Below are 72,089 nucleotides of genomic sequence, written 5' to 3'. Positions count from 1 at the left end.
AGAGATATAGAAAAGGATTTTCATGATTTTAAATATCCGCGAGTTTTATTTGCTCGAGTGCACGGACATCTAGGCCTTAGTTTTAAATACGTGTTATACAGGCTGTATTTGAAACTAAGGCCTAGAGGTCCGTGCACTGGGCTAAAAAACTCGCGGATATTTCAAATCCTGAAGATCCTGAAGTTTTTGGTCTCTTGACAGCACGTACAAAGCTAGGTTGCATAGACATCTAGGTTTGCGCGTGCTGACAACCGATGTTGTAACAGAGTATATACAGAATAAGCTGTCGTTCGAGATAGGGAGTTGCCTATCCTATAGCGTGAAAACAGATTTCCTCACGCGCATTCTTTATCCTTGCTTAAAGTGTTAGTGCCATGTTTTTTGAAAAGTGGCTAATTTTCGTTTTAAAACATAAATTGGGTTATAATAACAGTAAAAAGTCTTATAGAAATTTATTCATTTTGTAATACGAAAAAGAATATTGATATTACACATACTTCATTAAGCCGGAATAAATTATAAATATACCCCTGGTGACGTCATAAGAGGTTGACCAGCGCGAGACAGATTTCATTACGAGAGCTAAGCCTAATTTTTAAACATCGCGCGCGCGTCAAATTCTGGATATAACCCCGCCTCGCGGAGTCGTGGTTCACGCGCGCTTGAATCGTGACGTCACCAGGGGTATATGGAGTACCGCGAAATTTAACTGTCAAAATAGTTTGAAAAAATTCTGCGAATAGGTTCCGAAAGCCGGGGTTTTAATAATATTTGAAAAATTATAATGCATTATATAAATAGATATTCTGAATCAGAAAGATTTGATCTTTCAGATGGGAATAAAACCTTTTAGTTTTAAAAATAGCGATTTTTGGTGACTCTAACACTTTAAACCAATAAAAATAGCAATTGTAATTGTAGGGAAAGACGCGAAATAGTAAAAGATAAGTTCAGTGCCTAGAAACGCAAGGAAATAATACACCAAAATGTCGAAAAATAGTAAAATACATTCAGGCAGTTTGAATTTGAAAATTTATGGCAACGTTTTCTATAAATAGTTTTAAATTATAACTTATAAGGATGTTTTTGTTCATTAAAAGACCCAGGTAAAGTTATAAAATTATTCTCTTGTCCTACATTCCTTATTTCGGCAATTTTTGGCAATATGCCCCGGTTTTCTGCAGATATAGTATGTTCTTTTTCCGTTTTTTCCACCAGTACTTCCGCCTCTACGCCCACCTCCTCCCCTTCCTCCACGTCCTCCTCCACCACCCCGTTCTCCTCCACGTCCCCCTCTTCCTCCACGTCCTCCACCATAAAAACTAACAAGGCATCCCTTGTTAAAATGGTTAACAACGTTTTCCATTTTTCTAAGCCTAAATCAATAAACGATAAATTATTTTTTTTAAACAACTTAAAAATATCATTATTTTCCATATATTTTTAAACTTGGCAACAAAATTAAGTGTTGCAAATTCCAATTTTACGCCAAAGCTTAAAAAAAATAGCAAATTATGACATATTTAATTATTATATTTAAGAACTTACTTTCAGTTGAACAGTTGAAGAGACTTCAAGTTTGAAAATTAGGCTTAAAATGACCTTTAGCTATTGGCTATCGCCAATGAGATCCTATTGGCTATCGCGAAAAAGTGACGCGCCACTTAGTGGTAATTTTGGTAACTGTTCTAACGGAGTAAGTTTTCCTCAGGCTCCTGGGCGAGTGGCGAGGCTTAAGTTATCATAGGAGGAGGATCATAACATGGCGCCTAGGAAAAAGTATTGTTGTGTCCCACAACGTAATTCTAGGTTAAAACTATAATCCCAGGGTTAAGTATGGGCTAATTTTGCCTAAGTATGCATAATTTCCCAAAAGAAATCAAGTGGCGTAAAGAATGGCAACGCGTCCTAAAAATTGGAAAAGATATTTCAAATCACATGGTTGTATGCAGTTTTCATTTCAAGAAGACTGATTACTTTTTTCCAGGTAATTTGGTTTTTTAAGTAATAAGAATTTAAGACCAGGATTTAATGTACTTGTTACTTGCGATTTGCCAACAGGGAAAAGGAAACTAAAGCTTGGAACTTACCCTTCACAATGTTTGCCTATTTTGACCGATGACGAAATTATTTCCGAAGATACCAGAAAGAAAGTTAATGGAAGAAAGATAAGGGCTGATAATCGACAAATACAATTTAAAAATGATGCAGAACCTTCAACTTATAGGGAGTCGAGTTCAGAAAGAGAACTAGAAGGTGCCCCAGAATCCACTGTCAAACATGCAAATATTGAATTTGGTTTGAATGCTCCCGAAACTGAGGTCTGTGAGCCCTTACATCAAGAAAGAAGAGATGTTTCAGTTCAAGGAAACATCTACTTTTATGAATCCTTTAGTATTATGAATTCAGTTAAAACTGAGAAGGATTTAAGCCGTATGACTGGTATCTCCACTTTCAAATTATTTTACCCCGTTGTGGAATCTATGACAATGTTAATAAATTTCAAAGCTCAAATCCCAATGGACAGACTTTCTCTTCTAGTTTTAATGAAAATTAAACTGAACTTGACGTTTCGCGCTAAGAGAGAGAAATTAAATAATCGCCCACTACCACGTTAATATGACGTTAAGTCGGCCTCAAAGTCACGTCTGAAGCTTAGATTTCTTTTCCTGAAACCTTATCAGTCTTGAATGTAGAGAGAAACGAATTAGCAGGCAAAGTTCACCATGAGTTAACCAATGATATCGTCTCTTGAAAACTCGTCTGCTACTCTACTTAGTTAAGCGAGCAGTCCACGTTTACAAGTGAGATTAATGATAACTTTATAAATAATGATGTAGTTTAATTAAGTTTAAAATTAACCGATTGAGGAAGTTACAATAGTTCAATATATATTATTCTGTAATTTAATTAAGATTAAAATAAATATATATTCACGAGTGAGATTAATGATAATTATAGATAATGATGTTTCAAGTAAGTTAATTGAGGAATTCACTGTAGATTAATTAATATTATACTTTAATTTAATTAATATTATACTTTAATTTAATTAAAATTGAGGAAGTTACAATAGTTCAATATATATTATTCTGTAATTTAATTAAGATTAAAATAAATATAAATTCACGAGTGAGATTAATGATAATTATAAATAATGATGTTTCAAGTAAGTTAATTGAGGAATTTACTTTAATTTAATTAATATTATACTTTAATTTAATTAATGTTATACTTTAATTTAATTAATATTATACTTTAATTTAATTAATATTATACTTTAATTTAATTAATATTATACTTTAATTTAATTAATATTATACTTTAATTAATATTATACTTTAATTTAATTAATATTATACTTTAATTTAATTAATATTATACTTTAATTAATATTATACTTTAATTTAATTAATATTATACTTTAATTAATATTATACTTTAATTAATATTATACTTTAATTTAATTAATATTATCATGATACTATAGTTTATGATAACTTTACAAATAATGATGTAGTTTAGTTAAGTTTAAAACTAACCGATTGAGGAAGTTACTATAGGGTTGGTACTGGTAATTATGGACACTTTTTGCAAATATTTGAATAACTTCCGTGGAGCTAACGTTAGACACCAGAAACTTTCAGGATATGAAATATGATTCTTTATACACAATTCGCTATGTTTTCAGCTTTTTAACTCTCTTAAATTTTGCACAATATCCTATTTCCCAATCCCCTCGGAGGACCCCAATTGTGAACAATCACTGGTAAATGTAAACACCCTGACCCTAAATACTGAAGGAGGTAGTGACTGAACACTGGACCCAAATGTGAACAACAATGATAATCAAATGGGAGGAATAAAAAAGGCCCTAGGAAAGGACAGGGTTGCCACAGTACCTGGAAATCCTGGAAAATCTGGAAAAGTCAGGGAATTTAAAAATGGGCCGAAAAGGTCAGGGAATTTGATTTAGTGGGTAAAACTTCTGGGAATAAGTCTTTATTGAAAGAGTAATGAAAGTTTCTCCTCATCCTCTCTCAACACAGAAAACTCTAGATTAATCCTTAAAAATGTCTAGAATTGTTTTTGTAAAGTAAATGCTCTTTTAGACTGTTATTTATAGTTAAAATGTTTCTTATTTGTATTGGTGCAACAAATACATGGGAAAATTTAATGTTGAGAGTTTATTTAATTATAACCACTTAAAACGTGCAGTAAACATTCACTTTTTCGGCCTAAAAGGTCAGGGAAAATCTGAGAAAAAGGTCAGGGAAAACCTGGAAAAGTCAGGGAATTTGGTTCTGAAAATTCCGTGGCAACCCTGAAGGAGCTACCATTACGTAGGGCCTAAATCCATGCACCTAGATTAAAGTTTACGCAGATGTGATAAGTGATAATAGGATAATATAGTTAAATCAATACCCGAGTCAAAATGTTCAATAATTTGTTGAGAAGTCCTATTTATTTCGATACCTCGCATAACAGCTGTCTCGTTTTCTCGCTTTCCCGCCCAATAAGTAGTCGTAGCTACCGCCCTCTTACCGCTAAATTGATAAACTTACTAATGGCGCGAGATTTGAGTCTTTTTTGGGTCAATGATGTATTTTAAAGTTAATATTATAACTTCTACTTTTATTTTTTAGTAAAATAGCTTAAAAGGATTCTAATTAACCTTGAAACAATTGAATTTTTACCTGGTTTTTTCCAACTCTAAAATCGAATTCCGAATCGAAACCACAGATATTAATATCAATTTTATAGTGAAAAACGTGATCTATCTAATGATTAAAGGTTTGTTATCGTGGGATTATTTTAACTCTTCCTAGAGCTTATTCCCCGATGGTATTGTATTAAGCAACACCTAAAATTGGCATCAACTTAAGTTGATTAGTCCGAGTTGGTGTGTATATAGGTTCGTATCTTTCATCCACGTATTCCTACAATGTTCATACCATTTTTATCGTAATCCTCAATATTCAATCTACAAATAGAGCCCTTTTAAAAGGAATTTAAGCCGCCCAAAAATTAGCTACAAAATGTTAAAGAAAAAATAGAATCGTTCACATTTACCAGTACCGACCCTAGTTTAAAAAATATTATTCTGTAATTTAATTAAGATAAAGTTCTGTAGGTTAAGTTTAAAATGAACCTAATAAGTAAGTTACTGTAGTTTATTACTAGACTGATTTTATTTATAATAGGAATGCTATTTTACAAACAATGAAAAAAAAACCCGAAATGCTAAATTAGCTGGGGTCATCTTATAATGCATATAGTAATACTAATTCTTGTCACTAGAAGGCGGTAAAAACTATATGACTGGGTCATCTTGTACTTATAGTAGAACATACATTTTTAAAATTACGCGAAATAGTTGCTATACTTTTGAAATACTGGTGTTTGGCTTCAAACCTCATACACCATAGTCGGATAAGAGGTCCAGAATTTTCAATTAACCTTGGGTAGTGTATTAGGTAATGTAATTTTGGAATGAAGTGGGAATTTGGCGTTTCTTTAAATAGGTGCATGAACTCACAGATTAATTCGTATAAAGAAGCCAGCCACCTGCGATCTATTATTGGTGCTGTAATAAATTCCCCAATAGAAATTAAGAGAAGTAACAACTTCCAAACTTTATCATTCTGAGGGACTATGGAACCAAAAATTAAAGGGAATAGGTATAGCAAGGTTTTTTTTTGAGCAGCTGTTCCTGTCAAAGTACCTGAACCTGACAACTTTTCTCGGGTTATAGGTACACTCTTGTTTTTTATGTGCAGTTCACCTTAAGGAAACTGGTCAATCTTTTCATTAATTTCATTCAGAGTAATAAAATTAGAGTTAATTAAATGATTCATTACTAATTTGAGAATTAGTGGGACCACACCTTCATAAAAGTCATGCATAATATCAGGGGGCAGGCTCTGGGTGACTTCGAAGTGCTCAATTATTGAAAACGGCGATGGACATTTAACTCCATATATTTGTGAATTATCTGGATTTTGCAAAACCGCTTCTAAATGATATTTATGTATTTCTTCAGTTCTAATTATCATATTAGCTTCGTCAAACACGGATGAAATATTTTCTTTTTTAATTATGCATTGACGGCAAATTCTACCATAAGAAAAAGATTGAGAAAACCCCCCAATACTGTGACTAGAAAGATTATCAGCTGATATTGTTGACATTGCTCCTTTAACGTTTCGATTTCTAATATTAAAACCATTTTTTTGAAAACTTTCAAGGTCATTCAAAAGTGGTTTTAATACTTTAGAATATCCATACTTCTTCAAAATTCGATACTTCACTGCTAATGCTAGTTTTATGCTGCTTATAGCCCAGGACTTTTAGGGTTTGACCTAGAACATTTGAACATAAAGATGAAAATTGGTACATGTGTTATTTTTGACCCAGCAAAAAATATACTATAAGTCCCCTGCTGTAGAGCGCGAGCTTTCGCCGCCATCTTGGAAAATGGCCGCCGGGAATGCCAGCTACAATGTACTCTACGTTCTTCTTCAAAAATTATGAAAATTGGTACACATAATGATTGGAACCACAGGAACATCGTGGCAAAATTTTACAGCTTTGTGTTTAATAGTTTGGTCGCTATATTGGAAAATGGCCGCCGTTATTGCTAGGCACAGTATATTTCACCATGTTGTTGGAAAATTATGTAAATTAATAGATATTATAATCAGCGCTGTGTGAACCTCAGTGTAAAATATTGAAGCCATAAATCAGAAAGTTTGGCCGCCATGTTGGAAAATGGCCGCCATCAATGTCATTAAGATACAGTATATGGTTCAAAAATTTTGAAAATTGGTAATAATTATGTTGAAGACCGTCTAAACATTATACTTGAATATTGAAGACGTGCTACTGATAGTTTGGGCGCCATCTTCGAAAATGACTGCTGGAAATGCCAAATATATTTCAAATATATAAATCTTTTTGAAATTCATATTTTGAATAGATGATTTTCATTAACGTAATAAACAACAAAAAATGGATATCTCGAAGTTGAAATTATCGACGCTATCTTTAAAAATGGCCACGCGAAAATCATTGCCCCAAATTCTGAACGGAAGAAAAGTTATTCAAAGGTGTAAGTCTCTACATGTTGATTAGAGAATATGATTTAATATGGGGTTTATACATTCTAGTGTCGTTTAAGATTAGATTTTAGACAAATCTCTAACATTTCATTCATATTCATCGTCATCCTGAAGATTTTTCATAATAATTGCTTGCCATAACCCTTGATTAGGCGCTACACCTAGCTGGGGGCCTTGTCAGCGCCCCTTCCCATCATATTCCAAATTGAGCCTGCGGAACCGCCGTCATGGCACACGGGATCGGCCAGCGGGCCCAACAAACGCCACTTGAGCAGGTGACAGAAGCTGGACACCGTCAGCGGCGAGCCCAGTCAGGAGGTGGTCGGTGACAGTGAAGGATTAAGGCAGCAGAAGACTCGAGGGGACGGGGAAGTTCTCTCCAAGCACAAAAGTGCCATACGGCCCAAACAAATAGTGTATCCGCGACCCCTAGAGGGTTGCTAATAGCGGGGGTGAGCCAAGGCAACACCTGGGTGGGATGTTCATGTGGTTCCAATCATTACGTGTACCAATTTTCATAATTTTTGAAGAAGAACGTGGAATACATTGTAGCTGGCATTCCCGGCGGCCATTTTCCAAGATGGCTGCGAAAGCTCGCGCTCTACAGCAGGGGACTTTTAGTATATTTTTTGTTGGGTCAAAAACAACACATGTACCAATTTTCATCTTTATGTTCAAATGTTCTAGGTCAAGCCCTTTTTTGGCCTATCTGTCCTGGCCTATTAGCTTACTGCGAAGGGAAGGATCAAAATTTCCAACCTGATAATATACTAACATAACTTTATGTTTGCCCCTTTTGGCTCCTAGAGGGCTGTTAAATTCTACTTCATCCAAGTAGAATGGGAGTCTAACAAAATAAGGATCGTTAGAAAAGAGAGGATGTTGTTTACATATTTCACCATCATCATAATCAATTAATAAATATGGCCCGCAATCGTTCTTTACCCTTAAATATTCCTCCCACACATCGTCATGAGAAAAAAGTTTTTCCAGTACAGAAATTATTGGCACGTAGGTAACTGTATCTTTAAATACTTTCCCTTTTACCCTTCTCGTTCCTAATACATAGTCAACTGGTTCCACATAATCCATACTTTCTTTACAATATTTTTCCAAGGTATATTTACTTTTAATAACACCCAACACCAAGTGCGTAACTACACGAGCTTGATTATCAAAATCATTGTGGTTATTATCGGGCTCTCTCTGGTTATTAGCATTTAAGTTTGTGAATGTTTCCATACAACTCTCTATTAAACCAGCTACTCTATTTGATATACTTTCAGTGACACAAGCTGGCAACTTGTGCTTCTCCCGTAGTTCTAACATGAAAAGGGCAGCATTTCTGTCTAATTGTGCTGGTTCTATTGGTTCTAAATTATTTAGATCAGGGTTACATAATGGCACTGGATTTTCTGGTAGAATATCAACATCTTCATATTGTAAACCATCACCAATTGTTTGTTCTTGGTTTTCAACAAAAACCCCTCCAGTGAAATGCTTAATGTATAAATGGCTTCTAAGTGAGACATATTTTGTAAAAACCCTTGAGCTTGAATTATAACAACATTTAAATTGACGTTGGGGCTCATGAGAGTGGCATACACGGGTATGTTTCAACCAACTGGAAACTGTATGACGTTCTACTACTTTAGTACAAATAGAGCAAACATATACCACCATGTTAACAGAGACCAACCTCTAAATTCTCATAAAATGAGTAGTCAAAATAAAATGCCTTTGAAAAAAATGAAAAAGAAAAATCAGACTTAAAAATTGCTAAAATGATTAATCATTATCTTAAAAATGATTTTTTTTAAATTAAATAGCAAATGGATGTCTCCAAAAAATCCAAAAATGTTTTAAACTTAAGCATTTACCAAAAAATGTAAACAAATGAGCCATGCCATATTCCTTGACACTGCTGCCGAAGGCAGGCGGCCCTTCGTGGAGCCTTTTAAAAAAATCTCAGGGTTGTGCGACATTTATCTACATGCACTGGACAGCAGGAGAGCGAGGGGGAGAAAGAGACACGCACACACAAAACTTTCGGGGGTACGGTGAGACCTCGAGGGAGGCAATGATTGAGGGTGTGCCAGGTATTCTCTGTGACTAAAGAGGGGGAGGACTGAACTTGGAATTTTTTTCCCATGTATAAACTAAAAATGGCGGTTCTATCTTGCAGTGCGCGGGAGAAATTACCACGTTGTACCTTGAAGCTCGCTTGAAGTAGGGAAGCTTCCCTAGTTCAAGGTTGTGCTTTTTAGTTTTGCCGCTCTTTAGAGCTGGAAAACTATTGTTCCGCCCTCTGTTGGCTGGACGGCTGGCTGGATTTGGTGTAACCGCATAATAAGATTCTTCATAAATAAACTTTTTAAATTTCAAATTTCCCGCGAATTTTCGACTCGAAATTCATCCGTAGTTCACCTTACACCTCATAGGTGGCGTAACGTATTTAATTTCAATTGAAATTATTTTTCCCGTCGGTGCCGGGGTTTGAACCTGCCATGTCCTAATCCATACGAGACGTCAGTGAAGACGGCCGAGCGAGCGCGTTACCACGAAGCCACGCTTGCTTAGTACAAAACCCGAGTTAAGTTAGACTGTAGAGTAGAGAGAGGTAGAAGTTTGTGGATCCCCACCCACCCTCCCCTTCCCGACGCGCGGCAACCAGCTGCGGCTGGATTTTGTAAGTGGGAGAGGAGAGAGAGTAGAGAGAATGACTGCCTAGCGCCCGCCAATAATTTTTAGCAATGCGATTTAAATCAATGAAACATACTCATTTAAAGTTAAATAATTATAATTAGCTAATATGATTATTATATTTAAAAAAAATTATATTATTTAAGTAATAAATTTAACGATAGTTGTTGAGAGATTCAATAGAGGGCAACATGAGATGTCATAAATAGACTGCGAAGTTTGCGAACTCCGTCTAGTCTGCCTATTGCAAGGTGGATGATCGATGATTAGTTTAATCAGGTGTTTAAATGTAACTTGATTCCGGCGATACCATTAATGACAAACGCAATCAACATACTCATGGTTTAATTAAAGTTAATTAAATTGAATTGCTCAAAGATAATTATAAAATTAAATCAACAACTCAACTATCTGCTCAACGATAATTTGGCTAGTTTTTGTCAGATTTGCTGTTTATTTAAACGTAATTAAACAATGGTTAAATACTGCAGCGTGTATGGGTGTATAAATAATGAGAGGTGTCCGCTTTCACCAATTTCCGCGCGACGTTAAATTGTCGAAACAATGGGATATAGCTTTAAAAATGGGTAAACCACACACCAAGTCCATGGTTGTCTGCTCCCTTCATTCCGAAATATGAACATTCAGGTATGTTTTAAGCGTATAATATTAATTTAAAACCAATTATAATTAGAGTTATTATTGTAGATAAGTTAAGTTACCCTCCCAGACTTGGACCTTTGGCTGTTCCTTCCAAAAAACTCCCGTTAAGGAAACATGATCAACAACAATAGTTCAAGGCTAATGGGAGATTGGAAAGACTGAAAAAAAAAGGAATCAGCTCTCACAATCTCCAACTTTGCATGCAAGTGAAACATCTGAAATAAATGGACCAGCAGACGCAGAAATTCTAGCTGAAAGATTGGGGATTGATGCTGTTCAACAAACTACCGAGGAAACTACGACCGACAAATGCACCACTCCAAACCCCAATGATAAATCAGGGTTGCCACGGGTCAGGGAATTTGAAAATGGGCCAAAAAGGTCAGGGAAAAGTCAGGGAATTTGAAAAATTTCAGCAAAGTCAGGGAAAAGTCAGGGAATTTTATTTTAGTAGGTAAAATTTCTGGGGATAAGTCTTTATTGAAAGAGTAATGAAAGTTTCTTCTCATCCTCTCTTAACACAGAGTGAACTCTAGAGCAATCCTAAAAAATGTCTAGAATTGTTTTTGTAAAGTTAATGCTCTCTAAAGAAATCTCTCAGACTGTTATTTATATCCTAGATAAAATTTTTCTTAATCATTTAGGTGAAAATGGTTCTTAATCTTTTTGGTGTGAAAAATACATTGGAAAACTTAAATGTAGAGACTTTATTTAATTATAAGCACCACTTAAAACGTGCTGTAAACATTTACACTTTCGGCCGAAAAGGTCAGGGAAAATCTCAGAAAAAGGTCAGGGAAAACCTGGAAAAGTCAGGGAATTTGGTTTTGAATATTCCGTGGCAACCCTGTAAATGCATTATGGTCAACACCTTGGAAAATCATACATGTTATGTTAATGCTTCTAATGGAATATTGAATGCCCCCTCTATAATTTCATTAACAGGATTAAAGAGTACTGGTCTATTTGATGCAATCATTAAAAATATTAACAGTAAATTCATACCCCTTTTCATGGACAAATAAGGTAGAGAGGGCCAAGAATGGGGGAAACTACGAGTCTCGAGATAGGGTATTTTTGACACTCATGAAACTAAAACTTGGCATTTCATTCACCGCTCTATCAGCTTTGTTTGGAATAAGTAAAGTTCAGACCTCAAATCATTTTAAATTAACTCTTACGCAGTTCCCAAGCTTGCTAAAACCCGTGAAAAAAAATGCAAATGAATAATGCACCCAAGACTCGTGAAATTTTGTAAAACAATTTTATTTAATAAATTTGTAAGATTCTATCACATTTTAAGGAACTTAAAAATATCACTTCAGCCTTATTTGCTCCATTATTTTTCCATTTCAAATAATTTGGAATGTAGTAATTAAAATAAGCAAAAAAACCTTTTGAAATAAGTAATTTGTAATCTTGGTTAATTGATTGTTAATAAATTTTTGGTCTTTAGGCACATATAACAAAACAATCATCTTCCAGTTTGAATAAATTACATAATGACAACTTTGAAGTCCTAAAAGGGCCAAACTAAGTTGCACTTGCCCATAATACATTTGTTTGGGTTTCAAAGAAAATGTTCTGTCAGTCTTGATTACGTAAGGAGTTTTCTTGAGGACTGTTTCTAAGTTTCCTTTTTCACCAATGACTGGACACTTCATTTCGACCAAATTATCGTTGACTAGACCGTCAGGGGAACACCCCAAGAATCGATAAGAAGGGTTGACTTCAAACCAATCTTCGTTACTTTTAAATTAGACTCTTTTTTAAAGCAACAAGAGTTTTTTTCGTTTATAATTCCATACTGTGTGAATTCATTTCCCTTAAAGTTTGACTGAAGAGCTTTTCGAATTTTTTCAGTAGGATCTTTTGGAAAATATGTGTAATACTCGTAGCAATTTTCACAAGAGAGAGAGAGCAACAGGTACTAAACAAAACAAAACAGTATGACCAATTTTATACTCGTGTTATGACCAAGGCTTAAGAGTTTACATAACTAATCTGGTTAATATTAGGGTGATTAGGTTTTCAACACTTACCATTTTTGAAAATATTCTCTTCTGAAAATTGTGGTTCATTCATTGCAAAAAATTTCGAGTACTAATTTTCTTTAGGCACTTAATTATAAGTTTAAACGTCACATACACTGCCGTTGATGCTACAGGTCTCAGGCCTGCCATTTTTGTTTCACCTAGATCAAGCTTCGCGTTTTCTCCGGACGATGGCACTAGTGAAACTTTTCGTTCTAGGCGCGGAATCTGAGAAAAATTTCCTCACTAAGTTTTTACTTTCGCGAGTTTTAGAGGTTCGGAAAAGTATTGGTCCGACCCTGCCTGGCAGGCTGGGCGTACCTTCTACCACATTTTTATTTATAAATTATTTCCTTACTAAGTTTTTAGTTTCGCGCGTTTTAGAGGTTCGGAAAAGTATTGGTCCGACCCTGGCTGGCAGGCTGGGCGTCCCGTCAACCCCATTTTTAGTTCTAAAATTGTTTTATACTAAATTAAAATATATAAAATTGTTTTTAAATTAACTTTTTTGGCACAAATATTATGAGATTTTTGTAAGTTTTTTCGGTTCCAGCTTCTCTGATTAATTAACGCTTAGTACATCATAAACAAAAAGGATCTTTATCTCCACCATCCGTTTCCGTGTCCCGTCTAGCGTTGTTCTTTAGGGCTTATGCAAATTACTTCATTTCTATTGCTTCAAGTTTCAAGAGAACATGACTCGGGGCTAATTCTAAGCGCTTGTTGCATATTGCATATTGCATAAGCGTGCAATCAATGAATAATTTTAGTACCCAAACGCATCAATTATCCCACAAATATTAGGTTTGCAACAAAAATATCAAGAAAATTGTTCCATTTCATAGGACAGAAGTTGGTTATTTACTTGTTTCATAATCTATAACCCAAAATCAAGCTAGATTATTTTTGTTCATAATTGGAATGATATTTGATAATTAAAAGAAAAAATAACCGTAAAGTATATAGGCCGGGGTCACCTTACAATAAATTTAGCTAGCCAAGGCAAAACGTTAATATGGCCGGGGCCATCTTGTTTAATTTTCAAGGGAGAAGCATGGGGGGGGGGCAAACTCTATTCTCAAAGCAGGCTTAAAATCTTAAACATTTTTGTATAAAATACTCATTGCTTTAAATACTTAATTTATGGAATTCAGGTTTAACTGTAGCCTGTTACTAATTCATTTCTAAAATCAATCACAAAAATTAGCTTACCTTAAGACTTAGCAGCCTTTATTCTTCACAAGAAAGTAAACTTTCTGAAGAATAAATGTTCACTTTATACGGTGCCTAAAAACAAGTATTTAAAAGTTAATATATACTGAATAAGTTATTTACTTTAAATATACTGACCTTTATAATCATTCAGATATAAGAATCACAAAGTCGTGGTGAGTACTGAGGAAGCGCAGCTCTTTCTTCACTAAAATATTCTATGCCGTACCGAGTCCGACCCGTACCGTTTCAAGAGCGCGGAAGAAATGACCACGTTGTTGACTTTTTTATTTATATTTTCAAAGGGTGGGGGTGGAGCATGGGAATGGAAAAAGGGCAAACTCTTTTTTCGGGGTAAAAACGCAAAGGGGTACGAACTATTAGGCAAAGTGGCAGTATTGAACACCTTCAATATCATCTCGGATGATTCTGCACACCTTTCGCGATTGAACGCTTGATATTTCCAAACTGCTCAAAAATGAACGATTGCGTTCAACTTTGAATACCCATTGAACGCTTTTTTCTTAGAGTGTAATCGCGGCGACCGCACTTGTCGATCTGGCTGCGGCCGCATCGAATTGCTGTCCCACATTTTACAGGCCTGTCCCATATCGAAGCCTAACTATACCATTGGTCACAATAAACTCTTAAACTTCGTCTATATGAGCATTTCCAAAACCAAGTACACAGTCATAAAGGAACCCCGCCTCACTCAGAGTGATGCCCTCAACCATGAACACATTTTTAAACCTGACCTACTCGTTATAACCCCCGAATCGTTTCTAGTATGCGATGTCGGTGTCCCTTGGGAAACCCCGCAGTCTCTAAGTGTAACTCACCAAAAGAAAAGGGCCGTGTACAATAATAATAATAATAATAATAAATAATAAAATGCTTTTATTGGAGCAACCTTTAAGAGATTCAAGTCTTATTTACAAAGGTGTCCATTGTTAAATTAAAATTACTTAAAATTGGTTAAAATGGATTAATTCCTAATTAAGATATTGTTTTAATATAGTTTTTTAAAGCGTTCTTAAACTCGGTGGTGGGTTCGATTTTTTTTATTGAGTTTTGTAGGCTGTTCCAAAGTTTAACTCCACGAAATTTGACACTTTTAAGGCGAAATCTGGAGGTGCAAGTTTCTACATAAAAGTCATTGATGTGGCTCCTGGTACTGTGATGAAGTCTTGGGTCGGAGAAGTGGTCCAGTATGTACGGAGGGGCTCTATTGTTTTTAATAGAGTGCATTAAGGTTAAAATATTATAGTGATAGTTTTCTTTAGGTGTCTTAATGTTAGCTATAAGCTTAGCTTCAGTTGCAGAAGAATACTTGTTTCTTTTAGATATCAGCTTTGTGCATATTGTATATAGCGCGTCTAGTTTTGTAGTATTTTTCGAGTTTGCTGAGTGGTAGAAAATGTCACCATACTCAAAGATTGGTTTAATGCACGCGTTATAGATAAGACGGAGAGTTGTTATGTCTAGACAATTTTGAAGAGGCCTTAATAGCCAAGTACGGGATTTTAATTTTTTGGATACATAGTTAATTTGTTCTTCCCATGTGAACTTCTCGTCCAACCAAATACCCAAGTATTTAAAAGTCGCCACTCGAGTGATTGTGTTCTTATGAATGGATTGCAGACTTTCAGCAATTTTCCTCAGTTTTTCGTTTGGTGCAAATAACATAAACTTGGTTTTAGATTCGTTAAGGACTAGACCTTTCTGGATTAAGGCCTTTTTTAAGTTCGCAAGATCCGATTCCACTTGAATAGTCAATTTATGTAGGTCTTGGTCGGCGCCAACTAAGGCGTTGTCGTCCGCGTATTCGTTTGCTGTTGTGTATTCGATAACTTTATGAAGGTCAGCAGTATAAACGTTGAACAACAAAGGTCCTAATACACTGCCTTGTGGAACCCCATGTTTGATTAGTTGTTTTTGGGAGAAGTTGTTCTCGTAACATACAGTTTGAAATCTACTAGTTAGATAGGATGTTAACCAGGATAATGCCTTGTCTTTAATTCCAGATTGTTTCAGGTTCTCTATTAAAATATTATGTTGCACCGTGTCAAACGCCTTAGACAGGTCGATGAAGACAATGATGACGTACATATCGTTGTTTAAATTATCTAAAATAGTTTCGTATACGTTAAAAAGGCAGGTTTTTGTAGAGTGTTTTGGTCTGAAGCCGGATTGTAGAGCATAGAGAACCGAGCCGTCTTCTAGGTAGTTAGATAGTTTCGTGTGTACTATCCTTTCACAGATTAGTGATAAAGTTGGTAGTATAGAAATTGGTCTGTAGTTTTTCGGGTCTCTAGAATCTCCTGCTTTATAAATTGGTATCACCTTAGCTAACTTCCACTGCCTCGGGAACACTCCAGAGGTTAAGGAAAGGTTGATTATTTTGGTGACTGGTGTAGTAATTATGGCCGCTAAAGCTCTAAGTAGAGAGGGGGCAAGACCATCCATACCCGTTGATTTATTATTTTTTAATTTCTTCAGCATGCAGAAAACTGTTTTCTCGTCAACTGGGTCAAAATTCTCCAGGGACATTGATGGTTCTTCCTTTTGATTTTCTGTGCCTGGGTTTTTAGGAGCATTGGGATGGGGTGACTGGACGAAGTTTGAACGTTTGCTTTCTGAGACTAATGTGTCTGCGATATTTATGAAGTAGTCATTAAGTGCGTTGGAGATCAGAACCGGCTCATTATATTTTTTGTTCTCGTAGACCAATTCATTGATCCGTTGATCGCCTTTCAGTTTTACGTAGGGTTTTATTAATCTCCATATGTTTGTGTTGCTATCTGCGATATTGTCTTTAAAGTATGTAGATTTTTGTTTGTGTATAATTTTGTTGACGTAATTTCTCTGTTTCCGGTATAAGTCCAGGTAGGTCTCCTTTAATTGTGATTGTCGACTTTTGGTTTTATAGGTGTCTCGTAGGTGGATTTGACCTTTGATGAAAGGGGTGATCCATGGGGCGTTGTCTGTTCTTACATATTTTCTTCTTAGAGGTGCATGCGAGTCCAAACACGAGCTGATTTCGTGTTGAAGGCTGTCCAGACTAGTTTCTACGTCTGTATATCTGTAGTATGAGGTCTCGATCCTTGACTGAAGGTCTCGCACGAAACTATCCGTGTTTATTTGTTTTAAATTTCTGACGGCTTTCAATGTTTTGGTGGCTTTCGGGCATGATTTTCTTCTTACTACCCATGTCAGGTCGTGGTCGGAGACTCCACATACCACCACTTTGGTCTCAAGTATTCTATTCGGATAGTTTGAGTATATATGATCAATCAATGTCTTAGAAGTTAAAGTAATCCTTGTAGGGACGGTTACAAGTTGTTTAAAGTGGAACATCGCTTTGTTTAGCAGTTTTGATTTAGCGGATAGAGGGGCAGGTTTTAACTGATCACAGTTAGTATCACCAAGAATGATTACCTCGGTATTTACTCGGTTGTGGACGAAATTTACACAGTTAGATAGGTTGTCTATTGTTGTGGGTAAAGTTGCTACAGGAGGGATATAGATTATTCCGATCATGAGTTTACTGGAGTTTGGATAGTCTATGGCTGCCCAGATTGATTCTAGGTTGGATTCGGCCAGATGGTTTTCAGCAGGTTGGTGGATTCTTACAATTGGGAGGTCACATTTAAAGTAGATAACTACTCCTCCTCCATTTTTACCGGTACGATCCTGCCTCCAAAAATTGTAGCCGTTTATTCTACAAATTACGTCCGGGATATCGTCATTCAACCAGGATTCTGTTAGTCCAAGGACGTCAATGTTATGGGTGTTCAGTAAGTATTCGACCTCTGCAACTTTATATTTAAGACTACGTATGTTGAGATGTCCAATTTTGAGGCCGCCTAAATTTTGGTTCGGTCTCGCGACGTCGTAGGCTTGTGGTATAAGTCAGACTTCGTCTATTGTTTGAAGCGTAGCAGAAGTAAGAGCTACTTTCTTTATTTTAACCCCTACTGGCCAATTGCTTCTATCTCGTAAGACCGCTTCCTGAATTCTAGGGCATTCAATTTCGTAGGCCTTTGAATATCGGCCGGAGTTCATGGGGTTTACGTAGATAGGATTGACCTTTAGTTCTTTAAGGTGCTCTTGTACGTCCTGCGTCTCCGTATCCTTTGACAGGTTCGAGAAAGTGTAGCATACTACGTCGGGACCACAACTTAATCGGTTTATGTCGTGCTGGGAGCCCCAGACTTTGGTGTCGGTTGACTTTTCACGCCCTAGGATGGCACAGGAAATCCCCGTTGGCCAGTTGGATTCCCTGAGAACATCATCGAGGGGTGTTGTAGTGTTTAATATGTAGTTCTTATAGTTTCCATATGGCTTTTTGCTGGACATTCTCAGGCTAGTTATTATTATATTCTTACTTTCGATGTAGTCTGCTAGTGAATCTTCTGTAGTATCACTTGCGCAGTTTCCGATGAAGTAGACATCATTGTCCTTTGTTGCTTTAACTTTGAAAGATCTAGCCGTATTCTGAGTTTTTTGGATTGGTGCTACCTGGATATTTCGGGGTGGTTTTCCACCTTTAAGGCTGGACTCATTATTTTTGGAACCTTTTGCTACCATACACGGAGATTCCATGGTCCGTGTATCTTTGATTGTGAGTGGTAGTTGGAGGTGTTTGGGGTTGATTCTCTTGAAGGGATATTTGGGGTTCGACACCGTTTCTCCATATGTTTGTTGATTTAGGTTTTCAATGGAAGAGCCCTGCTCTAGCAGTATTGGGTTGTCTTGAATTCTAGCAGAGGTTTGCATTTGCGAGCGGGTTTTTTCTTCTAGTAATTTAATGCTTTCAGTAGTTACTTCGTTGATGGTTTTTATTTTGTCTTCGAACACCGTTATGGTATCTTTTAGGCTTTTTATTTCACCCGAGACGTTGGCTTTGAGGTCTTGCACTGACTTTGTAGCTTCGTCGGCAGCAGTGTCTTTTGTTTGTAATTCCTTTTCTATTTCATCAAGTTGGATTTGTTGAGAATTCACTATTGCTGTCAGGTCTTGCAGTTCTTGCTTTCTTTTGGTTTTCCAAGGTTTGAGTTTCTTCAGTACTGGCAGGAGGTCTTTGAGATCGATTAGCTGTTGAAGGCACAATGGACAGATCCAGAAGGAACCAGGAACAACCTTTGCTATGGAGAGGCACTTTATATGAAACCAGCTGTTGCAAAACCCGCAGTTTATCTGGTCCCCTTGCTTTAGTCCACTACCATTATGTTTACAGTCTGGTAAACAGTTGTTTGTCATATTGGTTTATATACTCCACTGTTTCTGCAAAAAAATCAATTCCCTATATCCTAACAAGTCAGTGCATTTTTTCGCGTTCATTATGTCTGCCCGCGGTCTCTATTGTAAGGAAAACGATGATTTTTGTCAACTATTCAATCTAGGCAAAGGCTTTGAACTCACGTGCGTTAAAATAGTTCTTGAACAAGGGGTTTATATCTATCAAAATTTTATGAAGGCCGTTTATTCTATCACTGCTGGTCGCTCTTGAGACATCCATGGTTAAACTTATACATATCATTTCACACATTCTCTGATTTTTTTAATGTATCTTTTTCTGAGGCCAAGTCGTCAACCCCGGCTACGCGTGTCTTTTTTATATTTCTTATATTTTTTGTTAAGGGGGCTCTGGCGTGTAACCAGGTAGAACCTGTAAACACCACATCTGTTTTATTTAATTCATTTATTAATTTAAAGCTCAATGCTTATTTTACTGTGTGGTTTCTTTTGATGCGGTCAGCTTCGGTCTTTGTTTAATTTCTACTATATAGCCGAGCTGACCGCATCAACCTTTGTACTCATTACAATCTCAATGATAATAAATAGTTTCAATAGCCAAATGCCTCGTCATCTAATTAGTGAAGCGCATGAATGGATTAACGAGATTCCCACTGTCCCTATCTACTCCCCTCCGCGGTCACCACCTTGTCGTGGTGGAGGGGCGCCGGTCTTCTTTCCGTCGATCCGTCTCGGGTATGCCGGCTAGTGTCACCATCCCATCCCAACCCTTTCCCATACTTACCTTTCCTTCATGGTGGTCTTCTATGGGCACGGTGAGCGTTGCCTGCAGGGCTACCCATGCCGGTTGGTCATCGTGGGGTTGGTTTTTGGCCCTTGTGCGGGGGGCCGCTCAGGCTAGGTGGCACGGGAGGTCGGTTAGGATGATATCCGAAATCCTTTCTGGCCGAGATCTCTCAGCGCGCATGTTACCGGTTGAAGGGCAACCGGTGGCGCCCAGGGGTCTTGGCAGTGCGGGTGTCCCGTGTCCACCAAAAGGGGTGGTTTTTTAGGGTTCCGGCATTGCCTTGCTATTTCCCGTACCCGGTAATCCTTAGGCCTTTCGAAGGATCGCCTTACTTGGGAATGCGGGTGGAGCTACCGGAACCTGGGAAGAGAACCCCGGTAAGAACTCACCGGAACCGGAATTAACCGGTTGTTTGGTTCGCCCAGCGGGTTGGAGGCCCAGGGAATGGTAGTGCTGGATGTGGTCTTGAGTCAAAGAGCAGGCTTTACACCTACCGGCTTGGCCCATCCGTGCCGTTGCGTGGGTTAATTTGGCGGCTACTGTAGGGTAAGACCGTTTTTTTCTCCCCTTAACTTCATTATGGTTACATCCAAGAGAATTACAATGGACGCTAATAAAGAGCCAGACGAGAATGGTTTATTTCAGCCAAATCGTAATTTGCGACGTTCCCCCGCTCCCAAGGATAGAATTTCTCTTGCACAAACAGCACTCAACAACTCCTCTGCACTGCGTGTTGAGGAGCCGCAAACTAAAATATGCGACGAGGTACCTAATGCTGCACAAAATAAACCCTCTGATCAACAAGAAACCGAGGACGCTGACTGTTCCATACCAGCATACAGGGCCTCGTTCGAGAAGCAACTTTTCCAGGCTTTAGAGGCAATTTTGCTGGACAAAAACAGGAAAATTTCGAACCCACTAGGGTTAAGAGAAATATTTTCAGAACTTGAGAATGAACTTTTTAAGGCTCATCAAAAGAACGCTGAATTGATGGGTGTGTTAAAAGAAAAGGATTGTACCATCGACAAACTTCAGTCAAAATTAAGACATCTATTTCTCCTAGCGACCTCTGCGTCTACTTCTGGCGCTAGAATTCCATCTGGTCTTTCTCGTATTCCCACACCGCTTATTACGTACTCAAACATCTTACAACCCCCCATACCTCCCTCGAGTCGAGTAACGGCATCTAAACCATTCAATCGACTAGCGCCACCTCCAGCTGCGCTTCCGAAACCTGATAATGACAGGGTTGTTCTCTTATATCCCTCTGGTTCTGCGTCAAATGACACATCTCAAATTCTGGAACAAAAACTCAAGAGCTCGGTTAATATTGCACAACTGATGATTGGGATTGAAAGAGTGCGGCACTGTCGCAACAATGGACTTGTCATAACTTGCCAATCTAAGACGGAAGCGGCAGCTTTGCGAACTGAGCTTTCTACCAACGCCAATCTTCAATCATGCACCAAAGTAACTTCACCCCGACAAGCTCTTCTTCGAGTTCTGATAATTGGAGTGGACAAGGACGTCGATAAGGACGACCTTGTTTCCACTCTCATAGACCAAAATCATCTCCAGTGCACTAAGACTGACATTGTCGATAAATACGCTCTCTGCGGGCGTAGTGACACCAGCAATTGGGTCGTGGAACTTACACCGGCAATTTTCAAGACCTTTACCTCTCTCGGAAAGGTTCGAGTTGGCTGGACCAACTGCAGGATTACCGAACACGTCAATATTCCGCGCTGCTTCCGCTGTGCTCGCCTAGGCCACATACAAACGGTGTGCACTGCCCCTGAGCCGTCATGCACCGGGTGCGCTGGGAACCACGATTTCAAGGACTGCACCTCAACGACCAAGAAACAATGTATCAACTGTACGCACTCCAATTCCAAATTTAACACGAATCACTCCACAGCCCATTGTAGCACTGATAATAATTGCCCTTCCTACCAAAGAGAACTTCAAATTCGTCATGAAACACGGACCAAGGAGTCTAACATGTGCGCGAGTCATTGGGTCTTGAATAGGCCCAAAGGCGAAATGAAAGTGAAGACCGGTTCGGCCGGTTGCCTTGGGATCCCGCGAGCCTTGCGTTCGTGGGCGCACCAAGGGCCCGTCCCGATCACTTCGTCGACGGGGCGGAGCAAGAGCGTACACGTTGGGACCCGAAAGATGGTGAACTATGCCTGGGCAGGACGAAGCCAGAAACTCTGATGGAGGTCCGCAGCGATTCTGACCTGCAAATCGATCGTCAGACCTGGGTATAGGGGCGAAAGATCTGACTAATCGAAACATCTAGTAGCTGGTTCCCTCCGAAGTTTCCCTCAGTATATCTGGCACTCGAAGAATGCAGTCTCATCCGGTAAAGCGAATGATTAGAGGCCTTGGTCTCAAACTTTAAATGGGTGAGAAGTCCGGTCTGCTCGACTGAAGCCCGGACGGCAACTTGGATGCGAGTGCCAAGTGGGCCACTTTTGGTAAGCAGAACTTTTGGTAAGCTAAGTAGTGTGTAACAACCCACTTGCCGAAGCAACTAACCCTGAAAATGGTTTTCATGAGCCTTAGCTAATTTAGATAATTCATTAATGAATTCTAATTGTTCCTTAAGAACTTTTAAAGCCTTAGTACGACCAGGGTCATCAGGGTCCTAAATGGGTTCTTCAATTTCTAAATCCCAAGGGAGACGTGGCTCCCGCCCTAAATTCAAAAAGGAAGGCGATTTGCCCGTGGTTTCATGGGGTGCAGAATTTATAGCAAATTGAAGAAGGTCTAGGGATTCATCCCATCTATCATGATGATTCCCTATAGAATGATATGAGTTTGCCTACTACTCTATTTACTCGTTCGGTGGGATTTCCCTTAAGTGTGTAGGGGGTGGTAAACTTTGGATTAATTCTAAAAGCTCTGCACGTTTGCAGCCAAAGTTTTGAAGTGAATTGTACCCCTCTATCACTAAGAATAGCTTTAGGAGCTCCCCACCTAGAAATAATAAACTTAAAAGCTTGGACACAAGTCTTAGCTGTAATAGTTTTAAGTGGTATCATCTCCACGAATTTTGTCATGTAGTCTACAAAGACTATTAAATACTTATAGTGGTGTCTACTTTGGGGAAAAGGTCCCATAATATCGACACTAATTTGGTCCCAAGGACTTGTTATCTCAGAGGGTTGCATTAGCCCTGGCTTTTTCCTGCTCCTAGCCTTAAATTGTTGGCATAAGGTGCATCCTCTAACATAGTCCTGGACATCACTAACTATGGTTGGCAACCAATATCTAAAGGTCACTTTACTTAGGGTCTTATCTTTGCCCCTGTGAGCTGATAAAGGGTGGTCATGTAATAGCCGCATGGCCTCTAGCCTTAAGCGGGGAGGTAAATAAATTCTCCTATAAGGTCTTCTATATAGAAGATTATTTTTAAGTTCGAACATTTTATGCCTAACTGGGTTAGGCCCTTGCAAGGAATTGATTATAGGGGAAGCGAAAGGGTCTTCCCTTTGTGATTATCTGGCGTCTTCCAATGTAAATACAGAATATAAGGCTCTAGGACCTGGGGGACGTATCAGACCTTCAACAGAATCACTAGAGGAAGTTGATGAACTACTACTGGTAGTATTTGAACTTGTACTACTACTAGTAGAATTTGAAGTAGAGGAGCTAAAGTTTATGCTTAAGACGTTTATCGGAGCTCTCGATAAAGCGTCAGCTACTAAATTTTCTTCTCCTTTCTTATGCTTAATTGTAAAATCAAATGTTTGAAGGAATTTGGTTCTCTGATATTAAATAACCACTGTAAAGCCTGATGGTCAGTAAGGACAATGAATTTTCGACCTTCTAGAAAGGGCCTAAACTTCTTATCCGCCCAACAAATGACTAAACACTCTTTCTCGCTAGTAGAGTACCTAGTTTCAGCGTCTTTTAGTCCTGTACTAGCGTAAGCTTTGGGAACTTCAACATTATCTTAAATTTGGGAAAGAAGGGCACATAACCTGCATCACTAGCATCTGTAGTTAAAATGCACGGGGAATCCCTTCTAAAGGAAGCTAGAGGATGAGCCTTACAAATTTCTTCCTTGATCTTTTCGAACGCCTGTTGCTGTTCGGTATCCCAAATAAATTTCTCAGTGGCGTAGCCAGAGGGGGGCGGAGGGGCGGCCTGCCCCGGGCATCACGGCGAAAGGGGCATCATTCTACCGTATTCTACGGTCCGTAGAATGATGCCCCCTTCGCCGTGATGCCCTAAACTGCGGAAGCCGTTTCAGCTTTTCACGCGATAATTTTTGTCTAGACTTTAGACAACAAGACGACCCAATAGTAACCACATCTAACCGTACCTAACAGGCGTACAGAAAATTTGAGTGAATAGCCCCTCGATGCACCACCATTAACTGTTTTAAAATTACTACTTTTTTACTTCTGTTATAATTAAAATAGTGTGACACGAACGGAAAAGGTGAGTAAGTATCCCCACGATGCGCATCCTTTAACAGTGGTAAAACGAAATAACCATTAAAAGAAGTTCCGAAGATCTGATTGAATAGCCCCTCGATGCCCTAGCAAAAAACTAAAACCCTTACTTCAATAAATTTACTTGCGTTGCAATATCTGTGCCCCCAAGCTAGTACTTTCTTTTAAAATTCTTCTCGGTTTATGGAGAAATACACGTTATAATTGTAACATTTGAGGCCCCAAGCTAGTACTTTCTTTTAAGTCTTCTCGATTTGTGGAAAAATACACCTAACTTCTAATAATAAACACCACCTTAAGATCGTTCTAAATTTAACGTCGGTATTTACTTGCCTTTTAAAAATTACCCTCGGTTTCTTTGAATTTTGAAATAAGGGAGCGGGATTGAAAGCGTGAAACACTTTTTGTCGACGGGTGACAAGAATTTTAAAGGGAGTATTAAACCGTCCATTGAAATTAAGGCAATACCATAATCCTCTCTCTCGCTTCAAATATATCGAGCAAACGTAAAACACAATTCACAATGCTTAATTTTACTAGTACAAATAAATCCAATGCTTAAACTTACTATCATAATTCCCTTCCTTTTAAAATACATGACCAAAAAATATCACCTCACCCCAATTCTCTCCCTTCAATGACGAACGAAATATTTTATACTGCCTAAAGGCGGGTTTCCAAACGCGCTTGAAAGTCAAAAAGATTGAGCTTGAGCGTTTCAAAATCCGCGCGTCTCAAGCGCTCCTATAACTAGCGCCATCTTGCGCCGTAGCATAAGTATGAGCACAAGCGTTACCTGTTTCCAAAGAATCTAAAAATAGCTGCTTAGCTCGCGTAGCAGTTCAAAAAATTCTGAAATCGAAATGGCGATTATCAACCAGCGGAAACGACGTTTGCTTATTAAACGGAATTTGTTGCTAATTCAGTTGTATTATCAACTAATTTCAAAGTTCAAGCCAAACAAAAATAAACACATAGATTTACACGTGTCCTCAAACTTTCAAAGGCTATTTGAATAGCAAAATACCTTGATAAAACTATATTGAACCTACTTGAGAATTTCATTTCAGTTGCAATAAATTTGCAGTGGCATTCCACAGTATCTATATTTCCTTCGTCTATGCCAAATTGCTGGCTTATTTATAACTAGATAAATATTTCTTTCACCACCCCCTTTTCTTTATTTCCCTGCTTACTTTTTAATTAATTCTTTCAATTCGCATCTTTATTTGATTTGACTTTCTCAATCCGAGACTCCGAGTCCGAATTTATAAAAACTTGGGCCTTGGCCATATGAAATTTGATCCTCATTGGCCAAAACGTCTATGACGTCAAGCTTGAACTGTCTAAGCTCAAGCAAATATCTACTCACGACAGATATAAGCTTGACGCGATTTTCAAGCGCAAGCGGGCTACTTTTCAATCGCAAGCTACTTAAAAAGCGAGTTTGGAAATGGTACCGACCTGGAGCTTAAGCGTAAACTTGAAATTTTCAAGCTTGAGCTCAATCTTTTAGCTGTTCAAGCGCGTTTGGAAACCCACCTTTAAGGCAGTTCTCTTTCACGACGCCACCACCGCCACCGCCAACAACAGGCCGGGTCAAACTACCCACATCGTAGATATTCATCATACGATGTGGCTAAAATGGTATTACCAAGAATGGATTCAAGGATAGGACAATAGATATTTTGTCCGGGACAAATTGCCCCCGTCCTAGCATACTTGGTTGAGAAGATTCGCCTTCTAATATTACGCCAATGACATTTAATAATGTTTTCATGCAGTATAAATTATAAAAACCCTAAAATTAACACATTACCTGGGTTTGTTAAAAGTTTTCAATTAAAATTAGGCTTAGAGGCAATATAATTTGTATAATACACACATGTCCAAATGCTTCCACGTGAATGGTTAGAAGCTGCTTGAAAAGCCTGGGAACCACAAAAAAAGTTGCGTCCACATGAATTTCCGTGACTCTCCTCATCATCTGATTTGTAAACTCGGGCGTAACAAATATCAAAATTTCTCCTCCTCCAGCTGGACTGAGGAAACTGTCAAAAAACTGTTGACCATCAATTGTTTTTGAAAACTGGTCTCTAGTTTGCAAATTTTGCACTAGCTCGTCTATTGATCTAGGAATATTAGGCGTTGTTCTTTTACGAGCTTTCATTAGAGCAGATTCTATGTCACCGAATCCAACGTGACCCCTAACATTTGGATACCTAAATGTTTTAGATATATAGTTTACAAACCACATATTATTATAATTGATTTTGAAATAACACATTACCTTTGGAGAACATCATCGAAAATTTGTCTAAGCTTAGTATTCGTTTCCATAGCAAACCTTTTGCATTCAGCTTCAAATTTTCGAATTCCAATTTCTAAACTATCATTAAAATGATTTGTGTGTGGTTTAGTGACTGTAAACACCCGATTCGCGTTATCTAGCACACCACGACCACCACATTGAGGTGAACGAACACAAATATAATAGTGAGTTTGACCTCTCGCTGAATTTTTACGATACAAAAAGTCTTGAAATATTAAATTTTGGGACCCAATTCGACTTCCCTCTATAAATTCCATATCTGTCGCGTTTTAAAAGATGGATAAAGGCGTGAGCGAAAGTAGCTGGTGCAGTTTTACTCCTAGCACAGAATGAGTTTTGTAGAAATACGCGGGAAAACGTATCGAAGGCGCTGCGCTGGGACGCGAGCTTTCCCGCTTTTTAGTTTTGCCGCTCTTTAGAGCTGGAAAACTATTGTTCTGACCGCTGCTGGCTGGCTGGCTGGCTTTTTTTTGCTGTGACCTGAGGAGTTTCGTCATAAATATTTTGAAATTCCCGCGATTTTTAACTGAAAATTCACCCGAAGTTCACGTTACGCCTCATAGGTGGCGTAACGTATTTTATTTCAATTGAAATTATTTTTCCGTCGGTGCGGGGCCTCGAACCTGCGATGTGCCGATCCATACTAGACGCCAGTGAAGGCGCCTGAATCCGTGACTCAACCAACTGACCCACGCTCGCTTAGTACAAAACCCGAGTTAAGTTAGACTGTAGAGTAGAGAGAGGTAGAAGCGAGCGGGTAGAAGGATGTGGATCCCTACCCACCCACCCTCCCCTTCCCGGCGCGCGCCAACCAGCTGCAACTGGATTTTGTAAGTGGGAGAGGAGAGAGAGTAGAGAGAATTTTCCGGAGGCTTGCGTAGCGCCCGCCAAATTATTTTTTGCAATGTAATTTATATCAATGAAACATACTCATTTAAAGTTAGATAATTATAATTAGCTAATATGATTATTATATTTAAAAAAAATTATATTTTTTAAGTAATAAATTTAACGATAGTTGCTGAAAGATCCAAATAGAGGGCAACATGAGATGTCATAAATATTAGTTTGTTGTCTCTCTGCCTCCAGGCTCCTATTGCAAGGTCCAAGGCTTAACGGATGATCGATGATTAGATAGTTTAATCAGGTGTTTAAATGTAACTTAATCCCGGCGATACCATGATTAATGACAAACGCAATCAACATACTCATGGTTTAATTAAAGTTAATTAAATTGAATTGCTCAAAGATAATTATAAAATTAAATCAACAACTCAACTATCTGCTCAACGATAATTTGGCTAGTTTTTGTCAGTTATGCTGTTTATTTAAACGTAATTAAACAATGGTTAAATACTGCAGCGTGTATGGGTGTAAATTTCCACGCGACGTTAAATTGTCGAAACAATGGGATATAGCTTTAAAAATGGGTAAGCCACACACCAAGTCCATGGTTGTCTGCTCCCTTCATTTTAAATTAGAGGATTACCGCCTTCAACCGAAATATGAACATTCAGGTATGTTTTAAGCGTATAATATTAATTTAAAACCAATTATAATAAGAGTTAAGTTACCCTCCCAGGCTGTTCCCTTGGCTGTTCCTTCCAAAAAACTCCCGTTAAGGAAACATGATCAACAAAAGTTCAAGGCTAATGGGAGATTGGAAAGACTGAAAAAAAGGAATCAGCTCTCACAATCTCCAACTTTGCATGCAAGTGAAACAGCTGAAATAAATGGACCAGCAGACCCAGAAATTCTAGCTGAAAGATTGGGGATTGATGCGGTTCAACAAACTACCGAGGAAACTACGACCGACAAATGCACCACTCCAAACCCCAATGATAAATCAGGGTTGCCACGGGTCAGGGAGAACCTAGAAAACCTGGAAAAGTCAGGGAATTTGAAAATGGGCCAAAAAGGTCAGGGAAAAGTCAGGGAATTTTATTTTAGTAGGTAAAATTTCTGGCGATAAGTCTTTATTGAAAGAGTAATGAAAGTTTCTCATCCTCTCTTAACACAGAAAACTCTAGAGCAATCCTAAAAAATGTCTAGAATTGTTTTTCTAAAGTTAATGCTCTCTAAAGAAATCTACCAGACTGTTATTTATAGTTAAAATGTTTCTTAATCGTTTTGGTGTGAAAAATACATTGGAAAACTTAAATGTAGAGACTTTATTTAATTATAAGCACTTAAAACGTGCTGTAAACATTTACACTTTCGGCCTAAAAGGTCAGGGAAAATCTCAGAAAAAGGTCAGGGAATTTGGTTTTGAATATTCCGTGGCAACCCTGTAAATGCATTATGGTCAACACCTTGGAAAATCATACATGTTATGTTAATGCTTCTAATGGAATATTGAATGTCACCTCTATAATTTCATTAACAGGATTACAAAGTACTGGTCTATTTGATGCGATCATTAAAAATATTAAAAGTAAGTTCATACCCCTTTTTCATGGACAAATAAGGTAGAGAGGGCCTAGAATGGGGGAAAGTACGAGTCTCGAGATAGGGTATTTTTGACACTCATGAAACTAAAATTTGGCATTTGATTTCATTCACCGCTCTATCAGCTTTGTTTGGAATAAGTAAAGTTCAGACCTCAAATCATTTTAAATTAACTCTTACGCAGTTCCCAAGCTTGTTAAAACCCGTGAAAAAAAATGCAAATAAAAAATGAACCAAGACTCCTGACATTTTGTAAAACAATTTTATTTAATAAATTTAAAAGATTCTATCACATTTTAAGGAACTTAAAAATATCTCTTCAGCCTTATTTGCGCCATTACATTCCGTCCTTTTTATTCCATTTCGAATAATTTGGAATGTAGTAATTAAAATAAGCAAAAAAACCTTTTAAAATAAGTAATTTATAATCTTGGTAAAAGATTGTTAGTAAATTTTTGGTCTTTAGGCACATCAATAACAAAACAGTCATCTTCCAGTTTGGAATAAATTCCAAAATGACAACTTTGAAGTCCTAAAGGGGCCAAACTAAGTTGCACTTGCCCATAATACATTTGTTAGGGTTTCAAAGAAAATGTTCCGTCCTTCTTGATTACGTAAGGAGTTTTCTTGAGGACTGTTTCTAAGTTTCCTTTTTCACCAATGACTGGACACTTCATTTCGACCAAATTATCGTTGACTAGACCGTCAGGGGAACACCCCAAGAATGGATAAGAAGGGTTGACTTCAAAGCCAATCTTCGGTACTTTTAAATTAGACTTTTTTTAAAGCAACAAGTGTTTTTTTTTTTCGTTTGTAATTCCATACTGTGTGAATTCATTTCAATTAAAGTTTAACTGAAGAGGTTTTTGAATTTTTTCAGTAGGATCTTTTGGAAAATATGTGTAATACTCGTAGCAATTTTGACAAGAGAGAGAGCAACAGGTACTAAACAAAACAAAACAGTATTACCAATTTTTATACTCATGTTATGACCAAGGCTTAAGAGTTTACATAACTAATCTGGTTAATATTAGGGTGATTAGGTTTTCAACACTTACCATTTTTGAAAATATTCTCTTCTGAAAATTGTGGTTCATTCATTGCAAGAAATTTCGAGTACTAATTTTCATTTGGCACTGAATTATAAGTTTAAACGTCACATACACTCCCGCTGATGCTACTACAGGCCTCAGGCCTGCCATTTTTTCCCCCTAGATCAAGCTTCGCGTTTTCTCCGGACGGTGGCACTAGTGAATCTTTTTTTCGTTCTTGGCGCGGAATCTGAATTCAACAATAATCCAGTCCCGACCGACTCCCGTAGAAGTTTTCGAAATATTTCCACTCCCTTCCGACTCCGTTCCCTTTCAGAGATAATATTCCCAAAGCCACCCAAAGCCAAATGGTTTATTTTACCCAACTCCAACTCCGACCAAAAATGAGGGAGTCCCTTGGCTTTCTATGGAGTTGGAGTTTTCCCAAAGCCTTTGCAGTCCTCTACTAGAGAGGCAGTTGGTGTTCAAATCTCCTACTAATCAGGGCCCATCTACCAGTCAAAGTTCTTTCATTCCGATTTAAAACGTCGAGATTTTAAATCCTAAATATCAGTATTTTTTCGTCTTTTGTCTCGAAATATTTCTGTCGTGTGTTGTCAGCACGCTTAAAACTAGGTTATAGATTACCGCAAAATCACTCCAGTATAGGAACCAGGGTCGTGCTGAGAACCAAAGCTAGAACAAATTTTATATTGAATAAGCTGCCGTCGAACATAGGGAGTTGCCAATCCTGTAAGCCTGAGAAAAATTTCCTCACTAAGTTTTTACTTTCGCGAGTTTTAGAGGTTCGGAAAAGTATTGGTCCGACCCTGCCTGGCAGGCTGGGCGTCCCTTCAACCACATTTTTATTTATAAATTATTTCCTTACTAAGTTTTTACTTTCGCGCGTTTTAGAGGTTCGGAAAAGTATTGGTCCGACCCTAGCTGGCAAGCTGGGCCTCCCTTCAACCCCATTTTTAGTTCTAAAATTGTTTTATACTAAATTAAAATATATAAAATTGTTTTTAAATTAACTTTTTTGGCACAAATATTATGAGATTTTTGTAAGTTTTTTCGGTTCCAGCTTCTCTGTTTAATTAACGCTTAGTACGTCATAAACAAAAAGGAATGAGGTTGTTTTTGGCGGTAATATATATCGGACCTGCCTTCTATTCAGTACGATTTTCTCTGTTCTTTATCTCCACCATCCGTTTCCGTGTCCCGTCTAGCGTTGTTCTTTAGGGCTTATGCAAATTACTTCATTTCTATTGCGTCAAGTTTCAAGAGAACATGACTCGGGGCTAATTCTAAGCGCTTGTTGCATATTGCTAATAGCGTGCAATCAATGAATAATTATAGTACCCAAACGCATCAATTATCCCACAAATATTAGGTTTGCAACAAAAATATCAAGAAAATTGTTCCAGTTCATAGGACAGAAGTTGATTATTTACTTGTTTCATAATCTATAACCCAAAATAAAGCTAGATTATTTTTATTCATAATTGGAATGATATTTGATATTTAAAAGAAAAAAAATAACCGTAAAGTATATATGCCGGGGTCACCTTACAATAAATTTAGCTAGCCAAGGCAAAACGTTAATATGGCCGGGGCCATCTTGTTTTATTAAAGGCGGCTATGCTGGGAGCATCATATTCGACATACGACCCCCTTTTTCCAAGTTCGCTTCCAACCCCCTTTTCGACTAGAAAGTTTTGATGACGTAGTTACCTCTGCCTGGCGGAGAGTCGGTTCACATGTTTGTAGAAATACGCGGAAAAACGTAGTGCCGCGCGTTTGCTTAAGTTGAGACACGGCCAACTTAGATCATCTCCTACACCGCCTGGACAGGCGACGGAGGAGAAGATCTAAGTTGGCCGTGGTTGAGAGCAGAAAGAGAGAGAGACAGACGCGGACGCTCGGCACTACGTTTTTCACTACGTTTTCCCGCGTATTTCTACAAAACTCATTCTGTGCTAGGAGTAAAACTGCACCAGCTACTTTCGCTCACGCCTTTATCCATCTTTTAAAACGCGACAGATATGGAATTTATAGAGGGAAGTCGAATTGGGTCCCAAAATTTAATATTTCAAGACTTTTTGTATCGTAAAAATTCAGCGAGAGGTCAAACTCACTATTATATTTGTGTTCGTTCACCTCAATGTGGTGGTCGTGGTGTGCTAGATAACGCGAATCGGGTGTTTACAGTCACTAAACCACACACAAATCATTTTAATGATAGTTTAGAAATTGGAATTCGAAAATTTGAAGCTGAATGCAAAAGGTTTGCTATGGAAACGAATACTAAGCTTAGACAAATTTTCGATGATGTTCTCCAAAGGTAATGTGTTATTTCAAAATCAATTATAATAATATGTGGTTTGTAAACTATATATCTAAAACATTTAGGTATCCAAATGTTAGGGGTCACGTTGGATTCGGTGACATAGAATCTGCTCTAATGAAAGCTCGTAAAAGAACAACGCCTAATATTAATTTAGGTAATGTGTTAATTTTAGGGTTTTTATAATTTATACTGCATGAAAACATTATTAAATGTCATTGGCGTATTAACTTATAATTTAACCAGATGGTATATAGCTTTAAATACAGGCTAAAAATTAGCCAGGTTAATGTAATTTGCCTTGAACATGTGAACGGGGTTAGACAGCACAAAAAATTAGATACATTTTCAAAAATAGATTTTGTATTGCTTGAAATGTGTTTGGTCAAAAAAGATAATATACTATGAAAATCAACTTTAGGTGTTCCCAGTTGCTTACGCTCTGATGACCCTAAAGAACACAATAGCTTACGAAGCCACCTTTCAGAGAGTACGCGAAAAATTCCCTGATCTCTTGCCACAACTGGCTATAAGCGATTTCGAGATGGCACTTATGAATGCCATTCAAAATGTATTTCCCAGGACTGTCCGAATATCTGGGTGTTTTTTTCATTATTGTCAGGTGTGTATCCATTCACCAGTAGATATCAACCACGCCGTTTAACTAATAATTGTAACGTGAAATTTAACTGTGATAGGCTATATGGAGAAATTCTACCAGGTTTGGTCTTACAAGGTTCTATAGGGAAAATCCAAGAGTTAAAAAGATTATCAGGATGATTATGGGCATGGCGCTACTACCGCCAAACAAATTCGAAGAAGCCATAACGTTTTTCACTCAAGAAATAAATGAATTGGTTAATGAGAACCAAGCGTTGCACCCTTTGATCGAACTTAGGGAGTATGTTGTTACAACGTGGTACCAGACCATAGGTCCCGAACGAGTTTCTGTTCATGGAAATCAGCGTCGAACAAACAATCACGTTGAATCATTTCATAATGTATTGAAAAATAAAATTAAAACAGCCCATCCAAACATATGGATATTTCTAAGTACGATTACACGATTGAAATTGATGTTATTTCCACAGCGCAAATATTAAAAAAATTTTCATTTAGAAAAGCTAATGGAGGTGGAATTTTCCCAAGCGAGTGACATTCGGGCAATATTTGGAGATGTCAATAACATCAGACGTGCTCCTAATCACGTCTACTTGACAAATAACAGGAACTTAGTTAGAGCTACTCAACATTTAGCTTCTGGATTTTTCACAGTTCCAGCATTTCTGTCAAGAGTGGCACATTTAACCCCTGAATTTAACAGACCAGCTTTACCACCTCGCGTCGCGCAACCAGAACCCGCCGCACTTGCAGGCAACGGAGACGATTATCTCAATCCTGCGAACGACAACGTTGATCCGGACCTCGCCAACGACAACGTTGATCCGGACCTCGCCAACGAACTGGCTGATCGTGCTCTCCCCGCCAACGAACTGGCTGATCGTGCTCCCCCCGCCAACGAACTGGCTGATCCTACTCCCCCCGCCAACGAACTGGCTGATCCTACTCCCCCCGCCAACGAACTGGCTGATCGTGCTCCCGCCGCCAACGAACTGGCTGATCGTGCTCCCTCCGCCAACGAACTGGCTGATCGTGCTCCCCCCGAAAACGAAGTGGCTGATCCTACTCCCCCCGCCAACGAACTGGCTGATCGTGCTCCCCCCGCCAACGAAGTGGCTGATCGTGCTCCCCCCGCCAACGAAGTGGCTGATCGTGCTCCCCCCGCCAACGAAGTGGCTGATCCTACTCCCCCCGCCAACGAACTGGCTGATCGTGCTCCCCCCGCCAACGAAGTGGCTGATCCTACTCCCACCAACGACGAGGGCGAAGCAAACAGGTTGACCGAAAGCAATGCTTTAATTGATCACGCTTATGGTGTCGGAAACGTCCTCGCCAATCAGGATGGCAACAGGTCACACAGAAATGTACTACAATGGAGTAGTGAAGATAGCGATAGCGATAGTGATCTGCCCTCAATAAGTGGAGCTTTCAGACCATCATCATCTGGCTCTTTTGGACCAACAACTTCTGGCTTTTTTGGACCATCAACCTCTGGCGCTTTGGGACCATCAACCTCTGTTTCCAATGACTCCACAGCTGTTATTCTCTCAAGTTCATCAGAAGAGGACAATTTAGATCATCATTATAGAAATACGAGACCGATTAGTCAAGGTTCTACGACGTCCCAAGGAGTGAGTGATAAAATCAAGACGTGCCAGTTATGTTTTGACGGACCTCAAAACTGTTGCTTTCTAAATTGTGGTCACTTTCAAGCATGCATGCCTTGTGGAAACCGCATCATATCTAACATAGCTTACAGAGATAGAAGGTGCCCTTTTTGTCGTCAACCACTTAATGGCGTCCAAAGGCTATTTGGCGATCCCTAAGAATTTAACATTCTAATAATTTTAAAAAATGTGTGTATTTTATATCTTTTACTTCGACTTCTGCGAGTATTTTATAAATAAATCGGAAGAAAAATCTATCGAGTCTATTTTTAAGGCTTTGGGTTGGGTAGACAGGTGCTTACGTCTGCAACAAAGGTGTGTTAGCTATCGTTTTTCGTTCGTGTGTCAGGATAAATTTATAAAGTCAGGGCAACATTCTAAAAGTTTAAAAAGAATAGTTTATTTAAAGTCGTACGCCACTAAGAGTTAATACAGCTATTCATCACGGACGCTCTCGCCGAACTAACCTCTACGTGCCAAAACGCGCGACCTCCTAAGATTCTCTTATCACTTAAAACCGATGACACGCCCCCCTATGATATTTTTTAAGTTTTATTGTATTTGCTTACAGGTATGCAATATTCCATTCACGCAAGCTCTTCCAACAGTCTGGGAAATGAGAATGTTATTTAAACTAGTCCTTGCTACCATGCAGTAACCCCCTAACTTCCAAAATAATAAACTAGTAGCCAGGTGGAGCTAGTTTCGACAAAGAGATAATCAACATGTTTCATTATTCTCCTTGCGCTATAGGGAGTTGCACATCCTATAAAACGTCGAATGTATTTCACGCGCATCCATGTTACCATAAGTTTATGTGTTCCATAAGTACGACTTTTCCTATACTCCGTAAGGCTAGAGAAAGCTAGTTCGAGAAGGACGCGAGAATTGACTACACCCGTTATTGCAGTCCATCTTCCTATTTAGTCTATACTAATCCTTTGTACATTTTTTGTACATGATATCAAAAGTCTATAGATATAAATACAAAAATTGCACTTCATTAACAATTCCCTCTCTGGCTTTAAGGCCCGTTCACTGACGACCCTCTTTTTCTCGCTACGCTGAGCTCATCAGATTTTCTTACTTCACTAGCCTCTAGAAAATTTACTGTTCACGGCCAAAATTTTCTCATTGTTGATCTCTGGAAAGCGAGAAAAAAAGTTAAAAGAATTTTTTTTATCTCTCTTTGCTCGGCATAGCCAATAGGGTGCTTCCGAAATGACGTCACTCTTTGATTTGTAGTCAGCTGCTATGTGGAAATATGTTTTAATCGGTTTTGCTGATTCGAATGACTTGAAATTTTAATGATAGATATATCGAAGCGTTATAAATTATCGTGCAAAGTTTAACAAGATGGCCCCGGCCATAAAAAGTTTAAAGCCTAGGCTAGCTAAATTTTGTGCCAAAAAAAGTTAATTTTATATGCATAAAAGCATTTATCTTTTTTGGATTAAAACAATTTTAGAATTAAAAATGGGGTTGAAGGGACGCTCAGCCAGCCAGCCAGGGTCGGAGCTATATTTTGCAGAACCTCTAAAACGCGCAAAAGTAAAAACCTGGATAAAGGAAGCGCGCGAGGAATGTTTTTTCACGCTTAGAGGATAGGCAACTAGCTATCTTGGACGGCAGCTTATTCGATATTTAATGTGTTACAGCTTTGGTTCTGCGTGCTGACAACATACGAAAGAAATATTTCGAGACAACAGACAGACAAAAAAATACTCATCTTCAGGATTTAAAATGTCGAGGTTTTAAATAATGTAAATCAGTATTTCCTTTGTCTGTTGTCTGCACGCACAAAGCTACGTTAATGATCGCCACTAAGCCGCTTCAACAAAGAAATCTGGGTTTGCGCGTGCTGACAACCAAAGCTCGAACAGATTATATATCGAATAAGCTGCCGTCGGAGATAGGGAGTTGCCTATCCTCTAAGCGTGAAAACAAATATCCTCACGCTCTTCCTTTATCCCTGGTGAAAACATTACTGAATTTTTAAAAAAATTCTACCCTCTCGTGGAACCCTTAATTACCATCATTAAATTTACTATTTAAATTAAATAAAATTACTTAAATAATAAATACATTAGCAATATATAATTATTTAACTTTAAATCATCACGAACAATTAATTTAAATTATAATGCTAAAATAGATAGATGGCTGGCTATATAGCTAGATTTGAAAATTTGATCTTGCTGAGGTTGCATAGTTTACAGACTAGGAGGATTCATACCATTTACGCGAGGAGGCCCAGAAAAAGAGTGACGTCTGAACGGGCCTTAAGACGACATGTAAACTGAGTAGCAAACTACCCTCCGCCTCCGCTCAGCCGCCTACAGGAACATACCAATCAGGGAAGAGTTTCTTGAGGTCATAGACTTATAGAAAGTAGTACGTGATCGCTGGCGATCCAAACGTTATTTTTGGAACTAAAGCTACTTTATGAGCCAATCCACGGCTTGTTTCAACGAAGTGTACATTTGTTTTTATATCTATATACTTTTGATGATATTTACAGAGGCGTAGCCAGGGATTTTGGTGCCCAGGGCGGTTGCGGCTGTTAATGCCCCCCCCCCCCACCATTACCCCTTGATAGTCAATCAAACAGTGAATGAATGACAAAAATTTGGTTTTCCCGAAAGTTCCTGCCGGGGCGGGCTACGATTGCGCAGCGCCGAGGCCGCAGCTACACCTCGAAAGGGGACTATGGTGAAATACGCGAATCAGTACAGTTCTGACAGTTCGTCTCTCATACGTTCCAGGAAACTGTACCAGCTCTTTCACACACAAAGCGTGCATTTTGGTCTAGAGAATGGTAATACCAAGAACGGATTTAAGCTAATAAGAACATGGGGCCATAGCTTTAGCCTCTGGTACCATCCTCGCACACTTGGTTGAGAAGATTCGCCTGCTAATATTAGCGGTTACCAGGGCGCGCATATATATTAGCAGACGAATCTTCTCAACCAAGTATGCAAGGACGGGGAAAATTTGTCCCGGACAAAATATCTTTTATCCTATCCATAAATCCATTCTTATTAATACCATTTTTAGCCACATCGTATGATGAACATCTACGGTGTGGGTCTTATTTTGACCCGGCCTTTTGTTGGCGGCGGCGGTGGTGGTGGTGGTGGCGTGGTGAAAGAGAACTGCCTTTGGCAGTATAAAATTTTTTTCGTTCGTCACTGAAGGGAGACGATTGGGGTCAGGTGATATTTTTCGTTAAAGAAGGGAATTAAAGTAGTAAGTTTAAACATTTGATTTAATTGTACTAGTAAAGTTAAGCATTGTGAATTGTGTTTTACGTTTGCTCGATATATTTAAATGGACGGTTAAATATTGCCTTTTAAATTCCCGTCACCCGTCTACCAAAAGGGTTTCACGCTTTCAATCCCGCTCCCTTATTTCAAAAATCAAAGAAAGCGAGGGTAATTTTTAAAAAGCAAAAGCAAGTGAATACCGACGTTATGTTTAGAATTGTCTTAAGGTGGTGTTTATTATTAGAAGTTATTTCTCCACAAATCGAGAAGAATTTTGAAAGAAAGTACTAGCTAGGGGCCCAGATATTACAATTATAACGTAAGTAAATTTATTGAAGTAAGGATTAAGGGTTTTAAGTTTTTGCTTGGCATCGAGAGGCTATTCACTCTGATCTTCAGTACTTCTTTTAATGGGTATTTAGTTTTACCACTGTTAAAAGATGCGCACGTTTTCCGTTCGTGTCACACTATTGTAATTATAACAGAAGTAAAAAGGTAATAATTTTAAAACAGTTAAAGGTAGCGCATCGAGGGCTATCCACTCAAATTTTCTGTACGCCTGTTAAGTACGGTACGATGTGGCTACTATTACGAGCCCAGCCCTTGGGTCGTCTTGTTGTCTAAAGTCTAGACAAAAATTGGCCCGTGAAAAACTGAAACGGTTTCCGCACTTTAGGGCATCACGGCCAAGGGGCATCATTCTACGGACCGTAGAAAACGGTAGAATGATGCCCCTTTCGTCGTGATGCCCAGGGTGGGCCGCCCCTCCCCCTCTGGCTACGCCACTGGATATTTACACATCGATTATTATTATTTTTATTATTATTATTATTATTATTGAGGGGGGGGCTCACACCCTAGCACCGATGCCAAAGGCATATTGTGCAACCTCATATTCAGGCCTTGAATAGGCCCGTAGCCGCATCGTAGTACACAACGATAGTACGGTAACAGCGCTGCGAGAAGCGATGAAAGCGTAGCTCAGGCGAGATCCGAACAGAACCTTCCTGAAGCCATGATAGGGGACCGTCTATAAATCTTTATGCGCCATTCTGTGTATGCGTTAATCCGGTTATACATTTTTCCGTTTTTGCGTTATTCCGTTTATGCTTTAATCCTGTTATACGTTATTCCGGTTAGGCGTTAATCCGGTTATACGTTATTCCGGTTATGCGTTAATCCGGTTATACGTTATTCCGTTTATGCGTTAATCCGGTTATACGTTATTCCGGCTATGCGTTATTCCGGCAATGCGTTATTCCGTTTATGCGTTAATCCGTTATACATTATTCCGGTTATACGTTAATCCGGTTATACGTTATTCCGTTTATGCGTTATTCCGTTTATGCGTTATTCCGTTTATGCGTTATTCCGTTTATGCGTTAATCCGGTTATACGTTATTCCGTTATGCGCTATTCCGTTTATGCGTTATTCCGTTTATGCGTTAATCCGTTTATGCGCTTTTCCGTTTATGCGTTATTCCGTTTGTGCGTAATTCTGGTTATGCGCTATTCCGGTTATGCGTTATTCCGGTTAGGCGTTAATCTGGTTATACGTTATTCCGGTTATGCGTTAATCCGGTTATACGTTATTCCGGCTATGCGTTATTCCGGCTATGCGTTATTCCGTTTATGCGTTAGTCCGGTTATACGTTATTCCGGTTATGCGTTATTCCGGTTATACGTTATTCCGTTTATGCGTTAATCCGTTTATGCGCTATTCCGTTTATGCCTTATTCCCAGTATGCCTTATTCCGGTTTGTATGCGTTATTCCGATTATACGTTATTCCGTGTGTGCGTTATTCCCTCGGTCCAGAAATCTTCAGTTCAGCGTTGTAAATAAGGCGGTGGCACAGGGAAAATGACCAGTTTAAAAATTAAATCGGAGGGGGAGCAGTGGTCCACAGGACCACTAAGGAAATTCTAGGGTAACCAGGGTCCAGACATTATCTCAACTATTTTAATTACCCACTTCTTTAGTTTAGCAGACGCCGCGCCCTGGTCAATGGTCATGGACCAGTTCATTTATTCCAGGGCAGGGGGGGGGTCGCTGACCCAATGTCTAGTTTTAAAAAAATCCCTATTTCCCACCCTGTTTCAGTTGGGAGTCTGACTCCGAGAGATGCATATGACAAGGATTCATTACTCATAAGCGAGAATGGCCAACTCTGTTGTGTTAGAGATAGCCTGGCAGCCTGGTATTTGTTTACTTCTCAGTCAGCTGGGTTTTCACCTTTAAAAGTTAATACAGCCCTTTGAATTTAAATAATTAGAAATGAGAAATGTTATTAAATGAATGAATGAATATATACGGTTGCAGTTGTGTCGAAATGAGAGCAATTAAATATGTCTTTGATATTTAGCTCTGATAATTTCAGAAAATTAATAAAAAGTAGTGTTGTGTATTTAACCAGAATTTATTTTATTGAAATTTATTAATAATTATTTAATTAAAAAAATTGTAATACTATTTTATGTTTTAAATTTTACAAATAAAATTCAAAACAGTAAACATAGGGCAAAGGTTATATTGTATTATAAATAGCCCGTGGGATTGATTTTAGCTATATCGCAATTAGAGCTCGACATTTTCTATCCATTATCCAGAAATTAGCAATTAATTTGAATGAAAATAGGTGGATATCTTTTATTAATTGGGAAATAATGCACACACTTTACATTTAAATTTTAGACGTTAATTTATTATTTACTTTGTGTATATAATATTCAGCATTAATTTCACTAAGGAAATAAACTAATTACCTACGAGGAATTAACTAGTATATATGTTTAAAATTAAAATTTAATCGTTTCAAAACTAATATGGTTTTGAACCGGTCTTTGTAATTTAGTTATTAAAATTTGTGATTATCGATTGGTCAATATTGAAAATTAACCAATGGTGGAACTAATTTTTTTTAAACTCAATGAAACTGAAATATCAATGAATAATCTACTGAAAGAGGTATCAACCTATTATTTTTTTTCAAAAGAAGGTAAATAAGGATTAGTTGGCTTGCTGCTTCAAACAAGATTTTTAACCATGAATAGAATATTTTGTTAATTTTAGTCAAATTTAGATATTCGGTAATCGAGTTGATATAAATAAAGCCCTTTTTGCTCATGTCTATTTTAAACTTTAATCACAGATTTCGCTTAGCATTTCACAAGCATAATAAACACTACTGAAGGGCGCAAATCTATCTGTGATCGGTAATGGTGACCAATATAGCAATTTGCCCAATTAATCAGTTTGAACTTCATTTGCACATTTCTATTCGTTAATTTGAAATGTTGCGAGAAATTTGAATGGAATATAAGTAGATATCTCTTTCAGAAGATAATTTTTGATGTTGATATTTAAGATTCATTGAGTTAAAAAATTGGTATTGGTATTTCAAGTAAGCTTAGATATCAACATCGGTGAATTTACAATATGGGCTTATGATGGAAGTCTGTTTATAAGATTAAATCGTTACTTTAAGTGTCACTAGACAGTATCTACCTCCAAAATCGAGAGTTAGTAACTTTATAACCATCTCCTAGTCAGAGGATATCCGAGGGTCAATTTCTTATATCATTGACTGACGAAGGCTCACTATAGCTTAGTCAACTTTTGGCAAGGCCTAATACCGTTTTGCTTGACTTTCGCGGTCAAATTCCTTTTAAAGCATAGATCATATAGTATCCACCCTTGATTTTCATTACGCAACACACGTTGGATTCGTAAACCTCGACGTGCACCACGATTAGAAGCATTAAAATGGAAAAACAACACACTGACCGCATACATTTTTGGTAAATAACAGAGTCACTACAGCTGTTTTCGGGGCTGAACGAGCGACCGAGAGGGCGTAAAAGAAAAAGCCTCCGGCGGCCGGTCTCTTAAAGGGGGTAGTTTCCAGGGAACGAAATTCAAATGCAAGGCGCGTCCCTTCAACAAAAAACATTGAATTCGTTAATACGGACGTTTTAGGCAATTATAATATTGAAATTTTATACAATTAAGTAATATTTAAGAAAAGTAAGCACTACTTTCAAAGTCTAAACTTTAAAAATACGACGATACGAGAAGGCGAAGTAACAACAAGAGGTAAACATTTTTATAAATGGCAAAAATTAACGGTAAGCCAAGGCTTAGCGCAATTTCACCGCCTTAAAGAAAGTGCCAAGTTTAGAAATAGATGGTGGGACAATAAAAAGGTGGAAAATTATGAAATTAGGCTTATATTAAAGCTTGAAACCTACTTTATATTATATTTAAAATCCATCCATGAGCAAATCCTCAAAAAATATGAAAATGGCAACGAAAAAGGACCCACTCTCAAATTTTTTCCCCTTAAAAAAATGGCAGCCACAAACGAGGTAATTTGTCACGGCGGCAATATTAAAGCAGTCTTATCTCACCATCGATAGGCCATTTCAACCAAAAGGCATTAAGAAAAAACAATCGGATTATTATGACGCAACTATACGTAAAAAAGGCCAATATTGGTCGCGCTGATATTTACCAATAAAACAGCGTATCCATGCTAAAATATCGCAGATTGGGGTAGTTTTTAAGATTTAAAATTAAACATACTTAAAATTAATTTTTCTCAAAAACCTTAAAAATGGTCCTAGAAAAAGGTTTAAATTTTGATATAAAACCGTTCCCAAACGTAACAAACGAATATTTCATTTCAAAAGGGTGGCGACAAAATGGCTAAATTGAAAAAAACTCCATGTTATTTCTATGGGAAAATTTAACTTTTTCACCAAAAGGGCTGATTAATTTTATGGAAATGAAAACCACCCTTAGCAACTTTATTTTTTATACAATAAACTAAAGGGTGGATCTTCTTGAAATTTTAACCACATATTGAGGGCCCGAATTGTAGTTCTGTGGAATGTTTTCAAAGCAGTTAATACGATACAAAAAAAGTTATAACCAATCAAAAAACCATCCTTATACATTAAAGTCGGTATGAAGTCTTATCTAAGAGAGCTATCGCTCTCCTAGAATATTTACATCTTCCTTTCGAATTATGTCAAAGTTCGCTTGGTCTTTTTAGACACAGTATTTCAAATATTCAATATTAAATCCCTCAACACGTACTCCCTTCAAAATAATTAATTTCATGATAAAATGTTTTCGGAAAATGTAATTGTTCTTGAAAAAGCGTAGATATGTAATTTTTTCAATTAATTTAGAGGGAATAGATCGATTAATAGTAAAATCAGTTGATTGAATTTAATATTGATTAAGGATTAAATGGATAAAAATAACTAAAACAATTGAAATATCTGAACTTCAGTCAATTGATAAACCTCACACATATCGTTTGTTTTTTCGGCCTTGGTCCAAACCAAGACGTTTTTTATAATAGTCAATGCTGTATGTATATAACCGAAAGACAATGTGGTATGTATGTAACCTATAGTCAATGTTGTATGTATGTAACCTATAGTCAATGTTGTATGTATGTAACCTATAGTCAATGTTGTACGTATGTAACCTATAGTCAATGTTGTACGTATGTAACCTATGGTCAATGTTGTATGTATGTAACCTATAGTCAATGTTGTATGTATGTAACCTATAGTCAATGTTGTATGTATGTAACCTATAGTCAATGTTGTATGTATGTAACCTATAGTCAATGTTGAATGTATATACACTATAGGCAATGTTGTATTTATATACCCTATAGACAATGTTGTATGTATATACCTTATAGTAAATGTATGTATATACCCTATAGTCAAAGTTGTATGTATATACCCTATAGTCAATGTTGTATGTATATACACTATAGTCAATGTTGTATGTATATACCCTATATTCAATGTTGTATGTATATACCCTATATTCAATGTTGTATGTATATACCCTATAGTCAATGTTGTATGTATATACCCTATAGTCAATGTTTTATGTATATAACCTATAGTCATTGTTGTATGTATGTATATAACCTATAGTCAATGTTGTATGTACATACCCTATAGTCAATGTTGTATGTATATACCCTATAGTCAATGTTGTATGTATATAATATATAGTCAATGTTGTATGTATGTAACCTATAGTAAAGGTTGTATGTATATACCCTATAGTCAACGTTGTATGTATATACCTATAGTCAACGTTGTATGTATATACCCTATAGTCAATGTTGTATGTATATAGCCTATAGTCAATGTTGTATGTATATACCCTATAGTCAATGTTGTATGTATATACCCAATAGTCAATGTTGTATATATATATATACCCTATAGTCAATGTTGTATGAATATACCCTATAGTCAATGCTGTATGAATGCAACCTATAGTCAATGTTGTATGTATGTAACCTATGGTCAATGTTGTATGTATGTAACCTATAGTCAATGTTGTATGTGTATACCCTATAGTCAATGTTGTATGTATATACCCTATAGTCAATGTTGTATGTATATACCCAATAGTCAATGTTGTATGTTTATATACCCTATAGTCAATGTTGTATGAATATACCCTATAGTCAATGCTGTATGAATGTAACCTATGGTCAATGTTGTATGTATATATACTCTATAGTCAATGTTGTATGTATGTAACCTATGGTCAATGTTGTATGTATGTAACCTATGGTCAATGTTGTATGTATATATACTCTATAGTCAATGTTGTATGTATGTAACCTATGGTCAATGTTGTATGTATGTAACCTATAGTCAATGTTGTATGTATGTAACCTATAGTCAATGTTGTATGTATATACCCTATAGTCAATTTTTTATGTATGTAACTTATAGTCAATGTTGTATGTATTTAACCTATAGTCAATGTTGAATGTATATACACTATAGGCAATGTTGAATGTATATACCCTATAGTCAATGTTGTTTGTATATAATATATAGTCAATGTTGTATGTGTGTAACCTATGGTCAATGTTGTATGCATGTAACCTATAGTCAATGTTGTATGTATGTAACTTATAGTCAATGTTGTATGTATGTAACCTATAGTCAATTTTGTATGTATGTAACTTATAGTCAATGTTGTGTGTATATACCCTATAGTCAATGTTGTATGTATATACCCTATAGTCAATGTTGTATGTATATACCCTATAGTCAGTGTTGTATGTATATACCCTATAGTCAATGTTGTATGTATATACCCAATAGTCAATGTTGTATGTATATATACCCTATAGTCAATGTTGTATGAATATACCCTATAGTCAATGCTGTATGAATGCAACCTATAGTGAATGTTGTTTGTATGTAACCTATGGTCAATGTTGTAGGTATATATACCCTATAGTCAATGTTGTATGTATGTAACCTATAGTCAATGTTGTATGCGTATACCCTATAGTCAATGGTGTATGCATATACCCTATAGTCAATGTTGTATGTATATACCCTATAGTCAATGTTGTATGTATATACCCTATAGTCAATGTTGTATGTATATACCCTATAGTCAATGTTGTATGTATATACCCTATAGTCAATGTTGTATGTATATACCCTATAGTCAATGTAGTATGTATATACCCAATAGTCAATGTTGTATGTCTATATACCCTATAGTCAATGTTGTATGTATATATACTCTATAGTCAATGTTGTATGTATGTAACCTATAGTCAATGGTGTATGTATGTAATCTATAGTCAATGTTGTATGTATGTAACCTATGGTCAATGTTGTATATATGTAGCCTATAGTCAATGTTGTATGTATGTAACCTATGGTCAATGTTGTATGTATGTAACCTATAGTCAATGTTGTATGTATGTAACCTATAGTAAATTTTTTATGTATGTAACTTATAGTCAATGTTGTATGTATTTAACCTATAGTCAATGTTGAATGTATATACACTATAGGCAATGTTGAATGTATATACCCTATAGTCAATGTTGTATGTATATACCCCATAGTCAATGTTGAATGTATATACACTATAGGCAATGTTGAATGTATATACCCTATAGTCAATGTTGTATGTATATATCCCATAGTCAATGTTGTATGTATATACCCTATAGTCAATGTTGTATGTATGTAACCTATGGTCAATGTTGTATGTATATACCCTATAGTCAATGTTGTATGTATATACCTTATAGTCAATGTTGTATGTTTATACCCTATAGTCAATGTTGTATGTATATACCCTATAGTCAATGTTGTATGTATGTAACTTATAGTCAATGTTGTATGTATGTAACCTATAGTCAATGTTGTATGTATGTAACTTATAGTCAATGTTGTATGTATGTAACCTATGGTCAATGTTGTATGTATATACCCTATAGTGAATGTTGTATGTATATACCTTAAAGTCAATGTTGTATGTATATACCCTATAGTCAATGTTGTATGTATGTAACTTATAGTCAATGTTGTATGTATGTAACCTATAGTCAATGTTGAATGTATATACACTATAGGAAATGTTGTATTTATATACCCTATAGACAATGTTGTATGTATATACCCTATAGTAAATGTATGTATATACCCTATAGTCAATGTTGTATGTATATAACCTATAGTCAATGTTGTATGTATATAATATATAGTCAATGTTGTATGTATATAATATATAGTCAATGTTGTATGTATATACCGTATAGGCAATGCTGTATGTATATAAACTATAGACAATGTGGTATATATATAAATATATAAATATATATATATACACCCTATTGTCAATGTTGTATATATATATATATACACCCTATTGTCAATGTTGTATATATATATATATATATATATATATATATACACCCTATAGTCAATGTTGTATGTACAATCTCTATGGAGAATTTATAATTCACGCTCTTTTACACTAAGATTTTTTAAGCACACTGAAAACGTTCTCGTCTCTCTCGGAAGGGAAATTTGAGAACTCGTCGTTCTGTCTCGACACCAGACTCCTGTAATATTCCATGGAAAGCACCGAAGATTAGGCAAATAATTGTCATATAATTAATTCGGTCTTCCACCGTACTCTGAAACGGTAAGTATCCAATCCCCTCGTCGAATTGTGCATAGACCCTCCGTACTACCTTGACGGCCACTACCGTACTATGAGGCGGCAAAATTTAAAAACAATCCCCATTTTCCCTTATCCAGAACTCTATTATATACTACTGTAATAATTGCCAAATTAGCTAAATCGCTAATAGTTTTAGACTTCGCGATTTCTTCTCATCAGTGATGGGCATTTTTGATATTTTTCTTCCCTCTCCCACTCACACCTATTTTCAAATATTGACCAAAGCGCCGCTCTCCTCTCCCATCTCATAAGATGGTGAAATATTTTTAAACCTCTCCTCTCCTTATTTTATCAAATTCAAATACAATGCCATCTCATCTCACGTGATCAAAATGGCGCATTTCTACAGAAACCTCTCCTCTCCTTATTTTATCAAATTCAAATACAATGCCATCTCATCTCACGTGATCAAAATGGCGCTTTTCTATAGAAACCTCTCCTCTATGGCTCACCTCTTTTATTTTATAAAATGGAAACAAATATCAAGCGCACTACTGTTCGTCAGTATTATTGAAAGCTCATTTTTGAGTCTTCTCCTTTTAGTGAAATACTTTTTCTCTCATTTCATGGCAGCCCTCAAATCTGAGCTATAGTTTGGCTCTCCTCTCCTCCTCTCCTTTCAGTTTTTTTCTCGTAGATATATATCATTCGGTGAGTTTATCCCGGGTTATGTCTATCCTCTCATTTTATGTACCGGTAATGTCATCTGATCTTTTTCACTCATCTCATTTAAACACTCATAAAGCCTTATTTTTGAACTCATGACTATTTCTTCAATCTCACATCATTTTATTATTAGCGCTCATCTCATTTCATTATTAGCATTTATCTCATTTTAAAAGGGTGTTTTATTATATTACACGGCTCGAGCAAGCCTCAATGAAGTGTACTTTTTGTTTTTATGTATGAGAATTTGGTGTTCGTTTATGCACCAATGCTATAAAATAAGGGGCAAAGTACTTGTTCTCAGTGAGCATCTAATAGAGTTTAATCAAAGCTAATCAGATAAAAAATAATGAAAGGCAAAATTAAAAGAGGTGAAGCCAAACATTATTAATAAAAATGTCATTATTGACAAAGACGGGAAAGTGTGAAAGATAAGTGTAGAAAATTAATTGCCTGAAGTAACAGATATTAAAATTTTCCATTTTGAAAACATGATAATAAAACATTAATTTTTTGGATAAAATTCTTATCTTAGTTTTTTTCACCAAAATTACTTCAGTAAAAATAATTTAACATGAACGATATGCATAATTTTAAAAAAGAACACGTTTGCATTTTATTTTCTCTCAAACATTTACAATTAGGTTGAGAATTCGGCCCTATAAGGAGAATAAAATGGACAGAAAAACGTTTTCGTTAATTGTAAAGTTTTCGAAGTTTTAAAAATTTACGTGTTGTGTAGCTCTCAAGATATCACGATCAATCTAGAGATTTTTTTGACACTAATTGTGAAATCACAATGAAAATGCCTATGTTATTTTCCGCTTAGTAATATTTCCAATTTTAAAATATAAAAATTTAAACTGATATATATACCATATCAATATTTCCAATTTTATAATATAAAACTTTAATCAGATCAAGCTACATTTTTTCAGATATCTGAGTATTTGAATCTTCTATAAGCAAAGTATAAAGTAGAACATTGTATCACTTAAAAAATTCTTGAAGGTGACTTATTTTCTAGAAGTACTAGAAAAATACTGTGTTTAAATTTTTTGGGGAAATGAAATTTAGGTGAAAAAACTAGGATAATAATTTTTTCAGATAATTGATGATTATTGATTTATAATCATTTCTTCAAAAAGGAAAAATTGAATATCTGTACTTCAGGCAATTAATTTTCTATACTTATCTTTTACACTTTCCCTTTTTTGTCTACAAAGGCAGTTTTTATTAATATCTTCTAATTCAGTCTTAATTTTATTTAAAATTGTATAGAATCATTGGAAAGAAAACGTATTAGGGCGTTGCGCGTCCATCGGCAATCTAGCTTCATTACCAGTAGTCGATAATCTACCGCTCTCTTAGAATACTAAAGCTTATCTTATTAACGCGTGTTTTAAATTCTTTGAACCCCTATAAATATCATAAGTCGCTTCAAAGATAATCTCAAAAATACAAACTCAAAATACGTTATCCCGTAATTTCCGTTTAGCTGAAAAAAAAACTGACAGCCACAACATATTTAAATAAACCTTTATTATGGTTGAGATAGTAGGGTTTCGCCTTTGAAAGTAACTCATTTAAATTTCAGGCGGTGCAAAGTTTCTCTTTTCTTTTTTTCAGTTGTAGTATTTTTTACCTACTGCCCAAAATATGTCTCCCATCAACCACTACTTTCATCCAGCACTTCTATCATCAAGTATAACGACATCTCGTCAACCACCCCTTTCATCGAGTATAAGAAATTCTCATCAACCACTCATTTCATAGCACATTAAAAAACCTATTTCATATCAACCACTCATTCCATGGAAAACCAAAAACTTATATCATACACTCCCTTCAAGAAAAAAAATGCCCAAAAACAGCCTCTCACCTATCACTCCACTCATGGACTACCGAAAAATCATATCTCACATCCAACTACTCTCCTCATGATCCAAAACAATTGCTCTCAACACTAGGTTATCTCTCCGAGTTTTGAAAATAAAATATCTCACCACAAAAGTTACTCGTGGAGGTTGAAAAACCACCTCTCATCTCAAAATCACCTCCAATTTCAAATTTTAGTACCTCTCCTCTCCTGCTCATATCACAAGCTCAAAAAAAGCCCTCTCCTTTACTCAGAAATTACTCAAAATTATGAGTAGGAGATGAGAGCGCCCATCACTGCTTCTCATAGTGTGTTGACGAAGTGAACTGATTGCAACGACAACGCTTAAGATCCGTCTTCTTGATATTGTTTTACAACTGTTTCTGACTTTAATTTGAAAGTGAGATTAGAGTTTTGGGTTCAAAGAATGAAAACATTTCGACAACCGGCTTCATGCCTTCGAAACGAGACTAAATTTTATTACTAACAAGGTCTGTTACTTAAATGAAGACCGAAACTTTGAACAGAAGTTCTGCGTTTGAAAATCTAGTCTTCAGCTAACTCGTCGAAGTGTCGCTTTCTCTTCTTTTGCCGTTCTCTTTGAAATTTGGTGTCACGTTCCACTTCCTAGCAATATCAGTGGCTTCTAGTTTAGTTTGGTTATAGCTGGTTTTGAAGCTTCAAATTTTTTCCCATATTCTGACAAATGCTGTAGTGCTGTTAGTAAGTCCATTTCTTTCGAGTGCAAAGATGTCGGTGCTAGATTAACTGCGAATAGTATTTTAGTAAGCAAGACTGAAAGGATTACAAATTCAAAGGACTCCATGGCCTTCTTCGTTCTCAGAGATTCATCACTAACGTCCTTTTTCTTGCTTTCCAGATTAATCTTCGTTAATGCTTTAAGTATGTCCGTGCATCGTTCGCGAATGGCCAAGAGTGAAAGGAGCCGACCAGTCCAGCGGGTTGGATTTACCCTTTTCAAGATTGTCGTGGACTCTGCGGTAAAGGTAGGCAACAGTTCCCAACGATTGATGCTTAGTCCAAAAATTGTGTAAACCTATTTTAATATGGCAAAGAAGTTGGCTACTTCCTTAACTTCAGTTGAACCAGTTATAGTGTCATTGATAACCAAGTTTAAATTATGCGCTGCACAATGAACTTAAACGGCATTGGGTTGAATTGCTTTTAAGGGACTTTGAACACCGGAATAGACACCGCTCACAGTACTAGCACCATCGTAGCCTTGACCACGAAATTTTCTTACGTCGACACCGATTTCCTCGATTTCGTCTAAAATCTTTTCGGTAACTCCAGCGGCCGTTCGGTATTTTAAGGCATAAAATTCAAGGAATGACTCTTTTATCTGAATATTAACTTGTTTATGGTTTTCATTTTCGACAATATATAATTACGTACCGAAAACTAATGCTTATTTGGTCAACTTTTGTACTATCTTGCGTGTTGTCTGTAATAGATAAATATTGGTGGTCGATTGATAAGAACGTTTTAACTATTAAAAAACATTACAAATTTTATTCACATCGTGACTTTACAAAAATTATCTAGTGTGATCCGGGGATCAGACAATACTGAATACATAAAACCAGGGCTCTACATAAGGCACTAGTCAAGGCATTTGACTACTAAAAAAATGCCTTGACTACTAAAATAAATCGAAATCTGGGGGTTCACTAGTCAACTTGACTAGTAAAAAAATGTCCAAAATATTCGTAAACCATGCGTCTCACTAGTCAGTGACTACTAAAAAAAATTGGGATAGGGGGGCTCACTAGTCAGGCTGACTACTAAAAAAAATATCCTTATGTAGAGCCCTGCTTAAAACTGGTGTTCTTTGGTTTTTGTTATTTTTTGTCTCCAGCGTCGTCTGCTAGATCAACTGCTAGAGGCTTGGCATAAATCTTAAATAATGCACAATAACTGAGGTCAGGGACGTCGAGATACTTTTGGGCCCCAGAAAACGTTATGGGTCGGGCCCCTAGAAAAACTCCCCTACTCATTGGGAGGGAAAATATCTGAGTGCACAGCAGTGGGTCTGCCAAATTTATCACTGTGGGCACTCCCCAAAAGCATTCAAAAAACTTCATTCATCTAGCAACTTAGGCACTTTTAAGACCCGGTATCTTCGTTTTAGTAAAAGTTTAGTCTGAAATTTCATGAACTTATGGTACTTAATAGGGCTACCTCTTTCGCCAAATTAGAAGTTTCAACCTTATAAAGTTTATGAAATATTTTAAGACAAATTTTCATTACTTCACTCACTGACCGATAGAGAAAATCCAATAGTACTTCTAAAAGAGTTAAAATCCTAAAATTTGGGATTATTTAGTACTTAAGTGATAAAGCAAGGAAAATTTAAAAATATTGAAATTTCTCTAATGGTTTTTAGTTCTAACGTTTAAAACTAAATATTAAAGAAGTGGGATCCTAACAAAAACAGTAACGTGCAAATATATGCTAAGCTTTTTATCTAAGATCCCATGTACAGACAAGTTTCACATAAAACTTTTCAATTAGATACACTTCATATAAAACATATTATAACTTGACTATAGCACAGCAAATAGTAATTAATAATTCCAATTGTAACATGGCTGCCAGATTCCTTGGAGTTTCTACTCCTTGGATCTGGCAGGGTAATTATACCTCCATGTTACATGCTCCTCCTCCCTACCTTACATTCGTCAGATATCGCTGCGACAAAAGTCAGTCGTCTTTTGGTTCTCAAGGAGAATAGTTTGGTTTTGTTTTAGTTACTAAAGCACCGTCACGTGTACGGGTTAAGATTGGGTTTATCCCTTTTTATAATTTTCTAATGACGATTAATAAAAGAATAGAAGTTTTCTTCTATGGTTGGATAATTAAAGTAAGTTGTCTTTGATTCATTTTCATGGCCCTCGGGAGAATCTCCCCTCGTAAAATTATTATAGAGAGGGTTACATAAATGGCGCTCGAACAGGGACTCGACTAGATATGACTAGGCCTTAAGCCTTGGTCAGTCCCGTAGAAAAACTGTTTATCATTGTCGGTATATCCGCCCCCCCACGTGGCGTTAAGCCTTGGCTTCCACGATGGTAAATAATTAACTTAATTCTAAATTAATCATAATTAAATTAAATAATAAATTAAAAATAAAATTATCTTTGTTTTTAATGTATTGAATTAAGATAACTTACTTGCTCATTTTGTATAAACTTAACTGGTTTAACTATTTTGATTATTGGATTATTGTAAAACTTAACTTACTTGCTTATTTTGTATAAACTTAACTGGTTTAACTATTTTGATTATTGGATTAGTGTAAAACTTAACTCAAAAAAATAATGGCCTACTCGGACAACAAACAACAATGGAGGTAGCCTCGAACATCTGAGGATGAGGAGGATGATTCTACGTTGAATAAAGGGAAAGCCGCCTCTTCAGTATTGGGATTTTCTCCCTATCAACTATTCCCTCATAAGAGCATTCCTGCTCCCCAGAGAAGTTCAACCCCCTCAAATTTCCCTCCTCAAACTAGGATTGATTCCCTTGTTCCTCCCAAATCTGCGTCAGAAAACGCTAGGCCTAAAGTTAGTTTTGCTAACACTTTACCTTCTCCTCGAGTTAAAACAACCGGAACTCAAATGTCTCCGTCTCGACAAGTCCCTCAAATTGGACCAGACACTACTGACGAGGAATTAAGATTCTTTATATTACCTTTACTCCAAACGTTGGCAGATAATTCTACCACACAGGCTAATGCCGAAGCCCAAAATGTAGCAATAAATAACGCTATAGCTACTAGTTTGGATAAATTAGTTACGGATCTACCCATATTAATAAATAGAAGTAAAACTCCTCAGACGGGAAAAGTCAATATTGAACCGCCAGAAAGGTAAGCATTTATGGGATCTTTTAGCGATAATGCCTCAGAGTTTTTAGCCGCTTTTGAGGAATATGCTAAATTTCACAAGCTATCGAATGAAGATAGGTTAGCGGCATTGCCTCTCCTTTTACGAGGGCATGCTTTGTATTGGTACAGGGATTTAATCCGTCAGTATGACGATATTTGCAATTCAAACCCTGCCCATCCTCATTTAGCTTGGAAGACATTTAAAAGGCACTTTAAGGTTCAGTTTAGAGACTCTGAAGCTGATAGAATAGGAATCAGAAAGATAGGGAATCTGTAGAGGATTTCTTCGGGGATGTTATGAAGTTAAATTTAGGGATGACCCATTTTCTTTCCGAAAAGGAGTTAGTTCCTATTATTAAGAGCAATTTAAAGGATGAACCAAGAACTCCTCTCCTCTTCTTGCAATTTACTACTATGGAACAATTAAGGAATTCCTGTAAAACAATTGAGAAGGATATCGAAGTTAGGAAAAAGAATGCTGAAAAAAGGGAAAAGAGGATTTCACCCCTAAACCTAAGACCATAACCAAGGCTGTATCACCTTGCCCTGCAAACTGGGGCCCCGAACATAGTCATTGTTCCCCTGGGCAGTGTCAAAGCCCTTTAAATCCTCCTACTTCTCCCTCACATCCTAATGGGAATATCCCTTACAACCGTTAGACTCTAGAGCCAAAGCTAATGCAAACAACTCCTATAGAGGTCAAAGATCTTATAATAGATATAATAGTCAGAGATCAAAATCTCCTGGTCGTCAATTGCCCTTGTCCTACCCATCTACACGTACTATACATGTTATAATTGTCAGAAACCAGGTCATCTGGAACCCGACTGCCAAGAAAAAAAGATTAGCAAGTCGGGGGAAGCCCAGACGTGAGAGAGACCACGAGGGACCTCTCCCGTCTAGGCTTCCCCCGCCCAATAAATTCCCCTACCAAAAAGCGTGTCGCGTTCCCCCTGAGGATTGAATCCGTCAGGAAAGGTTCAGTTTATAAAAGGGTTACCATTCCCGTTACTTTTGAACACGCGACAGTTCACGCTAAATTAGATAGTGGGGCCGATGCCTCTTTTGTCAGTTTAGATCAGTGGCAAAAGATTTGTAAATATAGAAACTCTTCAGAATTACCTGAAGATGAACAATTAGATTGTGTGGTTTGGGGCGATGGCCGATATACTTTTACAAAAGGTTCTCAATAACTAGAGTTTACTCTTAAGTCAAATGCAAGTGAGAAACCAGTTAAATTTAAATTCTACATAGTTCCTTACCTGAATAGTGACTTCATATTGGATCAAGATTTCCTTGAAGAAAATAGGGTCAAGTTAGATTTTGAATCATTTCAATGTTTAGTGGGTAACTTAAAGATCCCTTTTCAATTCCATCTGAAAAGGATCCTATAGATAAGGAGATTGTGAATAGTATTAGGGACGCAGTTTCCGCAGCCTCTATCTCTGATGAACAACGTCATCAATTAGAATCCCTTTTATTGAAATTTCCTGAGTTATTTTCGGATAAAGTAGGAAGAACAGGACTAGTCTTCCATGAGATTCATACGGGAAATAGTGCGCCCATAAAATCTCAGCCTTATCGTGTTAATGACCAGAAAAAGAAAATAATAGAACAACATGTTAGGGAAATGTTAGATGACGGGATAATCAGACCCTCAGTATCTCCTTGGGCTTCGCCCGTTGTTTTAGTTGATCAAACAATCCGGGTAAACCCTATAGGTTTTAAATTGATTACAGAAAACTAAACAGTGTTACCATTAAGGACCCTTATCCTTTGCCTAATATAGAGGACATGTTAGCTAGGGTTGGAAGAACGAAATTTATAACAACACTTGACCTGAAATCAGGGTATTGGCAAGTGGAAATGCACCCTAAGAGAAGAGAAAAAACTGCTTTTGTGACTCATATGGGAAAGTACGAGTTCAATGTACTCCCTTTTGGGCTCTGTAACGCCCCTAGCTCCTTTCAGCGTTTAATTGACGAAATGTTTAGAGATGCCGATTACTTCCAATTAATAGACTATTTAGATGATTTAATCTCTCTTAGCGAGGATTGGGATCAACACTTAGCGTGTTTAGAATACGTCCTAAATAGATTAAATGAAGCGGGTCTCACCCTTCAGTTAAAAAAATGTCGGTTCGCTCAGAAAGAAGCTACCATATTTGGTCACATAGTAAATGAATCAGGAGCATTTAGATCCTTCTAAGATAGAAGACATACAGAAATTCCCTCCTCCTAAAAATGTTAAGGAAATCCAGAGATTTTTAGGGATGGCAGGTTGGCACAATAGGTTCATTAATCACTACTCTCAAATAATAGCCCCTATTAATAGACTTAAAAGAAAGGATCAAAAATTTAATTGGGGTTTCAAACAGCAACAGGCGTTCGAAAAGATCAAGGAAGAAATCTGTAAGGCTCATCCCTTAGCTTCCTTTAGAAGGGATTCCCCGTGCATTCTCACTACAGATGCTAGTGATGCAGGGTTAGGTGCCCTTCTTTCCCAAATACAAGACGATGTAGAAGTTCCTATAGCTTATGCTAGTACAGGACTAAAAGATGCGGAAACTAGGTACTCCACTAGCGAGAAAGGGTGTTTAGCCATTTGTTGGGCAGTTAAGAAGTTTAGGCCCTTTCTAGAAGGTCGTAAATTCACTGTCCTTACTGACCATCAGGCTCTACAGTGGTTATTTAATATCAGGGAACCAAATTCTCGTCTAGTTAAATGGGCTTTGTACCTTCAAACCTTTGATTTTACTATCAAACATAAGAAAGGAGTAGAAAATGTAGTAGCAGACGCTTTATCGAGAGCTCCGATAAACGTCTTAAGCAAAAATTTTAGCTCCTCCACTTCAAATTCTACCAGTAATTTGGATCCAACTAGTAGTAGTACTAGTCAAAAGTCTACCGATAGTAGTAGTTCAACTTCCTCTAGTGCGTCTGTTGAAGGTCAGATTCGTCCTCCAGGTCCTAGAGCCTTATATTTAGTCTTTACAATAGAAGACGTAAGAAAATCTCAAAGGGAAGACCCATTCGCTTCCCCTATTATAAATTCCTTGCAAGGACCTAACCCAGTTAGGCATAAAATGTTCGAACTAAAGAATGATCTTCTCTATAGAAGACCTTACAGGAACTATCCTGAAAAAATTTATTTACCTCCTCGATTAAGGCTAGAAACCATGAGGTTATTACATGACCACCCACTATCAGCTCACAGGGGCAAAAATAAGACCCTAAGTAAAGTAACATATAGATATTGGTGGCCTACTATAGTTAGTGATGTCCAGGACTATGTTAGAGGATGCACCCTATGCCAACAATTTAAGGCTAGATTTAAGGCCAGGGCTAATGCAACCCTCTGAAATAACAAGCCCTTGGGACCAAATTAGTGTCGATATTATGGGACCTTTTCCCCAAACTAGACACCACTATAAGTATTTAATAGTCTTTGTCGACTACATTACAAAATTCGTGGAGATGATACCACTTAAAACTATTACAGCTAAGACTTGTGTCCAAGCTTTTAAGTCTACTATTTCTAGGTGGGGAGCTCCTAAAGCTATTCTTAGTGATAGAGGGGTACAATTCACTTCAAAACTTTGGCTGCAAACGTGCAGAGCTTTTAGAATTAATCCAAAGTTTAACACCCCCTACACACCTAAGGGAAATCCCACCGAACGAGTAAATAGAGTAGTAGGCAAACTCATATCATTCTATGTAGGGAATCATCATGATAGATGGGATGAATCCCTTGACCTTCTTCAATTCGCTATAAATTCCGCGCCCCATGAAACCCAGGGCAGATCCCCTTTCTTTTTGAATTTAGGGCGGGAGCCACGTCTCCCTTGGGATTTAGAAATTGAAGAACCCATTCAAGACCCTGGTGACCCCAGTCGTAGTAGAGCTTTAAAAGTTCTTAAGGAACAATTAGAATTTAGTAATGAATTATCTAAGTTAGCAAAAGCTCACCAAAAGAAACACTATGACCTCCGCCATGACCCTCTAGAATTTGAGGTAGGAACCCTAGTATGGATGGAAACACATCCTTTGTCAAGTACGGCAGGTTAAGTTATGAGAAAACTCAGTCCTAAATGGGCAGGTCCCTTTAAAATAGTTGCCAAACATTCTCCCGTTGTCAATGAGTTAAAGGACGCTAACTCAGGGCAGAATGTAGATAAGTTAACTTAGAGCATTTAAAACTCTACTGGACAAATGTAGCTGTCTTCGATAATGCCGGAAATGCCCCCACTTCACAATCGAACGTTGCAGATGATCCTGAGCCTAGTCCCGCAACAAACGGTGGTACCATGGACCACCCTCCTATGGCGACTTCCTCCACTACTTCATCTGAATCATCATCTTCTACTTTACCGTCTCCGCCTCAGGACGGTCAGGAAGTCAATCAACCGTTTATTCCTGCTATTCCAGATGTCCCTCAAACCCCGGCATCAACTACTCTAGAAGATCAAGCAGCGGATCAACAGATCCCTTCCGCAGTTCGAGATGATTCACATCAACCTACAGACTCTGATAGTGAACCGGGCATGGCCCTTTTTGAAGACCCTCCTCTCCTACTCCATACTAACCACGATATGAGGGCTTTTCAGTTCAATCATCCCACTAACGATAGTCCGCCTTCTGCGGCAAAGGAGGCTTCCCCGTCTGATCATGAAAAATCAGTCGAGGAACCAGAGCTACACAAGTCAACCTCCAGTTTTACGGAAGAAATCCTCACGCCGGAACACAAATCAACGACTTCTGAACAATCAGTATCAGAACCGGCGTTACACCATTCTCCTTCTTCTGGTTTTCGGAAGAAATAGTACCTCCTGAACAGATTTCTACTCTTTCAGAAGAAATATCAACCCCTGAACAGATTCCTCAATCGCAATCCCAATCGCTGCGTGCATGTGATAGTTCTTCGACCGCATTGTCGGAGTCTATGAGAACTCCTCGTTTAAATAGGGCTACATTACGCGATATTTATCAAGAACCTTTTAAATTGGAATGGCGACGAGAGGTATGTAAGAGGGCGACGGTTCAGCCCAGAGGTAATGAAGTTGATATCTATTATCGACCTCCTGATAATAAACGATTACGGTCGAGATATGAGGTCCAAGTTTACCTCCAAAATAATACCATCCCGAACCTAACCAGGGAACATTTCTGTTTTTCCCGAGAGCCAATCTCTGTTTTCCCATGGGAATTTATCTCCCAAGCAAATAAGAGGACTTACTAATATATTTTATATTTAGATGGCCGAGGGAGGAAAGGAACATTCACGCCCCATATATTTCGACCCTCCATTAGGAGCGAAAATTATCCAAACTGGATTCCTCGCAGGAAATCAGCGCCAAATACGCTGATTTCTGCCTAAATTGTGGACAATCCTCACACCTGCAGAAGGATTGCTTTATTCCAAAAAGGGATAAAAAGACTCCCGTTTCATGTATCGATTGCGGAGGTCCCCACTGGACCAAAGATTGCAGTACGCCTCCTCAAGAGATACCAATCATTCTTATGGTTTCACCGGGAGAGCGACGCTCCTTCGAAGTCGACGAACAACTTTCGGATCATGAAGCTAGGCATGAGCTAGAAAGCCGTCCAGTTACGGTGTATCGCCGTTTTACAGAAGAGCTACGTCTTGCTGAATCCGTCCCTGATTCTTCACTCCAGGACGTGACTCCTCAAGTTCCTGATATTGTCCCACTTCCCATTACTAGCTCTCTCCCTGCTCCAGATGCTCTCGCTTCTCTTGCTTCTCCTCCTTCAGCTCCTCGGCAACCTTGGAGTCCCGATGTATGTCCGATTGACGAAGATAGCATATTTTGGGTGCGTTTCGGACAAATGGGGTGGACCCCTCGCATCAGAATTTCCAAAGTACTTATAGCTTCGAAAGTTCCTAATACCAAGCATCCACTCATCTGTAGCACCCATACATGCTGGCGGTGCCATAAAACTGCCCACCACGTCGTTTCTGATTGCCCGGGAGGGCGAAGTAAGGAAGCCTTGGAACGAAGAGCAGCTCGCAGACGAGCCCGATTGGAAGCAAAACACTCAAAGCAATGAAAAAAAAAACTTTTTGTGAAAACCCCTGCCAAAGTATTCTGGGTTCCTCGGGGTATCCCTTTTTTCTCTTGTAATAACCACAGTTCCAAGAGAGGGGGGGATGTAGCATGTCTGCCAGATTCTTGGAGTTTCTACTCCTTGTATCTGGCAGGTTATTAAGCCTCCATGCTACATGCTCCTCCTCCTCTCAGATCTTCTGTGATTTTTCTATTTAATTTAGTCACTCTTTAGTCGTCTCTCAAAGAGAGCGGTTGTTTATGTTTTACGTTAGATCTGTCAAGTGTATGTTACAGTAGGGTTAATACCTTTTTGCTATTAATAAAGTTATAGAAGACTCGTTTTCTTCTATTTTTGGATTCAAACGTAAGTTGTCTTAAATTCTTTTTTATGGCCCTCGGGAGGGTTTCCCTTTATTTTAGTTAATTGCTATTGAGGGTTACAGCTGGCTTAACAAATTTCCAAGTTTGCACCAAACAAGTTTAAATCTCTAGTAAGTTTCTGAGAAGACTGATGTTAGAGAAAATATGATAAAGAACTTTTTTTCTCAAACTAATTTGTAAACTAATGTCGTCTTCTTAAGACAAAGGAACAATGTTTATCCTGTGTGGTTTCGTTTAGTAGGTGGCTCTCTGTAGCACAGGAAAAATATTATATCGGTATAAATATAACCAGCAGTAAGATAAGGGACTAGAATTAAAGTGCCCTAGCATTAGTAATAGAGCCTAGCACTAGCGAACAAATTTGACGATTTTACGCCGCTTCCATCGCAAAGTGAAGAGTTTGGTTACCTCGATACTTCAAGTCCCTTATCTTACTTCTGATATAACCAAAGGTAAGGGTAAAGATTACATAAAAAGAAATACTTCTCAGTACCAATGACTTGTTATATTCATTTCATGCGAAAATAATTTGGGTATACACATTATTCATTACCAGTTATGCGAAGAAGGTCACACTTTACTCCGACCCCCTTCCTCTTATCTGAGCCGTACAACACACTCAGCCAATAATACCATATAGTTCGAAACCTTTTCACATTAGTGACTCTCCGGAATTGCCCGCCAACCTTAATAACCTAAAACTATAAAACATTCGTGTACATGAATGATTGTGGTTGTGGCTTGTCACTCGCTAGCGCCTGAAGGACCGATCACTCAGTGTAATTTGTGTACATTTGTAAGTGGGTAGACCATTTTAGAAATTACATACAGAGCAACTAAAACACAAGGGTGATTCCGCCATTGGGTTCTTCTCTCTCTCTCGCCTAGTAGCACCGCTATAGGCAGAGCGAGTTGACTAGCCTCCTGCCTCTAGTGAACTTTGGCACCGTCTGGCAGTGACCCTTGGTGCGAGGGAGAACACCCCAATGGTGGCCTCGCCCCTGTGTGTTTTCCGAAATGGTCTTTAAGCGTGCTAAAATGATTACGCGTAATACGTAACCGGTGTAAAAGTAGCGCCAACAATGTAGAAAGGGGTGGTGAAGTTTCAAATGAAGACTGAGTTATGACCAAGAAATTCTTAAGCACGGAGAGGGAAATTGCAGTGCAATCTTTTCTTAATAGAGTCGACAATAAAAATGTAGCATTTCGATTAAATATTCACATCTTCCTTTCGAATTATGTCAAAGTTCGCTTGCTCTTATTAGAAAGTCAATAGAATATTTAAAGTATTCTATGTTGATACCTCAACACGTACTCCCTGCAAAATAATTAATTTCATGATAAAATGTTTTCGGAAAATGTAATTGTTCTTGAAAAAGCGTAGATATATAATTTTTTCAATTAATTTAGAGGGAATGGATCGATTAACAGTAAAATCAGTTGATTGAATTTAATATTGATTAAGGATTAAATGGATAAAAATAACTAAAACAATTGCAATATCTGAACTTCAGTCAAATGATAAACCTCACACATATCGTTTGTTTTTTCGGCCTTGGTCCAAACCAAGACGTTTTTTTATAATTTATTAAGTCTTTTAACGTAAACAACAACATTTTCCAAAATGACGTAATGTTATTGAGGAAGTAAATGAAGATGAAAAAAATAATTTGGAATAGGTGTAATATTATATCGGAACTGAATAAACGTAAACATAAATTTATTTTGGAAAAGGTGTAATATTTTTTCAGAAACTAAATAAATGTGAACAACACTTTTTGGAAAAGGCATAATATTGTTTGGGAATTGAAAGTAACTGACGATAAATAACAATATTTTAGAAAGGCATAACATTATTTTCAAAATATTTGGAAACTAACCTATTCAAGCTGACCAACAGCCTAACACCAATTAACAAGAAGAAAATTTACATATAGTCAAACTGAAAGGTGATATTCTATGTCAGTGAGACCACTAATTAACAATTCCAATCAAAAATAATTTCACATATCCCACTTTTCTCCATTATTTTAAATAATAGCTTATTATTATAATATTGACCTATTTCCCCTGAACTGATTGAAAGTCAAGGTGCCAATTAAAAATAAGTTAAATTAAAATTTAATATTATTTATTATTTAAAACCTTATTGCTTACTGTATCTACAAGTACAGAAGCGGAAAAAAATTACTTTAGCTCGCTCATTTTAAATACAGTTTTTTCATTTTCTTGGACGTAAATTAAATGATAATTACATACATTTAAGTTGCGGACACTAGTTTAATCAATATTTTCATGGCTTTCATCATCCATATTTGCAGAGTTTATCGGAAGGATTTCTTCTTTAGTGTTAAACGGATTATACAGTTCCCAGGCCATTTAAAAAAAAGTTATGATTGGGTCTAATGATTTGGTCCTACACATCTTCATGAACATATATTTCGCCATACGTGATGGGAATTAATGTTTATTTCTAGTGGACAAACAACAAAATGAGTAAGCAATATTATATGGAATGAGCGATATCCATCAAATGTAAAGTTACAAAATAACCTTGTTCCTGGATAAATTGAAGCCTTTGTGGCTCTCCACGAGGACTCAATGCTATTAGTGTGAATTTTTGTTTGCATCCACAATATCAACAAATTGCACCGAATGGTTAACCTTCAAGTTTTTATAACCTTCAGTTTCGAGGCAATCAAAAGCTTTCCAAAAATCAGAAACAATAGTTGTTCCGGGTAAAATCCAATCTATATCTATATTAATCAAAGCCCTGACTGACTGATTGACTGACTGACTGATAATCAACGCCCAGCCCAAACCGCTTGCCCTAGAAGGCTGAAAATTTGCAGGAACGTTACTCATAAGTAGTAGGCGCGTAGTAAGAAAGATTTTTCCAATCCGCCGCCATCTTAAAAAAATGGCGCCCAGAAATGAAAAAGTTCTTCTCTATGTAACAATTTTGGGTTCAATTTGTTGCAGAGCGCCTTTGCTCCCAGGGTGCTACAAAAATATTGGTCATCAGTAAAATCTACCCATTTTTTATATCATTTTGATGGAAGTTCTTATTACAAGCGAGCGACGCCGCGGGTAACAGCTAGTCCTTTATAACACCCAAGAGAGTTTCACCATCCATCTTCTCTACAGGGACCATAAAAACCCGACCAGTTCCACATTAGTAGCCACCAAATACCTTAAAATTTCTAATAATATATAACCTAATCCAACCTAATCTAACCTAAAGGGAATGACATACCCACTGGCCGTTGACTTTATGTCACCGATAATACTTTCGTTTGCCAAACTTTGATTCATCAATTTGCACTACAATGCCTTCTCCTCCAAATTTCTCTTTCTTAAGAATCATAGAATAAACAACTTCCCTATATAAGGATGCCCAATCGATCATAGTGCTAGACGAACTAATGCCAACTTGTTTCTTAAATGACGACCTAACCTAACCTTAAGCACACCTGTGGCCGTATTCTGCTCAATCAAATTAACGTACGGCAGAATAGCCACAGGCCAAACCTAATGTGGACCTACTCTGAAACTAACTTACCTATAATATGAATTGCAACATTATCTACCCAAAGATTAAACATGGCCATCAGCAAATGAACTGTTCGGATCCATAAATTGATTGAAGTCTATAATGATGTTATCATAAATGGTATATTTAGCCTGTTGACTTTTGATTTCATTTGAGGGAATTGCAACTTTCAGGACACTTAAAATGTGGTTCCTCTGGAATAAGGCCCCAAGACTGGAGTTGAGTCAGGAAATTCTCACTTCGTGATATCTCGTAAATTATAGTCAAATTTAATGACTCAGTCATTTTCGCGTTTCATATAAATTCAGTATTTTCTATCGCTAGTTTGACTTTCAAGTCCAATCCAACATAACCAAATAAAATTTTTTCGGATAAGTTACAACAAAAAATTGAGCTTAACTAATTAAAATTTCACGCGGACTTAATTTCATATTGGATTGGTTCAGTTTAGTTTCATAATAATTCGGTACATCTGGGAACTGGGATACTTCTTCGCGTTGGTCAGCCACCACCATGAAAATATTGATTAAAATAGTATCCGCACAACTAACATTTCTTGGAGGTGACAATAACCATGCTTACTAGTAATAATTTTAAAAGGTACCAATATTTTGAGAAAAAAATATACAAAATTTAGTAATATTTTAAGAAAAACATACAAAATTTAGTAATATTTTAAGAAAAATATACAAAATTTAGTAATATTTTGGAAAAGGGTAAATTTATGCTGTTAAAAAAATTGCTAATAACAAAAACAGGCGCAAATTTAGCCGCTCAGGGAATTAGGGAATGAGAGGGAATAAATTACAAAAAAAAACATGGAAAATATTGATTTAAATTAGTTTCCGTACCTTAAATGTATTTAATTATCATATAATTGACCTCCAAGAAATGATATTTATTGAAACAAGACGGCCCAAGGGCTCGTAATAGTAGCCATATCGTACGAGTGAATAGCCCCTCTATACCCTACCCTAATGAGTGGATAACCCCTCTATACCTTACCCTAATGAGTGAATAGCGCTATCTTTTACAATGCTTAAAGTGTTAGTGACATAATTTTCGTCATCCTCAAACTTAAAATGCGAAAAAAATCCTTGAAAAATCTAGTTTATTATGATATGTTTACTTTTTTATTTGGTTTCGTAGCAATTTGTAAAATTGCAATCAAAGTATTGGGTTTGGAAAAGGCCTAGTTAAAATTTTGTTTCGTTTGATGACGTAGTAAGGAGAAATTTTTACTCTAGATGTCGCTCACGTGACGCACCTGTTAGTGTCGCCACGCCGCGTTAAGCCTAATTTATACAGATTCGCGCGCGCGCCGCATTAGTAAACTCGGGAGTCTCGCGCTTGGCTTTTCCGCGAGATGCCGTGAGTGACGTAGCAAGGTGAAAAACCCGCCAAAAATCTTCTCCGCAAATTTGCCTTTGTCCCCCAAATTTCAAGTTTTCAAAGTGTTTTTTCTGTGTTTTCCTTCATATTTAAATATTAATCAAGCATATTTTTGGAATCAGAAGAGTTTAAACTCTCAAAAAAAGTAAGGTTTTCTTTAGATTTGAGATAATTTTTAAATCACGTCGCTATTCCTTTAAATGATTTACCGTGCATAAAATCAGAGTGAATAGCCCCTCGATTCCCCACTCTAAACAGTGATTAAATTATAACCGTATAAATATACTTATGCTGTAATTCTAACATTCCGGCGAATCGAAGAACAGATAATTTTTAGTGATAATCCCCTCGATGAGTTTACAACATAGACTTATGCCGATGCACACTTATCGCATCTTATAGATTTCTAACAAGGACTTATGCCCAGAAACTTTTGAAAGAGAAAGTTTAGTTATAGTGATTACGCATTTTAGTGATTATCCCCTCGAATTACCTTTAGCAATGCTAAAATGATCAAACGCATAACGCTCATCTAAACCCACATTTGAATTAACCGCCAAAACGTTCCAGTCAAATATAACATAGATGACGATAGCTACCGAACGAGAACGAAACACATGAGGTAGAAAAATCGTTATCTATTTAATTAGCACATACATAGAAAGAAAATAAATATAAAAACCCCAAACATACAATTCCATAAGTATCCGACCCCACAGATAAAAATTCAAAAGTTTCCGACCCCACAGATTAAGAGGTACCCCACCCCATATCACCCCGACATTTTAGAGATAAAAATAAATAATAAAAAACTCGGAGTTTCTATCAAGTCTCTATGGTTTAGTGGTTAAAACGTTTGTCTACTACGCCAGCAACCCGGGTTCGAATCCCGGGTCTGACCTGAAAAAATTTTAATTATAATTAAATCTCTAACCGAGCCCAGTAACCCCTATGGGTGGGTTGTGTTAATATAAAGTTCCTTTTAAGCTAAAATCTGACGATAACGAAGCGACAACCCCGGCCACTACTACTACTACTACTACTACGACGGCTCGGGTCAAACTAAGAGCCTATCGTATACTACGATATGGCTAAAAACGGTATATAAAATGAGCAAGCTAAAGTAAAGTTTTGCCACAGAAGCTAAGGCTTCTGATGATCTTAGTGATATGGTTTTGTTGAGAAAATATAATTTCCCTTTCAAGAAAATACAACAAGTATCCTTTAAGTTCTGTTCAAGAATAACGTTTCAATTACAATTCAGTAAATAAAATCTAATGGTAAAATGACTTCTAACAATTACATTATTATAATACATTATCTAGCCGAAATGGTATTTTTATTTATAATTTGTGTGGTCAATTTGTTATCACCTTTCACGTGAGAAGTCGCTAGGAACAATACAAAGTTGTTATACCCGCACTTCAAAAACCATTTTGTTTTTTCTTCTGGATTTAATGCAAGAAAAGCGATAAAAATATATCGCTTGCTTATGTTTTCCTTATATGCTGTTTTAAACACCAAGGGAAACATTCAGTAGCGAATATACAATATTTGCTGCATCTCACGGTTTCTCGCGCTTTTATTGACTACGTTCAACTATGCCTATCAGAAACAAACTTGGTTAAATGGCAGGTCAGTGGTACCAAAGTGAGATAATAATACGGTAGAAAACCGATGCATTTTTGAAATTTTACGAGGATGGAACCAGGACTTTTTGGTAAATTATTGCGATTAGTTGGGCCTCATCTGCAAAAGAATCCACCTGGTCGAAAACCAATATCACTCTACAGTAAACTTAACATAAAAGTAGATTATTCGCTGTCATCGTGACCATGAAATTGAATGTAATTTGATGCTATCAATTACAGTTTTTTGGCAACTTGAGGTGGGTTTGATACAATGGTATACGCCTTTCGTCTTGGAAAAACGAAAACCCATAATATCATTAAAGAGACGTGTGAGATCCTTTGGATGGTTTTTCAGCCTTTGTATTAAGGGAAATATTTATAGCTAGTTTCTACGTCACTTTGGGTAATGTTGCTATTTATCATGTAATTTTAATTGTAGCAACCAAATGAAACGTCTTGGAGAATGGCTGAAGCAGAATTTCCCTCAATATGGAATTATATCTAATAAGATGGCTATTTTGGCAGTTTCAACTCCATTGTTTTGATAGCAGTGGTAGATGCGAAATACAGGTTTCTTGTCGTATATGTCGGTGGCTATGGATCCCACTCCGATGGAGGCATTTTCAGGTCTTCTACATTTGGACAAGCTGTGGAAAATAACAAAGCTGGATTTCCACATCCAGTCATTCTGCCAAATTCCAATATAATTTCCCCTTATGTGCTTGTCGGAGATGATGCCCTCCAACTGGTGACCAATTTTATGAAGCTTTATTCTCGAGAAGGCCGTCTTACAACCTACCAAATAATTTTCAATTTTCGGCTAAGTAGAGCCAGTACATTTTTAATTATTTACCTACCCCTTTGTAAACGCTCATTGCGATATTCTGTAAAATAAGCCTGTCGAGCATAACCAATTGCTTTGTTCTAGAATTAATTTCAAAATAATTTAATATTTTTTGTTATAGGAGGTGTAGTGAGAACGCTTTTGGTATTTTGGCTACTCGTTGGAGAGTGTTCAGAAGGCCACTTATGTTGAAGCCATACAATGATGACAAAGTAATCAAATCCTGTGTGGTGCTACACAACTTCATGATGATGGAAGAAGAAATTCTGGTTAAAAAACATTACTGCCCAAATGACTTTGCTAATGCCATAGGTTACGAAACTGGGCAAGTTGATAATGGAAAGTGGCATAAGCAATTAAAAAATGATCCAGCTAACAGATTTCTAAACCCAGGGGCCACAATCGCAAGAAATTATAGTCGACAAGTCGCTGCAATCAGAGACAATTACGCGAAATACTTTGAAGGGCCTGGCAGCGTTGATTGGCAATGGGATTTGAAGGGTGTAAATAGACCAGACACGTAAAACAATGAAATGAAGTGAATTTTTATTTGCTATGGAAGAAACTAAATAAAGAGCTTGGATTTTAATCATTGTCTTCGATGAATTTTAGAATAGTGTTTATGACTTCTTGTTCGCATCGGCGCCGTTTTTTATTTTGTCGCCATCTATGATGGGTCAAAATATTACGGACATCCATTTATGAGACATGAAACGGAAAATTAGCTCCGCCTTCGTCGTCGCATTTTTTCGTCGTCAGCTCCGCTTTCGTCGGGGCGGGAATAAAGTACAGAAAAAGTCGAATGTGCCTAAGGTTGCCTAAGGTCGGAAATCACTAAATTAACAGTCGGGTGAAACGGCGGTAGAGGAAACTTCCTCCTAAACGTTATTTTTCACCAAGGAGACCAATGGGGAGTAAAATACAATAAATTATAATTAAAAAATGATGAAAATGTTACGAATTTAAGCTTTTTTATCATTCAAATCAACAAATTCTTCAAAAATTAACGATTTTCATTGACGGCGGTAAGAGCACTTAACTCCACCCACAATTCTGTACTTTAGTCGGCTTAGGCCCCCTTGGCGCTGCCCAAAATTCTGTACTTTAGACAGCTTAGGCCCTTTTATATTTTTAATTATCCCCGGAAAGTTGTTTTAGCTAATTGAATATAAACAAATAGTATTATTAAAAACACCTCTTTAAACTTTTAAAGTTTTTTTTTCATCAATATTTTATTAAAATCACCCTTAGGCACGGGCGTACTTCGAGAAATTAGAGACAGAAGGCGCTGAAGCTGCGTAGCGGGGTTTGAAAAAATTCTGTACTTTAGTTTTTTTCCTTAATTAAGTGTGAATTATTTAAAATAAACCTTTATAATAACTAATCATGATGGGAAAAGCCCTATTCAACATCTTGAATAAGTATTCGTCGTCTTTTTAAGCGTTTCGCACCCTTAGGCACCCTCAATAAGGCCATTTCTACACTGTAAACGCTTTAGTTTTAATTGAAAAATTCTCCGAACACCAAACCAATCCTTTCTTTTTTCTTTTTCGTTTTTGGTTAGGAACATAATTGTAATTAAACTAATTATTATGAATAAACTTGGATTTCTATCCTTAGGTACCCTCAAAACAACGGCCATTTGACAAAATTCTGTACTTTTAAACGCGTAAATTTTAATTATTAAGGTCTCCTAACAGAGTAACACAATACCGATTCCAAACATAATTGTAATTAAAATAATTAATGAGGTACACGTTTATTTCCATTTTTTGGCAACCTCAAAATTACTAAATCCAGGTATGATAAATATTCGACTTTTTTATCGGTTTAAAAAATACAGTAAGCTAGTCTCCAAATACCATATCAATCACGATACTAATCTTCATTAAAACTAATCATTAAGTTTAATCCTATTTATTGCGTTACGATAAGGGCTCGACAGATGCCGGGAGTGCATGCACGAAATATATCTTCAACTTAACTCCTCCCACAATTCTGTACTTTAGTCGGCTTAGGCCCCTTTACGTTTCTTAATTATCTCGAGCTAATTCATTTAATTTCTTCAATATAAACGAGTGGTATAAATTAAAAAACACCCCTTTTCATCCCCTTCAAATTTCCACTAAATTTTCTCAACTAATCCTTATTAATACGACCCCAAACTACTCTTAGGCACCCGCTGAGTTTGATATACTTTGTCAACCAATAATGAAACGGATCTTTCCGGCGGGTGATTCGAAAAATTCTGTACTTTAGTCAGTCGAGAAAATTCGAGTTTATTCTCTGAAATCGAGCAAATTAAATAAAACAATCGATTTAGAACGACTAATTATCACGGAAAAAGGCTTATTCAACATCTTTTATAATTATTCCATGCCAATTTAAAAATTTCGCACCCTTAGGCACCCTCAATAAGGCCATTTCTACACTGTAAACGCTTTAATTTTAATTATAAAGGTCTCCTAACACAATTTAGATTACAATTAATGAGATAAACCTTCATTTCTACCCTTTGGTAACATCAAAACAACGAAATCCAAATATTGATACGATATAGGCTCGACAGATGCCGGGAGTGCATGCGAGAAAGATATCGTCAACTTAACTCCTCCCACAATTCTGTACTTTAGTCAGCTTAGGCCCCTTTATGTTTCTTAAGTATCTCGGGCTAATTCATTTAATTTCTTCAATATAAACAAGTGGTATAACTTAAAATACCCCCTTTCACCCCCTGTAACTTTCCACTTTATTATCTAAAGTAATCCTAATTAAAACTATCCCAAACTACCCTTAGGCACCCGCTATGTATCACATATTTTGTCAACCAATAATAAACCGGATATTTCCGGCGGTTGATTCGAAAAATTCTGTACTTTAGTCAGTCGATCAAATTCGTGTTTTTTCGCGGAAATCGAGCAAATTAATCAAAACAATCGATTTAGAACGACTAATTATCAAGGAAATAGGCTTATTCAACATCTTTTATAATTATTTAACGCCAATTTAAAATTTTCGTACCCTTAGGCACCCTAAAAAAGGCCATTATTACAATTTAAACGCTTAAATTTTAATTATCAGTGTCTCCTGACACAATATAGATTTTTTTGGCCTATTCTAAGAAATTCAATTTTAATAAAATTTAAATAACTAATCATGATTAAAACGAATTATTAATTTTCTAGAATAATTATCAAACGTTTCCAAACACTATAGTAATCCCGACTCTAATGGTCATTATAGTATTTAATGAAATAGACTTTAATTTCTGTTCTCACCATTGAGTCACTTGTGTTTATTAGGGGGGGGGAATACTTGAAAGGGGTTTACAGAAATAAAAAGTGAAAGTGTTCTATCGGATGAAAACCTAGATGGCGCGAAGCGTCCACTCCCTTTATTAATTTTCTCTGCTCTACCAGACTACCACTCGCCGAAGAGCGGAAAAAATTATTCCGGTCAGAATCTGTTTGGCGTCTGGGACCTCAGCACGTTGCTTTCGTATAGGTTGTCTTACAGTTGTTGTTTTTTTAACAGAATGAAAGCTATATAAGCCCCTCCTCCTGGTATGTTTTTTAGCACTAGTGGAAAGTAGCCTGACGTTGCATGACGTAGTACTGCCAAGTCCCTATTGAAAAACGTTTGAATGCGCAAGCTAAAGTAAAGTTTAACCTTAACGTACCTCATTTTTTAATAATTGTAAGCTTCTAACTCCGATTTCTTCAGCTTTAAATAATGCGCGCTCCGTAATGAGCCCTTCCGGGCTAAGTAATAACGCGACGAGATTGTCAATTTTTAACGCGACGAGATTGTCAATTTTTAACGCGTTCATTTTTGATTTTCTTACTGTTGTTGTCGAACTTGTCGTCTCCAAAGCTAAACCGTTAGTGACGGCATCGCGCGAATCCCTCCAAATTTGTAGTAAACGACAAAAAACGTTACCACGCTCTAGGGCGCCCTCAAGCGGACCTAAAAGGAAGCTGATGCCGTTTTCCCAGGAGCACTATTTAAGGAGACGTAGCTGTATTTTAATTCACTAATAAGGAAACTTTCACTCTCTACCCAACAAAATTAGTCCATGGGAAACGGCATTAGTTTTTTCTTCGTATTTTAACAACCAATTCCTATGCCGTGTCATTTAAAGAGATCTAGGTGCGATGAAGGCATTATTAATTAAAATTAAAATTATAGCTATTAAAGTTCAAAATAGCCTTTTTTTTAAATTTTGACAATGGTTTAAAATACTTTTAAATATCGTTTAAAAATTAATTTGATCTAAATTAGCCAAAGGGGGGGGGGGCGAATGTTTTAGAAAGGCATTCAAGAGGTTCAAATTGGCTTTTTCATCATGATTAGTGGTTTGTAATACATTATTGGAATTAATTTGGTCGTTAATCCACCTTATTCCCTTTCGCCGGAAGTTAGGCTTAGCTCGGGATTCATGGGGGTGAGTAACGGGAAGAAATTGGTCTGTCGTCCGCTACAGTACATATTTTTGGCTTTTGTAGCAGACGACAGACCAATTTCTTCCCGTTACTCACCCCCATGAATCCCGAGCTAAGCCTAACTTCCGGCGAAAGGGAATAAGGTGGATTAAAAAAATTAAAAGTGGCCAAAGCTGAACTTAGTACAGAATTGTTTATTTTATTATTATTAATATTATTTTCCGTTATATTGTCGGCGTCTGTAGAGCGTTTGTCGTAGCACAATTGTTAGGATAAACGTAATGATTGGTTTTGATTAAAATTAGTATAGTTTTT

General features: G+C 37.1%; 4 long non-coding RNA genes across 4 annotated transcripts in view; 2 read left to right on the top strand and 2 right to left on the bottom strand.

Moving 5' to 3' along the window:
- LOC149650540 (uncharacterized) overlaps positions 1–1,267 on the top strand; it is a 2,985-nt gene extending 1,718 nt beyond the window's left edge. The window contains exon 3 of the long non-coding RNA XR_016371549.1: positions 1–1,267. This exon is cut by the window's left edge and continues 629 nt beyond it. This is a non-coding gene — a long non-coding RNA (uncharacterized LOC149650540).
- An 8,120-nt stretch (positions 1,268–9,387) lies between these two features.
- Positions 9,388–10,643, top strand: LOC149650539 (uncharacterized). The gene is made up of 2 exons (XR_016371561.1): positions 9,388–10,472; positions 10,533–10,643. It is a non-coding gene; the product is annotated as an uncharacterized LOC149650539 (long non-coding RNA).
- Positions 10,644–11,734: 1,091 nt separating this feature from the next.
- Positions 11,735–13,555, bottom strand: LOC149650538 (uncharacterized). The gene is made up of 2 exons (XR_016371560.1): positions 12,530–13,555; positions 11,735–12,417 (listed from the first exon to the last, which is right to left on the bottom strand). It is a non-coding gene; the product is annotated as an uncharacterized LOC149650538 (long non-coding RNA).
- Positions 13,556–29,267: 15,712 nt separating this feature from the next.
- Positions 29,268–31,398, bottom strand: LOC149650537 (uncharacterized). The gene is made up of 2 exons (XR_016371559.1): positions 30,083–31,398; positions 29,268–29,969 (listed from the first exon to the last, which is right to left on the bottom strand). It is a non-coding gene; the product is annotated as an uncharacterized LOC149650537 (long non-coding RNA).
- Between the last annotated feature and the right edge of the window lie 40,691 nt (positions 31,399–72,089).

The sequence above is a fragment of the Phalangium opilio genome, unplaced genomic scaffold (assembly GCF_054372755.1).
Source record: "Phalangium opilio isolate 3A_F unplaced genomic scaffold, DU_Popi_V2 ptg000086l_1, whole genome shotgun sequence".
NCBI classification, from domain to species: Eukaryota; Metazoa; Arthropoda; class Arachnida; order Opiliones; family Phalangiidae; genus Phalangium; species Phalangium opilio.
The sequence above is the reverse complement of the archived record's forward strand: the minus strand, read 5'-3'. Positions and strand labels throughout refer to the sequence as shown.